The 67,514-nt window shown below is 36.5% G+C and overlaps 2 protein-coding genes across 2 annotated transcripts; both read left to right on the top strand.

Annotated features, from left to right (window-relative positions):
• Nucleotides 1-10,508: 10,508 nt before the first annotated feature.
• LOC139120510 (transient receptor potential cation channel subfamily M member 5-like) lies at nt 10,509-48,331 on the top strand. Its single transcript, XM_070684972.1, has 14 exons — nt 10,509-10,580; nt 10,841-10,895; nt 12,696-12,866; nt 16,563-16,754; nt 17,362-17,515; nt 18,019-18,049; nt 21,348-21,489; nt 23,375-23,482; nt 24,685-24,813; nt 27,092-27,191; nt 34,687-34,795; nt 36,515-36,658; nt 44,423-44,564; nt 45,246-48,331. The coding sequence occupies exons 1-14, from the start codon at nt 10,555-10,557 to the stop codon at nt 45,441-45,443; spliced, it is 1,701 nt and encodes a 566-aa protein (XP_070541073.1). The 5' UTR covers nt 10,509-10,554; the 3' UTR covers nt 45,444-48,331.
• Nucleotides 48,332-48,340: 9 nt separating this feature from the next.
• Nucleotides 48,341-63,256, top strand: LOC139119676 (transient receptor potential cation channel subfamily M member-like 2). Its single transcript, XM_070683497.1, has 10 exons — nt 48,341-48,465; nt 48,985-49,049; nt 49,500-49,631; nt 50,169-50,429; nt 51,623-51,806; nt 55,534-55,642; nt 57,459-57,628; nt 58,104-58,347; nt 58,436-58,523; nt 59,906-63,256. Exons 3-10 carry the CDS (start codon nt 49,539-49,541, stop codon nt 60,161-60,163), a joined length of 1,407 nt encoding a protein of 468 aa, XP_070539598.1. The 5' UTR covers nt 48,341-48,465; nt 48,985-49,049; nt 49,500-49,538; the 3' UTR covers nt 60,164-63,256.
• Nucleotides 63,257-67,514: the final 4,258 nt, after the last annotated feature.

The following is a 67,514-nucleotide window of genomic DNA, read 5'->3' as shown; positions in this document are numbered from 1 at the left end:
GGAGCGTTCAGTTTTTTACAGCCGGGGTTGGGCCGGCAAAATCCAGGGTCGGGTCACCTTATATTTGAAAATTGCAAAAGGGGAGAGGGCCATGTATTTTTCAAATAGCTCATAGTGATCACGTCATTTTCATAAGCATCCTCTCGTCAAAAAGTGTTCAGAAATGTTCTGGGAGATAAAATGATTTGCTGCATGATTTCAATTTCTGAAGTCATTTATCTGTACATCTGAACAAAAGAACAATTATCTGTCATATGAACATCTTGCCTTGGCAACTCTGAGGCTTGTCTTATTGTAAATCGAGCTCACTGAGAGCAATGAACAATTCCTATCACTTACATATTAGAGATATGGCAAGTTTTAAACAGTTACCTGTAGACTAAGAGTACCATGAAAAGTTAAATAATTCTTTAGGTGAAATTCTAAAATCCAATTTCCTGCACACATATCCATTTGTAACCACCCTAGTCTAATCAAGTACATTAATATTAATAATCAAGAGTACATAAATACACATATTACCTAATTTTGTATTTGAAAAAATTATTCATAGTTTCCTCATAGACTCCCATGTACAGTGAATCTACATTTTGGTGAAATTCCAAAATCAAATTTTTGGCAAACACATCAATTTGTTACCACCCTAGTCTAATCAAGTTCATTGATGTTAATAATCAGGAGTACATAAATACACAGATTTACCTATTTTTGTATTGGAAAAAAATTGTTTATAGTTTCCTCATAGACTCCCATGTACAGTGAATCTACATTTTGGTGAAATTCCAAAATCCAATTTTTGGCAAACACGTCAATTTGTTACCACCCTAGTCTAATCAAGTTCATTGATGTTAATAATCAGGAGTACATAATACACAGATTTACCTATTTTGTATAGGAAAAAAATTATTTATAGTCTCCTCATAGACTCCCATGTATAGTGGATGAACACTTTCAGTGAAATTTCAAAATCAGATTTCTTGTACACATAATATGCACCTTTAACCATATTCTAATCAAGTACAATTATGTTAATTATTCAACGTCTGTATATGTTCATGTATAGCAAGTTTTTCATTTGAAAAAAAATTGTTCACAATTTTATCATAGACTCCTATGTATAGTGGATGAACATTTTTGGTAAAATTCTGAAGTCAAATTTTTTGTTCACATACCAGTTGTAAGTACATTTAGGTCAAATATCAGACATCTATAAATGCAAAGATATAGTTTTGTATTAAAAAAGTATTGAATAGTTTTCTCATACACTATCATGTATAGTGAATCAACATTATCAACAGCTGATCATCAATGTAATCCAAATATCAAAATATTTTACACACACGCTTCCGCAAAAATATTGCGATCTACGTGTAATTTCTGTCCAATCCCATAAGGGGTAATTTCAAAATTATAGCAAGTCAGAAGGGGAAATTTGAACATTAACACTTTGTGAGTTTGTAAGGAGGGTCATTTGAAAATATCTGAGAATCTTTTTTTTTGAGTCTATCCCTCCGAGGTGTTGTGTGTGCAGCTTTACTCAAGCAATGAGGGGGGGGGGGGGGGTCATGAAATTTTTGTCATCTTAAAAGGGGGCGGGGTCATCAATTTTTGGTGCAATGGGTAGGGGGGGTTCACTTATTTTGCTTGATGCTCAGGAAGAATTTGCCGGCCCATCCCCGGCCATAATAACTGAACGCTCCCTTACGAGTAAGTTACTCATATCAAATTCCCCAATCATGTTACTCGTTCAAGCCGGCGCATATTCTGTAGCTTGTGCTTTACAGAAATGCTGTAGGGCAGGTCATGTGACCTCTTGTAGTACAATTTGAATTACGGTCGTTACAGGGTTGAAAGGTCTCGTTTGTACCAACACTGTTTTTGTCATGGAGTCGCTCTATGGCTTAAACTCAAAGTAAGTTGTATTCAAAAGACGTGAAGATCGGTGTCTGGCTAAAGTCATTGTTGCATCATCAGATTTATTGTATCACAATTATGAACGTTTAATTTTACTTAATAGTATTATACTACAGATTTCCAATTCTCAGACCTGGCCCATGAAAGCTGGTCAATGGTCTTTATGGCCGATCGATCGTGTCGATTTTTTTATAAAGTTAGAATATGCATGAACGTCTAACGTGAATGCATCTATAGACCCTTTCCAGACTTCGTATGCACCACGAACAATGCATGGTAAAGATAGGCAATGCATCACGAACAATACATTGCAAAGAGAGGCCATATCATGTCATGTGAGCTTTCGCATGTCGTATAGGTGTTACATCAATCCATACTCGATCCAGGCTCCAGACGAACTCATGCTGTATCCATTCATAACTACTAAACCCCAGAGTACATGATATCTCGTTTACATGTGGTGACAGCATGGTGACAGGGTTAAGTTACGTGATTTTATAGAATTCCATATAGCTCGATTGACACTCAGCTGACTACAGTAAACAAAATCTGGTTGGAATTATGAATTTCTTTAAAATGAGAATAACTGAGTAACTTGTGATGTAAAATGTTAAAATATAAAAATATGTTTATTGTTTCCGAGGAAACGTATTTAACAGATTTGCAACGCCATATCCAATTTAATATTGCTGCTTCAAGTTTAAGTTTGTCTTGTGTTGATTAATGTGTGCATTAAATTTGTGTTGTGTTGATAAATGTATGCAATACCAGCTCAAAACCAGGTCTACGAGAAAAGCAAGGTTCCAAAATTGTTCGAGGGTCTACGGCTAAATAACGTGCACAACTTTAGTCAAATCAAGAAATAAAACCTAGAAAAATGTGGGAACTTTCACCAATGTTTGCGACGTAAAATAGCTGTAATATTCTGGCACTATACGTTCCTATTACTTCAATCAATCAAAATTATTGCCCCACTTCCTCAAAACAAATTTTGAGCATATTATATACTATAGCTCAAATATGAGGGTGGTTAACCATTTGCCCAGAATATGTCTATTGTATTAAGGTGACTTTAAATAGAGCTATATGGAGCTGTATAAAATCACATTACATAACCCTATCACCATGCTGTCATCATAGTAAACGAGATAACATGTACTCTGGGCTTTATTATCTATTAATGGAGGTAGCATGAGTTCGTCTGGAGCATCGATACTACATGAGAAAACTCCCGTGTCATGGTCTCCCTTTCAAATGTATTGTTGGTGGTGCATTTGAAGCTTGAAAGGGTAGCCAGTTACTATCACTCTTGTTGCTCACTTTAAATGCATATTCAAACTTTACAAAGGAATCGACACGATTGACTGACCATGAAGACCACTGACCGGTTATCATGGGCCCGGTCTCAGAATGGGAAATCTTCGGTATAATACCATTAAGTAAAGTTAAACTTTCATAATTGTGACACAAAAGCAACTGATGATACAACAATGATTTTAGGTAGACACCAATTCTTCACGTTAAAAACTATCTACTGTTGATTGACCAATCAGAGTGCTCAATTCAGGGTGTTTTATTTACTCATAAAGCCTTGGTCACCAATTCCAGAAACGAATGACAGCGCCGTAGTAAAGTACTGTCCAATCAAAAGTGAACATGTCATATTCTGTAGACATCTGGTACGTTTTACTATTCAAATTTGGTAACACAGCGGAAACCAGCTGCAACACAAAATCTGCTGTGCCCTAGGGCATTTATATAATGTGCCCTAGGGCATTTATAGGATGTTCCATTACATTGGAAGGCTATTTCACAAATAAAACTTTTAATTCATATCCTAAACATGTTACATTGACAAGGGGACGGTTGACATAAACACATTGAAAACGAAAATATCAGTTAGGGCGATAGTTTTTAAGTCGGATAAAACCCTCGTACTCGAGCTCTTCTGGTAATAAAGTCCAACCCAACGATAAAATGTCTCGGCCTGCGGCCTCGACATTTTATCATTGGGTTGGACTTTATATACCAGAAGAGCCTCGTACTCGGGCTTTATCCTATACTTATACGAGTTACCAGTTTTACACTGTTTATTTAACACGTTGCTAGGCTGAGCTTACTTATTGTTCTGTCAGTTTACTTCGCAGACTTGATACATTCCATTTAAAGGTACGGTTCAAATGAAAGGCTTATGCCTCGTCTGCTTTTGTTTCGCCTCGTCCCACTTTATCTTGCTTAATCGCTCCTTTACTTCACTTTACTTCTACTTAAAGTTATTTCTTCATTTTTGGACCTCATTTTTCACTTTTAGTAAATGTGTACCATTCTACCTTTCCAATCGTGCAACAATTTTACTGAGAAGGAGTCGATAAATTCAAGTATAACACAATTGTTCGAAGCGTGAGCAAAAACAGTTTTCTTTGACTTTAAGCAAGAGAAGCCGACTACATGACAAAACCATGTTGGTAGAAACGAGAGCTTTAATCCTTGTAACGACCATAAGTTATGTCACACTACGAATTCACGCGACCTGACCTACAGCATTTCTGTAAAGCACAAGCTACCGAACATGCGCTGGCTTGAACGAGTAACACGATTGGGAAATTTGATATGAGTGACTTGCTCTAAATTTTAATTTTACTACTGCAAGATTTAGTTACTACAATATTTCGAAAGTAAGAAAATGAAACAAGACAAAAAGGCTGTGACTGCATTCCAATTGTCTGGTGTTATTGTCACATATCGAGTTCGTTTTTCCCTCCTGATGTTCGAGTTTTTGGATTTCGTTTACTCACACTCTAACGCGTGCGGAGGGACTCTGGTTTACTCATACCGTGCCGACTAAATGGAGCAAACAGAACGGTGATAGCGGAGGGCTCTCCATGGACAAATGACTCTCTGTTTTCTTTAATTTACTCGAGAATATAAAGTATTTTAAATCGCACAATAAACCGTATTTTTTACCGTTTAACAACGAACATCCACTTGAATTAGGAAATTATTCTTCAGAAATCAATGTCATCAGGGAAAGACAATGAAGGTAACAACACTGAGGGCGTTGTACAGCGGCTGTCGCAGTCACCTTGGTTACAGGCTATAACATTGCATTCACGTCAGAAAACGAAAGTGAATAGTAATCTGACTCAACGACAACCCACTGCACTGATCACCATTTCCCTTATGTCGGCAAATGGTTACCTATCCTTGGGCATATAGTCCCATGTTTGGGCTAAAATATATATAATATGCTCAAAATTTGTATTGAGGAAGTGTGACATAATTTTCATTGGTTGAACTAATAGGAACTGAAAGGAATGCCACAGCTATTTATGTCGCACAAATTGGCGAAATTTACAACATTTCTCTGGCATTTATTTCCTTATTTGCTCAAGGCTATGCACATACATTCTTTTACACATTTTTGTATATTTAGCCGTAGACCCTCAATAATATTTTTGGACCTTGTTTTTTCTCGAAAATATATGATTCAACTGATATTACCTACATTGATCAACACAAGACAAACTTAATGCATACACTTATCGACAAAATATGAAATTACAAATATGTGAAATACATTTTCTCAGATATGTTAAAGATATTTTATATTATAACACTTTACATCACAAATGACTGATTTTCTCATTTATGTAATCATATTCATGAATTCAAAGACTGGACAAATCTGCTCCACAAAAGTGACTGTATGGTCCTTCCGAAGTCCTATACTTAGCCTTTTGAAGCAACATATTGCTCCACCCCAAAATCCTAGCTCCGGTCAGGATTATGTTGATCTATAACACTGTACATTTTTTGGCCAAATATAATTAAGTTTTGCAAAACCTACCGCAAAAATCTACCTGGCATAATTAGAAGTCCTGCTTTTCACATTGCCCAGATTTTGTCAATTGTATTAAGGTGGCTGTCAATAGGAGCTATATGGAGTTCTGTAAAATTGCGTAACTTGACCCTGTCACCATGCTGTCACCAAAGTAAACGAGATATCATGTTCTCGGGGATTTATTATCTATTGATGGAGGTAGAATTAGTTCTTCTGGAGCCTGGAGGGACCATGCTCTACACAGATATGACACTGGAAAGCTCACGTGTCATGACCTCTTTTAACAATGCATAATTGTTCGTAGTGCATATGGAGCCTGAAAAGGTCTCCACTTCGTAAAACATTTGTTGTCTCGTTGTCTCCTTGGTTACAGGTTGTAACCTAGCTTTCACCTTAGAAACGAAAGTGAATAGTAACCTGACTCAACGCCAAAACGCCACTATTCTCAATGTCCTGCATCGCTCAGTGCACAACGCAAGATATATTTGGTCTAGGACCTCTACCGGATCAGACAGAAGACTGTCAATGCAGTTCCGCCTGCACCGGTTAAAACCTGAAGAATCGAGCGTGTGAGGGTGTTGAATCGTTCCCGAATGTAACGGTCTTACACATGTTGTAAGCAAAGTACACTTCGACTAATTTCGCTTGACTAACACCAGCTAACAAGGCTTTGCATGTATCCAGCTTATATGGACCTGTTTTGTGGACCTTGAGAAAATATTTAACTAAATGCCATTATTTGTGTGAAAATCGGAAAAAATTCAATTAAAAAGAAACTGACGCGAAGAATTCCGCAATTTTAAACTAAATCGCTTCTCTAAGCAAGATCTAACATGATACTTGCTAAGTTCATGAAGGGGAGCAGTATTAGGACTTTTGGGCAAGTTTCGTTACCCGGAAAAGTTCCTTGTAACGTAACTCAAGATATTGAGAGAGAGAGAGAGAGAGAGAGAGAGAGAGAGAGAGAGAGAGAGAGAGAGAGAGAGAGAGAGAGAGAGAGAGAGAGAGAGAGAGAGAGAGAGAGAGAGAGAGAGAGAGAGAGAGAGGGGGGGTTGGGAGAAATACTGTCTTTATTCACAGCCGTACTATATTGGTATGCAATAGCTACACTGAATTTTCAGTAAGTGCGTAAACTACTTCTTGTGATCACATGTTTAAATACGAATGTCGAAAAAGGAAGTATGAAGATGTGCGTTCGATAATGAATAAATTCGATAACTCGATAACCTAATCGCTTTCATTAGTAACATTAATTCCTTAGAGACTGTGTTTAATATCTTTTCTCTCCAATCGTCCATACAGCTAAAAAAATAAATAAGTTGGCCAACGAAAATGCAAGAGCACACGCTTTCAACATTGCAGATGATTCTTGCTGTATGAATCGATTCGATTTTTTATGAAAAGTGTCGAAACTCATTATGACGAATATTTATTGATATGTTGACTGAATCTCACAAGCCAGTTAAAGGTTGAGGGTGGTATTTTATTTCTCTCAGCTCATCGCTGAGATCGCTATACCTTTGATCGTGGTGTTAGGATTTAGGTCGCTGAGTGCTGGAGCGCCTGCACAAGATACGGTTGAATCTTTTGTCTCAAAGGTCCTAAACGAAAATGAAAAAATGGTGTACAGATAAGGCTGGTTTCGCAAGATAAAATCAATGGGAATCAAAATCATGACATAAGTGAGTGCTTTTTTTAAAAAAGGACTCAAAGAACAGCTCAAACTAGTCTTCATCGAAATCAAGTTTAACAGAAAATACAGGGACCTGTTGGAGGTCAGGGGCACTTTTGAGGCCTTAACACACCTTTGACAAAGAGTACCGATAAGTGAATCATTGCTAGCACTTATGTCGAAATTATACGAGGCGCCACATGTAAACAATTTAATTTCACAATCAGGCATTATTTCAGAGATGGAACAGATGAAAAATTTATATAGAGAGGAATTTTGAGTAACATACATACATACATACATACATACATACATACATACATACATACATACATCAGGGCTCGAACTTAACTTTTTCCCCTGGTAGTCCATTTGGGCTACCATTTTCTGAAGTTGGTAGTCCAGTGACAAGGTTTGGTAGCCCATGCATATTTAAGTTTAGGGATATTGTTTTTCATTAACCAGACAAGAAAAAGCATTTTTTCAAGACTCTCTGCCCATGAACTGAATTTTCTAGTTATTTGATGTGAATACTTACACACCAAGTACCAAAAGGAAACAGGTAAAGACCCCCCCAAACCAAAAAATTGTTTCTGGTCCTTGACATTGAGCAAAAGTGATGCGGCGACGCGGTTTTTCTTTTTTTTCCCCTTTTTTTCTTAACAATGCTGGTTTGGCACTATTCATGCAACAGTTATTGTCGTTTATCACTGGCTGCATAATACTTCCGTTTTCGAATTCTGTTTAACAATTTTGGACAGGCAAACAGGGATATCAAGGATAGCTGTACGGATCAGTATGTAACCCAAAAAAACTGCCATGACGCGCAGGGTCTGAAATGACGCACGCGGTGACCAGAAACGATCTTTTTTTGGCCTAATGGACAACAGTGATACTCAAAAGTTTGGTGATCTATTGACGACTTGTTTCATTCTCAGAGTTGTATGAAAATTTTGATAGTCATCATGACAACAACCACGACCTTCTCAGCACGTCGAGACAAGACATACTGTAGCAGTGCTAAAAATAGACCATGGGCTTTCTGTAGGGAGGAGGCATATTGCCCGTGATTGATACATTATGATCAAAATGCAATGAAAATGCGTTTACTTTGACCATCACTTCCAGTGCCTGTCATTCAAGTACGTCAGTTCAGTAGTGACTTAATTTTATGTCCCGGTCTTTGGTAGTCCGTGTGGACTACCATTTCATGGATTTTGGTAGCCCCAGGGAAAAGTTGGTAGTCTGTGGACGCGGGACTACCGCTAATTTCGAGCCCTGTACATACATACATACATACATACATACATACATACATACATACATACATACATACATAATACTACATACATGCATACATACACACACAACACACACACACATACACACACACACACACACACACACACACACACACACACACAACATATATATATATATATTCATGCTTCGCTTCGATATAGTTTGTGTGAGATGTATGATAGCGTGTGTGCTAGCGTGAGTGCTTCACGAACTCTACGGCGAGTGGAGAGGGCGCAGTCAAAAATTGTAACATCCTTAGCTCGGTTATTGAACCAATCTTTTTAGGATTGGGGATTTAGTCGAGCGGTTTGTCTGTTGTCCTCTGCGCTAGGTGATTGGGTGCCGTGCGTTGTGGGTTCGAGTCCCGGTTGATACCATCGTATATATATATATATATATATATATATATATATATATATATATATATATATATATATATATATATACACTTATTTATGCACACACATACACACATCATACATATGCACGTACATACATACTTCGCACAAACATGGATAAACACACACACATACATACATACATACATACATACATACATACATACATACATACATAAATACATACATACATACATACATACATGAAATTTGACTTGCGAGGTGTATAACTTCCAAAAAGTTTATTTCCTAGAATCGATTTTCATTCTAACATTACTCGAAATCAATGCTTTCGATGTTTCGGAATGGTGTTGAGTTTGCCGCTACGCTATTTTGAAATTTTGATCGCAGGTTGGTTCTTCAGTCAGGAAGTTTTTTCCTCCCTCCCATGTTCGAATCTAATCCAACTCGGCATATTTCAGTCATCGAGCATTAATTTTACGGTATTTTACGAATGGTGAGACACTTATTTTGATGTTTTTTCTTCAGAAACGATGACTTTGAATAGTGATTTTGTTTGTGTCTTTGTTTATCCGTTTGGGCCGACTTGCAGCGATTTCGAAGCTGTTATCCAATTGGTTGGCAGAATCGTACCGTTATAATGAAATAATACAAATAAACCCCCTAAGTTGCTGTGAATAATGACAATCGACCAATCAGATATAACCTTGCAAACACGCTGCGAGTCAGCCGTCCGTTTTAAGACTTAGGAGTACAGTCGCGTACAGTTGTCTAGCAGCGATTCCTTGCAAGCTCAATATGTTTTGGAGGCCAAAAGGGTTGGCAACAGCTTTGGAAAGAAATGATTTTTTATGTATAAAAATGTGAAAGAACTTTGAGGCTCCCACCTCAATATCGAAACGTTTGTGTTACAATATATTTCGGTCTCGACAAGTTTATTCAGATAAATCGCTGTAGTGAATATCGCAGTGCATTCTGGTCATTTTGGTTAAAATTAGCATTTTTATATTGTATGTATGTATTCAAAATTCCTCTCTGTATACAGTTTCCTTCTGTTATATCTGTGAAATTAGCGTGATTGTGTAAATCATTTTTTTTTACATTTGGCGCCTCATTTGAATGTATTTCTCGAAAGTGTTGTAGGTTTGGAATTCCTAAACATAGTATATGCAGGTGTTAGGCAGTCAGAAGAGGAAGCCGCAAAAGTTTCAATATTACAAATAATTAGTCTCAATAATGTGTTAGTCTGGGTGATACACGAAGTAAACATTCTGGTTTAGTTGTATACGTTAAGAATTTCAACACAAATATAATTGTGTACTGAGGATTGCAATGTTGTGTAGGCACTTCCTGTTTTATACTATGCTTTTGGCGTCATTATTTAATGTAAGTTGTCGTCTTTTTATTATTAAATGTATTCCAGGTAAATTCGTCCTCTGTCTTACGTCGAAGCCCTCATTGAGACAATGGATCAACCAAGCAACTCTAACAGGTAAGATACGTTTTGCTTTGCTAAATTAAAAAATAGGGATGGGGATTTAGTGTTAAGGGTTACAATAGGAAAACTCTACTAGCCCAGGGAGAAAGAAACACAGAACTGAACAGTAACACTGGAGTAGACATTGAGGCAAGTACAATGCATAACTCTTGACTGTCGTTCAAGGTCTTTTGAATTTTATCGTTTAAAAATTAAAAATGTATTGGCGTGGACTTTAATTTGATCATTGCAATATTATCCGTTACTTCTGACAGTTTTTCAATCTTCACATTTCCACCAACAAATGAAGACGAAGAGAGAGTTACGGAGGTAATCTAGGGTTATTCACAAAATACCGGGATTTATGTCCGAGTACATAGTGCACCGGGGGTATTGTCCGAAACTCTACGCGTCTCGGACAATACCGAAGCGTGCGATGCACGAAGACATAAATCCCGATATTTGGGAATAACCTTATTATTATACAAGTTTTAGTCTTATGTTACCGATAAAAAAGTCGACATTCAGGCGTGTTTAGGATGCCTGTCGCGCACTGCACTGAGCGATCGCGAGCAGACGGGACGCGCTCAGCGCGTCCGTTAAGTGCGCAGAACATATTTCAACCCACGTAGCGCAGTGCATGTGATAGAAATTGTAGGTCCCAAGCACAAATTTCACTCACATTCACAGGTTTCAGAATGACCATTATTCACAGTGTGGAGGACTTAATGTTTCACAGTGCGTTTTTGTAAAAAAAATGTAAGATCTTCCATTATTTTTCCCCCGCATGGTTATAATGGTTATAAATACAAGTAAAACAAAGACCATGCTTATGACCACACATCAGAGATTGTCACGTCTGTGTCACGTCTGTGAAATGTTCTTCATGGTAAACTTGGTCAGAATATTTAGAGTCTGTAAATGAAGAAAGACTTCTGGGAATAGTGGTAGATCAACACTTGAACTGGAAGTCAAATACTGATTCAATTTATTAAAAGGTCAATTCACGTATAGCTCTACTTAGACGTATAATACGGTATTTACCATTAAGTACTAGACGAACATATTATAATGCGTATATACTTCCCCATTTGGACTATTGTTGTAGTGCATGGGGAACTAGTGCAAATATAAACAAGTTATTCAAATTACAGAAACGCGCTGTTATGATGGGCACTAAGTATAATATCCGACCAATGGACTTTTTAGATCGATACATATTATGCCTTTACCTGATAGAATTTTATACAAAAATATGTGTTTAGTTTTTACATCCTCGAAAGGTATAGCCCATTGTATATGACGGAAATGTTTCAATATGTCAATCAGTGTCATAGCCGTGTGACCAGAGCTAGCTCCCAAAATAAGCTTGATATCCCTAGAGCCAAACTGAATGTTTTTAAAAACACATGGTCAGTACATGGAGCTATGGAATGGAATAAGTTGAAAACAGATTCTGAAGTCAAATCTTCTGAGACATTTGTCTCTTTTAAAAGCAATTATTTAAAACAATATTGGGCAGAATTTTAACTTTTTCTTGCTTTTCCTATTAAATATGGCAGTTGTTATATGCGGTTATTTGTACTTTCACTTTTGAAAATTGTTTTTGTGGTTTTGTATATATTTGTTGTAATGTCGAGGGCCCTGGGGAAGATAAACTCTCTAGAGTTTACCAGGCTACCGTCATTAAATAAAGCCAAATAGTAAAATTAAAAAAATAAAATATGGATGTAAAGATCTCATGAGGTCAAAGGTCAAACAGCGTTTGAACAACACGTAAACTTATAGTACTTCAAGTTATAATGGACTTTACCGTACTCTTCAGCAGCATAGACAACATATAACACTGTATGGGATGTCCGCACGATGAAAGGTGTCGGTCACAACACGTACAAAATTCCAATGCTTCCGTTTGTTTGTTTGGTAAAACTGTACTTATACCTTAGTACAATTTAGTACAATGCCCATGAACTGAAAGCAAACAACAAAATTTTGACCATAATTATAAATTACGTTTCGGAGTGGTATAAGATAAATCCTATTCGCTTAATACATACATCATACTACACAATAGGATAGACGATTTTAAACAGTTCAGTGCTTACTAGTTAATTTTTTTTTTCCTTTCAGTTTTATCATTACAGTGGGGAAGAGGTAGAGACCCTGAGACGAATTCGTACAGATCTCAAACTTGAAGGTCGAAAGCGATTATTTGTATTTTCAATCTCAGGGGGAACAGAAACTCAACAGCCAATTCTAAAGGCAAAACTGGAAAATCGTCTCAAAACGGAATTCAGAGAGGTCAGTTCATTTTACTTTATCATAAAATAAGTAACTATTTATATATCTATATAGGCCTAAGTCATCATTTCTCTGCATCGCCATTTCACTTCATGGCTCCTAGTCATCCCAAAAAAGTCAATCATGCAAGTTATCATTGCATTTCTTCCGACCTAAAGTTATTAACCATGGCATAATTCATCACTCACGTATGACGGATGGGGCCGCCACAACGCCATCGTGAAAATAGTACATTGGATCATAAATTAATCATGTAAGGTTTTATCACACGTACAAGTCTTACGTTTTATGATATTTAAAGCGCTGGCATCACATCTTTGATCAACAGCTTTCATTGATACGATGGTAGCAAACAACCAAGTATATTTATCACAAACGCACATATATGTAACTTGACTCTGTCGAGGTACTTGTCATTTTGTTGATTATTTTGTTTTTAGTAAATTCAATGAATTTAAACTTACTGTATTACTTGATTATCAGATATTTACTGGAGATTATTCTGTAGAGCATCCCCACACAGAGTTGGTATTGTCTCTCAGTAATGTACATATGAAAACAATAGTTCCTCTCCAAAATTCAATTTTTTAGTATTAGTTGCATATTATATTGATCACACAGTTGCTTCCTACACTTCATTAGTTTTTCATAACATTACGAAATATTTACATTCCCTGTCCAAAAGCTCAAATGGTACTTACAGAGAGAAGGGAGAATCATAAGCCATAAAATAACTATTCAAATTAGTCACGTGTGCTGTCAATAATTTTTCGGTATTTTTACACGAAATTATGCATGTAAGCATAAAATTCGGCGGACTACTTTAGACATTGGTAAAAACTGTCGTCTGCTATATATTGAAACCAGCTCTATGCAGGACAGGCATTACGACAGGGAAATTGCGTATATTTTGATAATTTTGAAAGTGATTTACTACGGAGACACAATGGAAGCACCTTGTGACACAGATGATCAATCCTTTTGCACGGATTCTGCGACGGAAGCATCGTTGATAGTTTCGTTTTGGACCGGCAACAAAGGAAGAATCTTCCTTTGTTGCCAGTCCAAAACGGCAATGCCTGTGTCAACGCAGCTGACGTCGACGTCCTAGTTGGAGCGTAGAAAAACCCATACACGGAAATGAAAATAAGATCCAAAGTGTCAGTTTCTAGGAATGGCTTCGCACCATGGGAGGAGAAACTCGCCAAGTACAAGAGTTGGAAAAATTGCTGACCGAATTTTTTATGAGCGTACGCCAGAAAAATGGACAGAAATACGAACCGCACTCAATCTCGAGCTATCAAAAATTGATTGACCATTTTGCACGACAACGACTACGGAATCAGTATAATCTGAGGTAAGCAGTCTGTTCAGAAATAGTAGAAAAGCCCTCGCTGCTAAAAGAAAACAACTGAAAGCTGCTGGAAAAGGCAACTTGGCCAAAAGGCCAAGGCTGTGACGGAAGCCCATAAAAGAGCCATGAGGGAAGCAGGTCATCTGGATACACTCACCCCGACCGCGATTCTCAACTCCGTGTGGGTGAATAATACCACGTTTTTCAGTCTCAGAGGAAGTAATGAACTTTGTCAGATGAAATAGGAGACATCCACTTATCCAGAGATGGGAGAGAGTATTTGCTGTACAACGAACGGTTGAAGATAACCAGAAAAGGCGAGCCTGGCAACACACGTCAATTTGCTCAGAATGCTTACGTTACTTCGCCAACACCCGATACCTGTCCGGTTGTTGTATATAAGGGAACCCTCAATTGTTATAATTGGGATTGGGCCGAGGAATTGGGGGAGGGTCATATTTTACAAACTTGATCTGCAAACTTTTATTTTGAGGCAGACTTCCAGTTTGCAAAAAAATCGAGCCAAATATTTGGCAAAAAATGTATTTTGGGGGTCAATTTTTGTAGTGTTTGTCGAGGAAGAGAAATCTTCCTTGAGTTATAGACTGTTTGCAAGCTTTCGTATACTGGCTCCTATGGATTAAATTAATCGAATTTCTGTACATTGTTACGAAATATGTAACATTCTACTTTGAGGCGATTTTTTGTTTTAATATTTGCAGCATGTTTCGAGTCTCCGTAATTACCACCTGGTTGATAGCATGCCATCGAGTTTGTTATGCCTGAGGCTAAGTGCGCCTCATATGATCACACGCCGACAGCTATGAACGGATGTGAGAGCAGAATAGAATTTTCAAAAGCAATTAAATGCTTTGGCAGACTGACCTGCTGATAGAAATTGACTCAAAAGCGATACATTCATTACCCTTACATTTGTAAAATTTGTTACAGTACTGAAAATCATTGGCACGTTATATCATTGACTCATTCATGGATTTAGTATAATCTTTAAAACCTGCCTTTTTAATTGTAAGTTACATGATAATGTTTGTACAAATTCAACGCAGTTTTTTTCTTTGACAAATGTTGTTTTACAGATATCAACATATTTACAGTGCGTCAGCTGAGATTCATCTTACTAGTATGTACATTTAGACTCCCATGCATCCACATGTAAGGTATTCCAACCTTTGCATTTCTTCGCCGATGTCGGTTTTTTTTTTTCATGAAGTAGATACAAACGCCAACGATACTTATAAAAGATGATAAAGTTAAATAGTATAAAACTAACACGATTGGAACTAATTTGGGAGAATTGGATGGTGAATTGATGCCTGTTTAATCTGCAAATGTAAGCTCATCTGCTTTTCCTTTTACATTACATACTTGTTTTATGAGTAATCTGTAATATTGCAACATTCATCTATAGGGCAGCAAGAACTTTTGAGAAATTTGAAAAGTTTGAAAATCCAATTATCCCAAATTAGTTCCAATCGTGTTAACTAAAGTCTCGAACTGTAGAGATCACTGAACAAAATCCCATACACCGACTTAGAGTGGCATATATTATGAAATGGAACCCAAAGAATACATTCCGATAATGCCATTTTTATACGCCATGAAGAAAATTTATACACTCACTCATTTTGTTCGAAAAACATGGAAAGTAATTAGATTAATTTGATTTCATGACAAATACAACTTCAGCATTTCAACGGCTTTCATGTTTATGATTGTCACAGTTAGCTCATCAACACACTGTTAGGGAATGCTCTTGCTATACGTTAATACATTATACCATAGCGACTGAAAGAACATTCTTAGGACTGAGGAAAGTTTTCATCCTATGAACTGCACTTACTGAAGCCAAGTCTGTGGTACAACTCTTAAACATATGCCAGTACACTTCTGAAGGTTGCAGTGAATTCCGGCACTTTTTCCAACATAGACAGCTCCATCGTCACTCTCTCAATTTTAATTACATCATTATTGAACCATTCTAATCTGTTTCGAAAGTTTTACTTTGTGCAGGGCAATTTTTTACAAAGGTTGCCTCAAGCCTATATTCTGTATCTTACCATGACTAAGGCCAAAAAAGAACGAGGGTAGATGTCATTTGTGTCCTTCAAAGTTTTTCTTTATTTTCTGTAAGGATAGTAGTAAAAGTTATAGTTTCAATCTATAACTAAAGGCTGTAATCAATATTTATTGAGCTATATTCGTCAATAATACAATATTCAAAAATATTATCGGTTGCTTTTCTGTTTTTACCGATTTCCTAACATAATTTCTTAAAGATATACTGACTTGATGGTTTCACAAATCTGATTGCTACATTTCAGATATTTGTAAATGACGGCCGTACTCTTGTCATTACGTCTGGTGTCGACCGTGGTGTTGTACATACTGTAGGGGAAACGCTGAAGAGTATGGATGCGTCAGATAAGAAAAGGTTGACATGTCTTGGAATTATGCCCGATGACACACCCTACTTTATAGATTGTGACCTAAAAACAAAAGAAATAGTCATTACGGTATGTGCTGTACTCACACAATATGGCAGTTTGCAGTATAAACAGTAATGTGCATGTAGAACGAAAAAAATAGTTTGTGACCCATCTTTTCAACCTAAATTTGTCCGGTGTTGTAAAGATAATCGAAATGAAACAAACAACATTTTACCATAATCAGACGATGTTTAGATATTCGGTTCCCAATTGACCCATTATCAAGTTCAAATCAGTAAGGAACTTTCACGTGAAATGTCTGTATTACGTGGTGGCTATTTCACAGGTAATCTTAAGAGTGTGGACTACATTGTATGACATACTATAAGATGTTCCGTCGAACGCACAACTTCAAAGCTGAATGGGACTGAAGCCGGTCAAAGCTTGATCCCAAAATAATAATACTGAGCTTTGAAGTTGTTGGCCCGTGACAAGAGTATTCCATGATTATTTTTGACATTTATTGTCATACACTTAGTGGACTGATATGAACATATTAATATCTTTCAGCAATGTTTCTTTTTTATTATGCACACAAATTGGTGATTCATAAACACCATTAAGTGATAACATGAGTTCGCCTACTAGTATATTGAGAAATATATTAACTTGCTATTTTCGAATATTTTTCCAGACAAAAGATGATGAGAGTGACGCCCTGTCTCCTAACCGACACCATACTCATTTTCTGCTATTAAGCCATAAAGAAGAAACTAATTGGCTAAAGAAAAGGACGATGTTTCGACAACAGCTGGAGCAATCTTTATCAAACCAGGCAAAAGAAGCGGGTAAGGGTGTTTGCTAGTGAACATCCAAAATTTACAAGTTAATGTTATGCTGTTTTGCAATTATGTTCTTATCGTTGTCTCTGTATTTCTAAAAGGTAAACAGTGTTTTATCATCATGTTGTCTATAACGCGGCGGGTTTGAGACGATAAGGGAGGTTGCCAATGCTGTCCGTGATCAAAATCCTATCCCCGTCATACTATTCAAGGGAACTGGTGGAGCAACCGTTTTATTGAGCGACTTTGCAGGTATGAACATAAAGGAAAGTAAGTATGGCCAGTAATGCAAGTAAATACCTATATCATATCATCTACGATCGTTTCGATAAGGCTTTTGCATGGGGGCTATTCAGGGCATTTAAAGAGAACTCCTTTTTAATTTTTTCAAAAGACTCGTTGAATAGTACAAAGAATCATCATTAGAACCATTGTGATTCAATTGTGATATAGCACATATGTAGCATCTCCCTTTACATTTCGATTGTTATACTCTTTTGCTGTCACAGACAAGCATCTTTCCTTCTACTTCTCTTTGCGGTAAGCAAAACTTTTGAACCATTCCTTTTCGGGAAGCGAGGTTGTCTTCTGTTAAACCTTGCTGGTGCGGTTGTTGTTAAATTTTCAAAGTTAATCCGGTGATAATCTTGTGACAGCGTCCACAGATTAGTATCTGCCCTCGCTTGCTCTAGCGAATTAGGCAGTCAAACGCATCAGATAATATACGCAACACAGTAACAAAACTTCACGTAAGATTGTCAAGGGACAAATTTAAATACGTGGCACGGCTAAGGAGAAAAATAAATCGTTACAAAACCAGTGCTAACATAAGACAAATACACCGAAGTTTTGTAGTATGAATCTTTATTAGCAATACATGTCATAATCAAACGTATTAAAATAAAATAAAACATAGCAAAGAGAACCTTATGCTGAGACCAAGACACCGTCACCCAAACCCCTGCCCCTGGGGACGGACATTTTGTGCAGCCCCCATGATAAAACCTTACGACTTGACTGAGCCGCGACACTGAGCCAGTATACGTTTGACGGCACCCCCATTCGATTATTTGGAACAGCTAAAGCTTTAGCGACTCGAAATTTCGTTGGACATGCCTTCTATGTTTCCATATCTGGATTTATCGCGTCTCCTTCACGTAAAAATGTTCTGAGAGCACGGCATCGATCATGACTGATCGGTCTGTGCACGCAAGCGTCGCGACGCGTATGCATAAACGGTATTTATAGTGCAGGAAAAAATTCCTGTTGATTACGTACAACAGGGGTAATATATGTATTTCTTATCCGTGCTGGTGTACGCCACACAGGTGGCGATCCGGGCCAGTTTCATGTGATAATTAGTGATATGCACACGCCGACCACGTATGTAGGATTTGACTTGTTCAAGGAAGTTACCAATTGTGGAATCTAGGAACATAATATTATGTAATAATAACAGAACTTGATGACCTCGCTTTAACGTTTTATGATACAAAAGATATTTTTATTCATTATGCGATGTATCCTCGATCGCTGTCATTTCACGAGCTTCACTTGCCAGTAAACACTTCATCACGACATAGAGAAACATGTTCGCCTCGCCTCAGGTTGCTCTCGCCTCTCTTTTCCGAAGAGTGCCGACCATGAATCCTTCGGTAATTTTCGGATTTTCGCCAATTGTTAAGCGAAAGTATGTTCGGCAAAGTTTGTGTTGTTGTTTTCGTGTGGTGCTGAGCAGAATTGACGTGCTGGCGAAAACGGGAGTGTTTTGAGCTTCAGGAAAATGAGTTTTACCGTTTAAAAAATCCTCTCATATTTTTATGAATATATAATGAGTGTGTTTGAACCAAATTTGAAAGTCTTTTATCGATACTGTCTGGTTTTACTCAATGGTTTACGGTCAGTCATACCGTCTTTTACACGTGCGTCAAGGAAGGACATGTTTATGAAACTGCTGGCGTGTTATGTTTTGATTGGCGTGAAGCAGTGTTCCTGGCCTGAGAGCTCAAAAAGTAACTATGGTTGCTACGCGACTGGCAGTACGATGCCATCTCGTCGTATTTTTCGCATAATCTCGTGTAATTATCAACCACAAACAAAGCCTCCAAAAAGTTTAACACCTTTGAAGCTCATTTTAATATGAAAAGCCAGTAGTCTACCGAGACGACCACGGAACAAAAGGCATGCAAGTGTTGCCACTCTGTCTCTCTGCCACTATTTTTCTCTGTGATCACGAGTAGAAACACATTTCGTACCGCACAAAAGTCAGAGTGAAGTCATTAATTTCTGTCACACTCTTTTATTCTTTGTAACAAATCGGACATTGCAACGCATGATCTAAATACGAGTTCGGGTGCTGCATAGTCAGCTTTGAAACCTAAACTTTTCGTTTGCTTTCCAAAAACGCCCAGGGGGATTCAGATGTACAGATCTTTAGACTTGAATACTATTCACCAAAATTTACCCACTTTTTAGACTCTTTGCCATTTTTCATTTTTGTCCTTGTCAGTGGTCTTCCGATCAGCTTTACACCAAAGTCTACATGGTGAAGCTGATGACGAAAATCTATATCATCTTTCATCTTGTAATTTCTATCATGCTATCATAGCACATCACATTAATGAATGTGGCCTGCCTTCCAGAAACTATTCAATGCAGAAATTTTGACAAATAGTGCAGAATACCGAAATGCCTCAGCGCTCGCTCTGAAGTGACACAAAATAAGGGGCAACATCATTGCTCGTCATAATCATATTTATAATTGTGGGTGAATCAAAAAAAGCTAGGTGTGATGGGGCTTCTGTTGGATGTTCATGCTTCTGTAACGCAGCTGGGGTTATGACATACTGCATGATATTATTATTGTGATTAGGTTCATGTCATCGTCTTGAACATCATTGAGTCCTGGGTTAAAACTTACCGCAAGTCGCTAATGCTTACCGCACAGTGCATGTAGACATTTGTTTTTCACATGTATACACGAAGGAGGTGAAATACTTTACAAGGGGAATGCGACCACATCTTACACGAATATTGAGTGTTTAGCTTAATTCACGACACGGGACTTGCTAAAGCAAGAAGGGGGTAAAGGTAGTGATCTGTGATAAGCTTAGTTAGAAATATTATTACATATGTACCACAGTTTACTCGCATCGAAGCGCGCGCGTACTACCGGTATTTGCACTGCAGTGCAATACCAAAAACATTATGCCATTCCTTTATGTTAATGAGTATTTACCAATTTTGACCCGGAACTATTTTTGTTTGTAAACACAAAAAATGTCGTCTACAAGATTTCATTTCACTTTGGTTCGATGCTAGTTATAGTAAAATGCATGACATTACCGATGAAACTCTACGACAAAGAAAATTGTCTGTACTTATTATAGTGTGAGGATGATTTTTACTATCCGGAAGAGCAGTTTGTTTGTCAGCGAAGCAAAAACATTGACAACTGGCGACGTCCGTTTCTAGTTCCATGGATACACGGTGGCCGCCATACCACGGCGGCCATCACATACATCGAAACACACGTAACTGCGGACGCAGCGGAGCCAATTAACAGTTAACATTTTCAGAGACGTTTTTGCCAGTAGTTTTCCAGTAGTTACTATCCATTCCCGTAGTAAAGGCTGTTAAGATAAAGTTCGCATTGTTTATTTTCGAATACCAATTGTTAATCACTGATGCAATTGTATAGGCAGATATGATACTATAATACTGTGTATTACCTATGCTACGATATATTCAATCTTTAAAATCTGACAGTCAGTACTACTTCTATGTTTGGTTACAATGCTTCATATCCTCTCCTTAATGAAAATTATTTTTATTACAGAGAAGACTCGAATGGATACGATGAGAAAGTGTGGGCTGATTTGTTGAAGCATGTTAAAAGCTATGGGCATGAGATGTTTGACAAAGAAGTTGAAAAAGACATCAAAAGGGACATTAAAGCCATTATAAAGAAGAAAAATCAGGTAGACAGTGCTGTGCAAAACAAAACTACTCAGCTGTATTGCTCTTTGTGCCAGAATGTCGTCGTGTTCAACTTTGTTGAAGATCCAGTGTAAAAATTTCGGATTATATATTATATATTATATATATATTATATATATATATATATATATATATATATATATATATATATATATATATATATATATATATATATATATATATATATATATTATATATATATACACACACACACACATATATATATATATATATATATATATATATATTATATATATATATATATATATCTCAAATACCTATTTATATACCTATTGCCCGGTCATGAGGGTTATAGCGCCCGTCTATTATCCTGAGGGGCCGTGTGTTACCAGAAACACATCGCTATTCCCCGAGGCCGTAGGCCGAGGGGTATAGCGATGTGTTTCTGGTAGCACACGGCCACGAGGGGTAATAGACGGGCGCTACAGCCGAATAAAGACCAGACTGGTGTTTTATAACACACCACATGCTCATGTTGTAGTGTTATATAGTTTTTAATGTGTTTTGATATTTTGTACTGCAACAATCCATTGTGACGAGTTTACTGGGCGATGTTTCCACAGCGGTTTAAGTTGTACGTGGTACCACTTTCTTTCAAAAAAATTCTAAGCATACCTAGCGACATCCTTAGTTGCACTTTAATCTTTTCCGTCGATGAGCTTTTCAAGTTCCTACGCTGTTGGAATGTTTGAAAATGTTTGAAAATCTGTTTTAGAGAATGTGTCGTAACCTATCCCGGACGCACATTGTATCACCCCTATTTGTAACAATCAACCCAATTTGTAACAAAAGCAGTTTCGGAAAAATGAGTTTTGACAAGGGAAAAAAAGAAAAATTGCCCCAAACATACAAATATGCATATTTTATTAATATTTCAACAAATACGGCAAAGTTTTTTTTTGAAATTAAGTTTTGTTACAAATAGGGTTGATTGTTACAAATAGGGGTGATACACACATCATGTTCCAGTCACCCGCCATTGTTGCAAAGCTGCAGAGGACACTACGGTCACGTGACCGGGCACTTTTCCAAATTTGGTCAGAACTATTTCCCTTGGGAAATAGCTTTTCAAAAAATACCCTCTGACGTCACTTTAGTCGATCCGGCGGGGACTAGACGTAGCTATTTTCTCGTCACGTGACGTATTCTGGCAATCGCGACACGGAATGAGCATGTGGCGTGTTATAAATATGTATATATTATATATATATATATATATATATATATATATATATATATATATTATATATATATATATATAATATGTATGTGTGTTTGTATATATATATATATATATATATATATATATATTATATATATATATATATATATATATATATATATATATATATATATCATCTAGTAGAAATGTTGATATTGTAATTGTCACTTTAAGTTCAGTTTTTTACACATTTTGGGGAGATGTCTGTCAATCATTATCTCGCGCTTTTTGGCAAGACACACTTGAGCAAATTGTCAGTCGAATCACAATTCGAATATTCGCAAGATAATTGGTTATTATACAAGTTAAATCCGGTACCCCGAAAAGTGGACGCTGATCGTTTGTTTTTGCTGGCAAGTACTTGTTCAGCCAAGTTTGAGGTTAATCGGGTTACTATGACCGCTGTAGCCCAGTCATAAAATAGTCACTACTCTGTTGGCTTTAATGCAGGTTTCTATGTTTATGATACATCTATTTGGAGTTGCATCTCCTAAAGCCCAACTGGTTTCCATTGCATGCACGTGGGTTTCGAAAGTGGAATGTCACAAGTAGACACGTTTTGTTAATGAAGAAATTCCAACGTCAAGGCTTATCTAATATTAGTTTATCAATATTTTCACAAGCTTCGTTTCTACGATTGGCAATTGAATACCAATGCTTCAAATGCAAGTAAAGACAAAAAGGGACATAGTCTGGAAGAAATCATAGATGAAGCTACTTGTAGAGATAAGGTAAGGCACATATTATGATACGAAACCATTTCAGACTTTTTTCCCGATTTTATAGATTATAGAGGAAAGTCTACCTAAATTCCAGTAAATGTGCATGAACATGGTTCAAGACGATTGATTAGTTCAATTGTATTTTCACACTCAAGAATACTTGTCTTGATGTCATGACAATCTCAAATCTATTTAAACGAAAAAAAAATATTTTCAAAAGCCGTCAGTTAAGTAACCTTCATTAGCACAAGTTGGTGATCGCTTTAATATTTCAACTAATCTATAGAGTGTGCTAATAGTTAACTTGGTTACAAATACCTAATTCTCATTAAGGGCCGTCGATAATCAAAGCTGACGCACAAGAAACGTAATTCTTTCGTTTTACTTGAAACCCCCTCCCTCCCCCCTCAAAACGAAAGTTCTTATGCGAAATCCATTTTGTATTATTATGCCGTTTCAGACAAACCCACATGCACTTCTTTGATCAGTACGCCCATGAAAAAATACCGGAAGTGCACATTAATAAATAAACCTCCACTTTACGCGTTTCACTTTGTAAGACACAGAACATTTTAAAGTATTTTGCATTTAGGAAAATGTTTCACGTACATGTTTCAGTTTGAAAAAGCATACAAGGTTTTATTCACATCTATGTCTTTCGTTGTCTTTTCTGTCTCCGTATTTTGTGGTCATTCTGTTCTCGGTAAACGCGAAGGTAGTATTGCGTTCTCGCTGCAAAGTCGCACTTCGAAAAGAATAGAAAATTCTTATGCGATTTTGACGCACACAAAACGAAATGAGCATTTACCCCCCCCCCCCCAAAACGAAAGAATTACGTTTGTCGTGCGTCAGCTTTCATTATCGACAGCCCCTTACTCTTAGTATGTTTAATGATATTATCTTCAGTTTCCGGCCGCTATTTTGCTTACTATCTTAACATAACGTTCAATATTGAGAACGCTTCTAGCAGCCTTAATACTTGTCATTTTTGTTCTTTTTAACACTATAACCTTACACGTCTAACAAAGTCTATTTTTGTTTAACGTACATTTTATTAATCAACACACCAATCATCACGTTGTTTTCTTTTGCAATTATGGTCGCCATTTGTGACCTGTTCTTTGCGATGAATTTTATTTTTTTTTTGCTGGTGAACTATTTCCTATAATAATATAAAAACATTATTATCTCCCTTCCTCAACGTGACAAAGGAAAACAAACTACTTCTTATCGAGGCATTGCGGACTCAGAAAACTAAACGTATCCTTAAGCTGTTAAATGGTGAGAAGATCTCAGCTTTACTGCATGAACAAACTGTACATTACGAGCTCTATGCAAAGGTAAGGAGAATCCACCAAAAGTATATTTAAAAAACGATTGCGAAGTTTTGTATTCAACATGAACAGCACAAAGCAGCAGCAACGTACATAGATAGATAGATAGATAGATAGATAGATAGATAGATAGATAGATAGATAGATAGATACATACATACATACATACATACATACATACATACATACATACATACATACATACATATGAAGACATACATACATATGAAGATTCTTTAACTAAATTAATGAATAAGTTCACTATGATGTGCTTTTGAATTTCAGTTATAATTTCAACCGGATATGAACTGTAAATGCTCACGTGTTTCATTATATATTGAAGTTATGTGTAAATTTGAACCTTTGCCACATATTTGCAACTTCATTGAAAGTATTATGATCAACATAATGAACAATATTCACCACAGATTAACTTTATAGGTCATTAAGTATTCAAATACGCAATTAGCCGAAATAGAAATAGTTAATTTCTTAGACTGCTGTCATTGTATCACCACTTTATATAGCAAGTGTAATTGCATGCCTTTGGTCAAGTCCTTTAAACTATAGATTCCAAACTTTGAAAGCTCATTAGATATGAAAACTATAAATTAGCTGACACGAAAACTTAAGTGCGAAATGACTATCAATATTGGTATAACCTGGTATAATCATCAATGTACATAGCATGTTATGCCAACTTTGATCAAATAAATCCAAGTATATATCCCTAATTAGGAAAGTTCATTAAATACACAAATTAGGAATTGGCTGAAGCAAAAATGCTTAATGCCTTTCAATAATGTTAGCCTACATAATAGTATCTTTAATGTACATAGCAAGTTTCATCAATGTTGGTCATGTAAATTCAAAAATATATCCCTAATTTCAAAAATTCATTAAATATGCAAATTAGGAGCTGGATGAAGTAAAAATGCTTAATGACTTTCAGTAACGTCGTATCATAGTATCTTTATGTACATAGCAAGTTTCGTCAACTTTGGTCTAGTCAATACAGATAAATATCCCTGATTATTAAAGTTCATTAAATATGCAAATAAGGAATTGGCTAATGTTGAAATGCTTAATGATTTACAATAATGTTCTATCATAGTATCTTTAATGTACATAGCAAGTTTCGTCAACTGTGGTCTCGTCAATTCAGATAAATACCCCTAATTAGGAAAGTTCATAAAATATGCAAATTAGGAATGGCTGAAGTAAAAATGCTTAATGACATTTAATACTGTTCTATCATAGTATCTTTAATGTACATAGCAAGTTTCATCAATTTTGGTCATGTAAATTCAAATATATATCCTTAATTTCAAAAGGTCATTAAATATGCAAATTAGGATTTGGATGAAGTAAAAATGCTTATTGACTTTCAGTAATGTTAAATCATAGTATCCTCAATATGCATACCAAGTTTCGTCAATTTTGATCGAGTAAATTCAGATATATATGCCTAATTAGTAGATTTCATTAAATATGAAATTAGTAATTATCTTTCACGTCACCCCTTAATAACTTGCACAGCTGATATATCTTGATGTGATCAACATTTGTAGCAAATCTCATCGAATTGTGTGCAGTCGTTCTCAATGTATAGCCGTTTTTTTCTAAAATCATTAATTATGCAAATGAGCAAAAAGTAAGCAAGCCACACCCACCAAAAACTAATCAGTTCTTGCCATTTGTAAACTGAATCTATGTACCAGATTTGATTCTGATCTGATGAGCCGTTTTTGAGATATTGAGCACAGAGACAGACACACACCGAGACAGACAGACAGACAGACGGACAGACAGACAGACAGACAGACAGACACACAGACAGACACACAGACAGACACACAGACAGACAGACATCGCTGCGACATATGCTCACGTGTGTAAACACGTGAGCAAAAAAGGAATGAATATACTTAACGTGACTCCAACTCTGTCAGCTAGAATTGGACCGCAATTGACAATACTTTGGCCTGGGATGGGATAAATTTGTTAGTAAAGTATGCTTCATACCTGATGCTTTTCTTCTACAAGGCATAATCAACCTCACAATCCCATGTGAAGGTGACACTATCTGATGAGCGCTACCCATTGCACGTTAGAGTGGGAATAGCAAAATGTGCAACATTTAAAAAAACAAACAATGACCAATACAGCCACCAAATTTCTTTTTTAATTAAAATGTTATTAGTGACGAAAAAATTTTGAGCAAGTCAAGTGGCACAAAGATTGAACTGAATGGTTCTACTTCGTGTTAAATTTTATTTTTCAGAATAAACAGGGTGATAGGGCAGAAGACGATTTAGATTTCCGGGCGGATAAGGCTGTAAAGAAATCGATTAAACAATACTACAACCTGAAGTACAAATCAGGTACGTTGTGTTTCTTTCAAATAAAATTTGTGGCCTTTCATCCATTATCTGTGTGTTCTCATGATGCATGAAAATAGATCATTACATATTTAAAAAATAATTGTAAGCAAAGAAACTCCATCGTTAAAAGCAGAATCAGCAATTAAACTTTAGAAAAATCAGCTTGTCTACAAGTACAACCTTTTTGAATATTAAAACCATATTGCTTATGCCTAATTCAGTGTCTTGGGAGAAAGGGAAAGCACATGTATCGCCAAACCTGTGTAGAAAGTAGAAGAGTTGTCTTATTATTCTTTCGGGACATAAATGCACCGAATGATTACTTTAAGTTTCAAGTAGGCGCACATTAACTATAAAGACACACAAGATTTGGCTTATTTTCCGGAAATTGATCTACTTGGTAAAACGTCGTTCAATATTCTGCATTTACTGACGAAGCGTACATACCAACAAAATCTAACATAGAAATAATCGCAATTGCCACTCAGATGGGTCGACAGCTATATTTTCAGGGCTCTCCTGTGGTTCATATCGAATGACACAATGGTTCATGATTACAGTACTCCTTGAACCTGTTCTTAATGTGATATATTTATTCCGATCTATTAATGATGCTGTACATGACTGGCTTGGTTTAAAATAGTTCGAGCGACAGTCATAGGCAAGCTAAACTTCACTGACAATTGTTTGAATTTAGAGTACATTTATTAGGTCTTTCCCATCTCAACGGTATATAGGTATTGGGCTGTTTTAATTTGATATATCGGTACGTTTGATGTTTGATGTAATTTTCTTTTCCAATCAAAGGTGTTTATGCTGAACACTAGACGACGTTTTGAAAATGTTGTATGAGCAAAATTTAAAGCACGGTTTGCGCAACCCCCTACCTTACTTTTAAAAAATCACCATCTCATATTCAATTAAAAGACCCCAAACAAGGGATCAGTACCTTTAAATTTGTGTGGAGTAAGCAACATTCAAGAAGTTGTATAGCTACAAATCGATGACATTAAAGGTTTGTGCCGTAACGGAAATGAGGTCAAAGGTTATAATCTAAAAGGTGTGATAAATTATTGTGACATACAAAATGTCAGATCGATAACTTTTTTACCTGAGTCAGAAGGAATTATTCCTGCTATGGCGTGATCTAACTTATCCTTGAAATGGGATATATTCTCTTCATGGATGTCATACTGATTTAAACCAATGTTGACTGGTTTGAACCGGCTGGTGGTGCTTACGTAACATCCATAGTCTCTGTCGGATATCTGCTAGATGGAGTTTAAGGGAACGAACTTTATTAATGGCAGGGGGAAATAACATGGGGTCACGAAAAACTCCAGGGTCTTTGTGGGGGCTTGAACATTCCAGATTACCATAAGGAGTCACCAACCTTTTTACTGAATTCATATCATTCCGATAAATCACTCTGAAGTGGGAAGAAAACAAATCTAACATAATCATGATTTCTGAGAACATCCAATGAACTGTATTCAAATGACTGATGATAATTAAAAGTTCGTTCTTTGAGCAATGTAATAATGACTATCAAAGTGTAGTAATGAGAAATGAGAGCAACAGTTGACTATCATTGGATACCGAGACGGTAGACAATAGGCTGGGAAAAGGGCCTTCAGGCAAATAAATCAATTTTAACAGATACAGCTACCTTAATATTGATTTCTCGCATAGTTTTACCAGTTGATTTACATGCACAACAAGTAGATATCTTTTTAATGAAATGTAAATGTTATCTTTGTTGCACACTTCTAATCACTTAATTCTAGAGAATTGACTTTAGGTCAATAATTAAACGTGCGAATGCACCAAACGGAAAGTAAACTGCTGAGAGAGTATGCCATAGACTATATTGTAGAGTGAAATGACACTTTAAGGTAACATTCAAAAATCGAATATCTGGAACACAAATTCCTTTGTAATCAGTATATTTTTCAGTTTTCAAAGTTATATAAAAGCATAGATTCAGCTGGTTAATATTGGTTATAATTTGCGACATAAACAACTGAATGTATAGTGAAATGACACTTTTCAGTGAAATTCGAAAATTAAATGTCTTTTACACAAATGCCCTAGCTCTTAATCACGATATGCAAGAGAAGTACATTCATATCAATTGTCAAATACATATAAATGCATAGATATGTCTTGTTTTGTTCAGGTAACATATTGTTCATAGCTTGCACCATTGACTACCACATACAGTAAATGACCCATTTAGGTGAAATTAATGATAACATCCCTTGTTCACAAATATAGAAATAAAGGGCGACGCCTTGACCATTAACGTTTATTTATGGGCAAGGGCGCGAGGTAAAGCGTGGCTTTGCTAAACCCGTTGATTTTGGCTTTCCCCTCGCCCTAGCCATAAATAAACGTGAATGATCAGGGTGGAGTCTGTTTTTTCTATTATGCTATCAAGAAACCCAGGAAATCCGTTTGAATTAACGAAAATTTCCTACTCGAAAGACAAAGTGCCCCAGAACCTGTGCAATATATGCCTTACTGTCAAACGTGCTGTCAAACTTAATATACGGAGATTTTTTTTGAAAAAGATGTCTAAACTTGGCCCACATGTGCTTCATTTTGCTATATGATCGATTGTGATCTTTGTATATCAAATTTACGTTTTAGCTCTAAAGTTACGATGTTAAAGAGGAACTGACATGAAAATTAAAAGGTTTTTAGACCCATTTGTGATGTAGAATAATCCATCTATTATCGACTTCTCGAATTTCTTTGCCATTTGTGCATTTCTTGTGCATTAAATTCGCATTTTAAGATGCGGTATCGGCTGGCAACTTTTACTTCTTCTGCAATAATGGCGCCGCCATGTTGTTACGTCATCAAAGGCACGCAGTTCGCCCGCAGGCTGGGGTACCGCCATACACAGCAATGGCGTTTGCTCCCGCTTGAAGCAGACTTTGATTGTGTCAGCGAGCAGAGCATTGGCATGAATGACATTTCCGAACCAATCGAGAAAAACAAAGAGACGACAGTAATAACTTCCAAGTAGATATTAGGAATTGACAGCAAATTACGCCCTATAAGCCTGCCGCACAAGAGAGAAAGTAGCTATGTACGCTGAGTAAAATTTCATTAGAAGCTGTTTGATCAGCCATTCTCTTAACGGGGGATTTTTCCTGACTTTTCCTCTTGTGCCGTTGTGCAAAATATTCAACAAGTTTGGTATTTTTGCCTCGCTAGGGAAATTCCTCACCATGTGCACCGGACCGGCGAACGTATTTTCCTGAAGCACGCGTGTGGAGATCATATAATTATGACAGTACACTACATTGCACTGCCCGTACGTTAGCCCAAAGCATTGAAGTGGCGTGATCGCGTGACACATGGTGAAGGATAGTAGACAAATAGATTTGTCTCCGCGTTGCCACTGGTTCGAAAATAAACATTTGTTGAATCTTGGGCTGTTATTTTGTTGGTTTCCATAACTAGCAGTGGTCTTTGGTATTGAGATATCGACTGCTTCAAGTAAATCATAATGAGGGGCTAGTTTCGTGAGTGACGGACAGACGTGGCTGAGCAGTGTACGCCCGGAGTGTACAATCACACGATCAACATTACTCCTTGTCACAGAGTAACATCATAGACAGAGTGGCAACAGCTATTGTTTAAGGCGTGAAGCGGTTACGTAAGCAATCCATGTTTGCCTCGCCTCACGAAGCTCTTGGCTCTCTTTTCCGAAGAGTGCCGACCATGCACCCTTCGGTAATTATCGGATTTTCACCAAGTGTTAATCGAAAGTATGTTCGACAAAGTTTGTGTTGTTGTTGTCGTGTGATGCTGATCGGAATTGATGTGCTGGCAAAAACGGGAGTGTTTTGAGCTTCAAGAATGTGGGTTTTACCGTTTTAAAAATTCCTCTCATATTTTTATGAATATATAATGAGTGTGTTTGAACCAAATTTGAAAGTCTTTTATCGATACTGTCTGGTTTTACTCAATGGTTTACGGTCAGTCATACCGTCTTTTACACGTGCGTCAAGGAAGGACATGTTTATGAAACTGCTGGCGTGTTATGTTTTGATTGGCGTAAAGCAGTGTTTCTGGCCTGAGAGCTCACAAAGTAACTATGGTTGCTACGCGACTGGCAGTACGATGCCATCTCGTCGTATTTTTCGCATAATCTCGTGTAATTATCAACCACAAACAAAACCTCCAAAAGTTTAACACCTTTGAAGCTCATTTAAATATGAAAAGCTAATAGTCTACCGAGACGACCATGGAACAAAAGGCATGCAAGTGTTGCCACTCTGTCTATCTTACTCTGTGTCCTTGTTGGAAATCAACATTTTAGAGACTGGGACTATTAATTTGTTGGTTTTTATAAAGAATAGTTGTCTGTGGTACTGAGTTACTGACTGATTACAGTGATTAGTAGGCTAATTTTCTGACGGGCATCGATAGGAGCCGACAGCGGCGGGCAGTGAAATTATATTGACCGGCGCTTCACCCTCTGTTTTGGCTTCAAGCGCTCCTTTTCTTATTTTATTCATATGCAAATATGGTTGTCACTACTTCCAGAGGCCGGGGAATAAACTTTGTTATATTTTTATATATCAAAATATCTTTAATCAAAAGAGTCGCTCTCATAAATAAAGCCAAATAAAATGTGTACGCTTACGCTGTTGTAAGTCATTCTCAAAGTGGACAGTTTGCGCTTCAGCCAGTGTGCTATAATAGCCCCATGCCCATGATGCACGTACACATACGATTGTCTGTTCATGGCTAGATGACCATGGGCGATGAAATGTTACTGATAGAACAGTGTTATCACGGATTTTGGTGCCTCTACAGTATTTGTTTTTGATTGGCCCTTTTCCTTTTGATGGATGTCAAGACATAATCACGTGTCATCAGTTTAAACAAAGATATGCCTGACATAAATGCACATGCACGGCCGTGCCCTTGCCTTGTTTTTTCTAATTTTTAATTGGCAATTGCTATATGAAGCCTGTCAAAACTTAAATACGTGCTATCAGAATAAACAAATTTGTAAATGTGTAATTAGATAAACAAGGCTGGCCATGCAGTACAGTCACAACATGCTTTGCTTGAGCGGTGATTTAGAACAGTCTGTCTAGACTGTTTTAGGAATAAGAAATGCATATGAAATTATGTGTAACTGTAGATTTACTTGGATTAACTTCTGGGCTTTTGAACATTTAATTTACCTTCTTGCTTTAATCATGATCTACAACCTAAGGCGAGACTAAATTAGTGCAAACTCAACGGTAATTTTTCAACGGTGATGAAGACTGAGCAAATGTTTTACTGTCCGTGCACTCACCTATTACGTTACTTTACCCACAGGGGGCTCTTTCTCCTTGTTTATTTGTGTCTGTGTTTGTTTGTTTGTGTGTATGTGTTTGTATTTGTTTATTTGTTATTTTTAATAAAATAAGGAAAAGCTGTTTTGTTTATATTTGTCAATAAAGAGCAGTTTATTTATTTATTTATTTGTTTGTTTGTTTATATGCATTTCCAACGGTTAGTGTTAGGGTTAGGCTTCAGTTAGGGTTAGGGTTAGGGTTAGACGTAAGTCATTCCCTCTATATACCAGACTGGTAATATAGAGGGAGTGACTTACGTCTAAGTCACTCCCTTTATATACCAGACTGGTAATATAGAGGGAGTGACTTACGTCTAACCCTAACCCTAACTTAAGCCTAACCCTAACTTAAGCCTAACCCTGACCTTAACCGTTGGAAATTACCTTACCCTTGTAAGTAGAAGATTTATGTTTAAAAAAATGACACACTTAGTTACTATTTTCATATGTGTGCTTATTTTTATAAGCTCCCCTTGTGTGTCTGTGTTGTACACATATACATACATACATACATACATACATACATACATACATAAATACATACATACATACATACATACATACATACATACATACTACGTGTGTGCGTGCGTGCATACATACACACACACACACACAACACACACATATATATTTGATCGAATCCACATGATATCTTTTTGGGAGGTATCTCCACTAAAATATTGCGCAAAAAGAGGGGCCTCTAAAAACTTTGGCGAACGCTGTGTGGGTGTGAAAAAAGCTTGAAGAAATATTTTCTGGTCCGCCCCTGACGTTAATAATGCTTGTCCTGGACAGGTAGGAATACTCTGCAATATACTGTGGGAAGAATTGCAAGAATTTTGGATGGATGTGACTTAATTTTTAGAGAACATGGGTCGTCCCAAAATGATACTACCTCCGGAGTGTACTTAAGTATAGTGTAAGATGGAAAACGGGCCCCCAAAACAACTTCTGCTGCTGGCAACGACATCAGCGTAGATGAAACGAGAAGTCGGGTCTGACCCGAGAGACCTAATGAGTTACCAGATCTTATGAGCAGCAGTTAAAATTGTTACTGTTAATTTAATCTTGATAGTCGAAAACAATGAGAGGGCGTGGGCCTCATTAAGTTCTCAATACATAAATCGAAGAGGTCGAAATCGTTTGTCATGCTTAAAAAGGCTAGACACATATCAAAGGTAACCGCTACAAATACTACATAATTTCTTAGCTCAACTATGTTAATTAAGTCAGGTACGAACGCTCGTGAAAGAAGACTACGTAGTTACGAAGACTACTTATGTATTAAACACCAATGTACAAATGCAGTGTTAGAGAGACTACAGACCGTAAAAAATTTAAACTTGTTGGTAAAAAATCGCTTGACATGCTGTTTATAACGGGTAGAAAAATCATGCATGTCAAAATGTAACCCCTCAGAAACTACGTACTGTAGCTCTGTAGCTCAACCAGGTTGACTTCATCAGGTACGGAAACTACCTAGGCGGGGAAAGTGTAGCAAATGAATATGTATTTGCGTAGAATATGTACGTACAGAGTACTAACAGTGTTACGAACACTATAGGCTGGTTCAATTAAGTTGGAGGAATGACTATTTTGCTCGCATAGGCTCGATCTATTCCGATAATTTTGTCAGTTTGTCCCAATTCCTAGCCCTACTATGCTTTACCAAACACAAAATCTTAGCGGTCGGAGATTTTGATGATAATTTTAAAAAAGGTGAAATGCTGTTAAACTTAATTGATTATTCAGTGCCGCAATGAATGGATGTCTGTTTTTCGCTCAGTGTTTGTGACGACATCAGTTTGTGGCTTTACAACTTCTTGAATTCTGCCGCCGTGTTACCTGTAGACTTCTTTGGCATGATAGATATTATACTCTAAAAGTACGACCAAACGACGGCTTACTGGGGCTCTCAACCATATAGCTTCATGAGGAATACTTACACACTTTTTAATGCTGACAATAGCAGATATTAACACCATAATGCAAGGTATTTGTCGTATATGAATTACCTTAGGAGGCATGTCAGCTGGTTGGGGAAGATCCTAACCAAGGCTTTAACAAGTCTTCATGTTAGCATGATAATGAAAATGTGACTTCCCAAATCTTATTTATTAGGGCAGAAACAATCCACCGGAGACGAACAGGTTACAGCAAACGAGAATTGGAACACAACAAGGGAGATATCTTTCCGTGACATATTTCTTTGGGCTATTATAACACAAAGGTAAGCGATTCTGCGCTAAAGTCGATTACTCAAGTTATTTATTTGTTTATAGGACATGAGTGAATTCATTTTATCAACGACTGTGCTGACGCTACGGTGTATGGATCACATGGTCTAGAAATATTTAAAATCAGTTAAGGGACAAAGTCGGCCATTTTTCACGAATTTTGTCCGATACGAGATACTACTTATATTGTTTGACATGTTGAAAGATACTGAATGATTGGGTGACCATGCATATATTCGTCCCCGGTTTTTGAGACATGATACATGAAACCATCGCGAAAATGAATTAACGGTCACGACCATTAATTCATTTTCGCCATGGTTTAATTTAATTTGTCCGAAACCGGGGTCGAATATGTGCACGTGTCACTCATTTATTCAGTATTTTTCAACATGTCAAACAATATAAGTAGTATCTTGCATCGAACAAATTCATGAACCAGATATGCTCACGTGTTTCATCATATATTGCGGTTATGTGTAAATTTGAACCTTTGCCACATGTTTGCAACTTTATCGAAATTGTTATGATCAACATAATGAACAATATTCACCACAGATTAATTCTTAATCCAAGTCTATATCCCCAATAAGAAAGTTCATTAAGTATGCAAATTAGGAATTGGCTAAAGTAAAATGATTAATGACTTTCAATAATGTTGTATCATAGTATCTTTAATGTACATAAGCAAGTTTCGTTTAATTTGGTCTAGTCAATACAGATAAATATCCCTAAATAGGAAAGTTCATTAAATATTCAAATTAGGAACTGGCTAAAGTAAACAAGTGTAATGACTTTCAATAATGTTGTTTATAGTATCTTCAATATATGTAGAAAGATTCATCAACTTTGTTCGAGGCAATTCAGATATATGTCCCTTATTAGGAAAGTTCATTAAATATGTAAATAAGGAATTAGCTGAAGTAAATTGCTTAATGATTTTCAATAATGTTGTATCATAGTATCTTTTATGTACATATAGCAAGTCACAAAGTTTCATCAATTTTTGTCATGTCAATTCAAATAAATATCCCTCATTTCAAAAGTTCATTAAATATGCAAATTACGGGCTGGATGAAGTAAAAATGCTTAATGACTTTCAAGAAAGTTAAATCATAGTGTCTTCAATATACATAACAAGTTTTGTCAATTTTGATTGAGTCAATTCAGATATATATATCCCTAATTAGGAAAGTTCATTAAATATGCAAATTATCCATTATCTTTCATGTCACCCCTTGATATCTTTCACAGCTGATGTATCTTGGTTCGGTCAACATTTGTAGCCAATCTCATCAAATTGTGTGCAGTTGTCCTCAATGTATATCCATTTTTTCTAAAATCATTAATTATGCAAATGAGCAAAAAGTAAGCAAACCACGATCATCCAAAACTTATAAGTTCTTGCCATTTGCACACTGGATCTATGCACTAGATTTGATTCTGATCTGATGGGCCGTTTTTGAGATATCGAGCACAAAGACAGACAGACAGACAGGCATACACACACAGACAGACAGACATCGCTGCGACACATGCTCACGTGCGTGAACACGTGAGCAAAAATGGCCGACTACCCCTTTAATGGAGGGTATGCTTAACCTTTTGCCATGTGACTGCATTGAGAATGGTGAACACGTTTGCAAATGCAAATATTAAAGTAAAAGATGTTCAATTTTTTTGACACAGTTATTTTATGTGCATTCTGATAGATTTGACCTTGCAGAGTATGCATGGGAAAGATTAGAAGAACCAATAATGGCGTCACTTGTCGTCAGCTTGGCTATGAAATCTGTTGCCGAGAAGGTGCCTCAAAGACAACAGAAGAAAAAAGATGACTACACAGAAATCTCGAGGTAATAGGAAACCATCACAGTGTGAAAATGAAAATAATACTGTATGCATTTGTCATTGTTGTACATGCAATGTGCCGTTCTGCCATTACGTAGAGAGAATTGATATGAACCATTAATTATGACGTCAGGGAGTGTATAAAGAGTCGGCAGCCGGCGAAATGGACCGCTTAGGGACTGGACGTAGCTTGGCAGGGGGGAGGGCCGGGGGGATTTGGGGAGGGTCACAAATTTTTGAGCCTCTGTTTGGGGGAGAGTCACAATTTTTTGAGCTCCTCTAAAGGGAGGGACACAAATTTTTGGGCTTGTTGTCGGTGCACTAAAGGTAGAAAGCAAAATGTTTGTATAGACAATTATGCTCACATGACATCACTCGCACACTGCCTCTAACTTTCTATTAAGTGCTCATTCCCAACTCTTTGTATATCTCTTCCCCACCATTATCTTAAATAGGATTGTCTGTCTTGTTGCTATTCTTATCGCCATTACGTTTATAGCAAATCCAATCTATTGTTTCTCAGCTAACCCGTGGCATTCTGGCTGCTCAGTGTACATGTATTGTGTTTCGTTAATAAACATTGGACAGTGTTTTTGCTAAGATTGGGGAACATTGGGAACCCTGGTGAAATTTCTGTTGTCCGCTAGTATGACTGCACTGATATACTAAGGCTAACCCTGGTAAAATGACCGGGGAACCCCGGTAACATTTACCTACGTACCGCCCTTAACAAAAACACTGCTGGATATTACCACAATATCTTACATTGTTCCACTGATGTAGTAAATCTTGAACCTATAACTATTTGACAATATTATTTCTCATTCCACTTTCTGTTGATCAACAAAAGTTCCCTCTCTTTCATAAGCCACTTCCCTTTAAAGTTTAAAGCCAAGCTCCACCCTGCATCAGTCACTTTATAGGTACATGAATTTTAGTTTTTAGATATACTATTGTTTGAAATTAAGAGCAAGCTTTGGTGTGATAATTAATAATTTTGATTCCAGAAAAGTGATTTTAGTATACTTAAATATTTAGGTACAGTCATCTGATTGGTATGGCTACTTGTGGCATTTTTCAAGTTTATATTGGCTTTACCACATGGGTACTATCTTTGGAATAGATAGTGTTCATTTGTGTTGTGAAGGCAGGATATATGACATTTGTTGAAATTTAATGTGGATAATTTATACAGTGAATCAGCCATGTTGATCACGTATTCAGATTGAACTTGATAAAATATGGTGATACCCCAATGTCATTTCAGAATATGGAGACTTGATTGTCATGAAATAGTGTTTGCCACTTCTGTGTCAAATCAGGATCAGTCTATCCTCTATTATCTAGGCTGCTTTCTGTGATATGATTAAAATGCAAAGAAACGAGGCACAAAAATTTACAAAGTATTGTCAATGTTAAAACACCATAATTTCACACTATAGCATTCAATCCATGACCATACTTTATACTTTAAATTGTTTGCTTAAATTATTGCTTGAATATGCATAGCCTTTCTGTTGACCTTTCCCCACAAACAGGGCAACATGACCAAACTTCTCATTGTCTCCTGGAACACAATAGTACATTTTGTAAAACTGGATTTGATATGAGTGCAATGAGCACATGTACACGTATTTTCAGTTCTCTGACTATACAGGTCTATCAGAAATATTATAAAATCCAGTGAATAATGGGGTCATGCTCACATGTAGTTTTATATCTGTACCAGGAACACATTATAACATACATTGTATTTTTCCATATTTCCTCCCCATGTAGAGATTGAACATTGTACATGACCATATATCATTGTTATGGAGATCAGAGTCACATTGTGTTTCCAGTATTCCCTCAATTGTCAATGTGATACATTCCAAAATTATGAATTTCACTGATATTTTGATAAATATCAAATTATAATTCCTTAGAAAAAATGGCAGGCACATGCATGTGCATTAATATAAAAGAAAACGTTTGAAGAGCATTACTTATCACCATCACTCTTAATGGAATATAAGTGTGCTCTATTCCATTATGAGCCAATTTGGGCATTCATTATTGGAATTATTGGACAGTCTGTTGAATCATAACATTCCACATCTGCAGTTCAAAGCCAAAGTGAAAGCGTACATATTTACTGCCTATTTGACATGATATATGCCATTGACTTGGTTTAGCAGTCTAAGCCTTACGAGAATGCTAAGAATATTCAGCTATTAGCTGCTTTGATTGCCTCCAACAACGGCATACTCATCACACAGGTGCAACAACAGTCGCAACGCGAAGGCCTATGCACCCGATAGAGAGAGAGCTCTTTGGGGTAAGTAGTCTTTGCGTAGCGACGGTGGTATACATATTCGCCTAGCGTAGGGCAATATTGCCGTTCTACCTCAATATTTGGACTGCTGTTTAGGTAGGACGTCAACTTCATCAAACCCTAAAATCTAAAAGCTTAAACTCGAAAAAAGGCAAACACTTCAGTTTCGGAAATGCAGCTACATAAAGCAATATATGATACCACGGTACTACCAAAAGAGTGTGGTAACTCGTAGCTTTGCATGGCAGGGCTGTGTGTTACCAGCGTTATACGGCCTGTGGTAGGAGGCCGTATAACGCGCGCTGGTAACACACAGCCCTGCCATGCAGAGCTAGGTAGTTCCATGGTGATACTGATACGCTCCTGCTTGGGAAAACAACACCGAGACTTGTGAATTGCAATATCAACATCCCTCTGATCCTTAATATATTTTTCATAAGCCAATAGGTCAATCATTTAAACATACAGACGTTTATTTCCTGAAAATGTTAGGCTAAAATGTACAGTGTACGTCCAGAGAACTTCTTGGTACAGCGCGAAACTTGTAAACAAACTTGTATGCGTTGAAGGTATTTGAATATCTTTAGAATGATGTTCACAGTCACACTTGGAAGTAGTGACAATTTAGTCAAGTTGTAAGTGAAACATTTTTGTGATAATCATCATTAAATTAAGTACTTTCAATACTTAGACCTCAATCAATTTTGACAGTCAGGAAAAACGGACAGAAATAATTGAGTGAAATTAATGACTTACATGACGAATCTCTGACTTAAAATGACGTTGAAATTACTGTCATTTTCCAGAGTACATGTACCAGTTCGTGTACACTTTAAATTAGGAGACGTTTAAAATATATCCCATAAACCCACATGTGACTAAAATAAACCAATCACCGTATCGATAACGTCATGCGGAACACCGCCGCCAACGTTGAGACGTACGTCTGTGGTCTGACACATGCGCATATCGCGGCTGCTCAACTCCGCCTATCGAGAAAAAAAAAGTTCTTGCCACGGACGGACGAAGACACTTTCACATGGTCTTCCAGACGTATTTAGCTGAGGACTCACAATTGATGTCACCATCGGATAGCCAGTCATTTCATGTCTTCGTCCACGGTCCGGACCGTGCTTCGTCGTTCCGGCCGTTGATGATCGACATCGTGTCGTGACCAAAAATGAAAAAGAACGCATCAGGGCCACGACTGGAATACACTACTGTACTAGTCAGGCGACCGGCGATCAACAATGCTTCCCGTTTTCAAAACCGCGCACCGTTGCGCACCTTTCCGTGACACCCACGTGTTAGGCAGCGTTAGAAAGCTGGTTTTCTGCCCTTCAAATGATATAAGAAATAACTAAGTAAACTATAAATACGATCGTAAAACGCCCGCAGAAATGAGTCAACTGTCAACGTTAAAATCGCGGGCAAGTGTAATGGCGATTTTCGTATTTCAATGACTAACTTCAAAATGACGTAACGAGAAAAATCTCGCACGTGCCGCCCTCCAAAGCTGCCATTTTAAGTGTAGATCATTTTGGAGATATTTTCATCCAAAAGACACCGAATATCTGTCAACTGGGGTTAAAAAAAAACCGCCGAAAGTTGCCGATGGGCAAGTTCCCGCAAAATCGTAGGTTCACTTCCGCATTCACAAATTTAAATATTCATGAAAAATGCCCTTCTGCGATTGGCCAATACAAAAGGTCATGACTTCAGCAAATGTCTCCTATTTTAGAGTGTACACGAACTGTGTACGTACCAAGCTTGCAGGTCAAATGCAGAGGGTCAAGTATGATGTTAAATAAGCCCAGAAGAAAGTTTTTAAATAGCTTTGTAACAAGCGAGCTGCCAATCTTGTTCAGTGGTCATCTAGTACCAAGACTTTGTACAACATACCTGTACACACAGTCCCTCTGGATAGAGGGACTGTGCTGTACATGATTCGGCACTCAGCAGAGGACTGCACTTTCATATTGGAAATATTTGTGAGTTCACATGGTGGTGTAATCTTACATCCCTGTTCAGAAATGGCTAATATTATGATACTTTAGACAAAGCTATTTTTGTCAACATTTTACAGTACTATCTTGTCAATGCATCAATTATAAAAATATTCATTGCCACCATTTTAATACTTCAACAGTGCAATGGTCATGCTGCTCGACACTTGAATTAAAAGAATCTCTACTAGATATGTACCAAGTTAAAGGGACAAATTTGCTCATTATTGACATTATTTTGCCATTTAAATTTCTTTTGATAGATTATTCTCACTGAAATATGCTCACTGTCTGGTTATTGCAATTCAATTCTCACTCTTTATAAGGCACATTAACATGTGAAATTTACTGTGACAACTTTTGGTACATACCTTAAATTAAATTATTAAGTGACCACATTTTATATCCATGCATGCATATGAGTTGAGCTGTGACAACCAGAGATTGCAATTAAGTCCATTTCAGTGAGCACCAGAAAAGCATATATATTCAACGTAAATTAAAATGACCAAAATTTTGTCAACAATGAGTGACTTTGTCCTTAATGGCAAATGAAAATGGCTAAATTCCATGTTTGCTGTTTTGTTAGTTTTGCCTGTCAGTCACTGAAATTTGAAACAATGGTGTATGGACAAGATGATGGTTTTGTTGTTTACTTTGCAGGTCAAAGTTATATAAATTCATAAGATTATAGAATTTTTCAGTATTAGCTGCTGTATTTTAGCATGATATACTCTGTATTGATTCAGTTTGTCAGCCTAGCTTGATGACACTTGAGCAGTGGTGTCATTTTTTGTGTCCAGTGAAGTCTTAAACTGTTTTTGTGGTTTGTTCCACATTTACAAGTGTGCTGACAAAGTGGAAAATAGAGCATTTCATCAAACTTGTGCAGAAAATCAAATGATGAATTAATTTAATCATAGAGTTTATCCTATGGTGTTCCCCAGAACAATCCACCCATACCACACTGGAAACAAGAATACCAGTACTCCTTTATCTGGTGATTGGTTTACTAAGTTTAACCTGTTCATCCCAATTCCCTGTAAACAGGTCCACACTCACCATTGATAACAATGGGATTGGGCCAAACCATGGTAGTGAAAGGGTTAAACAGTGTAAGAGTTAAACAGTACATTAAACCATTATCATAACAATCAAAATGCATATTGTGAAGGCAGAGAAATCAGGAGTTTCCCTTTTATTAAAAGTACTGAAAAATCTGTAGCATAGAATTATCGAGATTTTTTCAACAAGATTACTTTTACCCATGCTGGTCAAATGGGACTGACACCATGTCATTGAAAGTATTCTTAGGTAAGGCTGACATCCATATCTAGACTTGTTCTTGTCACAAGCAGAAGCAAATCCCTTGCTGGTATCCATCTATATTGCCCTGTGTTGTAAATCCCCACCTCAATTTTTGATCGTTGAAGATTCGATCAATTTGTAATATTCTATTTTTTTGAATCTTGGGGAGGGTCACAAATTTTTCAGACTTGCTTTGGGGGAGGGTCATAAATTTTTCAGCCTTGCTTTGGGGGAGGGTCATAAATTTTTGATCACTCTCTTACAAAATCCCCTCGGCCCTCCCCCCTGCTAATTTACGTCCAGTCCCTTATTCTCAAGATTTCGCCGGCTGCTTTTTTGGGAAATTGGGACTCCTTCATCGCTAAAATATGTTTTACGTTCTTTGCTTCAACGGGTTTTATGTGAAACAAAGTTTAGTAGAAGAGCACCGCGATCGCCCTGTAACACGTCTCAGCGTCTGGCGTGTATTGCCCGAGTAAACATCGGAATTACAATGAACAATTCTATTGACTACAGCAATTACTGACCCCTCTGTGGTGACCTTTATATCCGCCAATGAAAACGTGTGTACCACAAGTTGTCGGCCCTCATAAGCTCAATTCAATATTACCGAAACAGAGGGAGAAGCGATCGCGAGGTCAAGCATCTCGGTACGATCTTGGGTTTTTAAGGCGGACCAAGGAACAAGAGAACAGTAATTACGTGGGTTTAAACTGTTTTTGAAGGTAATGGCCTGATTTTTTCTCACGAAAAAAATTCTCGATTTATTACAGTTTGAATTTTAGTTGGCCGACGTGCGTTGCATACATTGCCACAGGCGTCAATGTGTACGTACAGCTGGAGGTGTCATATGTACAGTTTTTCGGTCTATCTATGCCAATGAGAACTTCCGGCCTAGCGTCTATGTGGTTTAATATACGAGCGACCTTCGGACTCACTTCAAAAACGATCGTCTGGTTAAACTTATTATGTGAGCTTCTGAATTTACAAATTTTCATATCCTATATTTTACCTTGTTTCTATTTGTGAAATATGGTCACCATTTTAATGATTATTGATAAATAAATTATCATTTTTACCTCTCAAATGGTATTAATGCTCTTCATTTACCAATTTTACACCAAAATCAGGGTTCTAAATTTAAAGCACAACCTAGTATAATAATGACAAGTTTATCGTTTGCTGTGTTCAAATATCCCAGTATTTCATCCAGGATGGCCTCAACAGGGGGATTTTTCCCCTTTACCAGAAAATTTAGGGAAATTTTTAATTAATAGTTCATGTGTTCTTCTTGAATCTCTAGGTGTGACTGGTACCGTTTCATTACATGTGGTACCCTCTTGACAAATTACTTGGGGGTGTCAACATGTGAAAAGCGGGGAGGGGGGGGGAAATCATCCATCCTCCTGTCTAGATGAAACGCTTTATGATATCGTCTACAATATCAAATTTATATCATGAATAATAATAGTTTAGCTCCTAAAAGCAAATACAGGTTCTTAACGTACCGATTTTTATACTGTACATCATGGTACATTACTGAGCAATATTATCAAATTATTCACATCCATCTATCATTTAAACAACTACATCTGTTGTCATTAAGCGCGCATATTTGTTGTTCATGGTGAATCTTTGGAAAACCAAAACATAAAAATGAAATTAAGACCCGACCCCCCCCCCCCCGAATAGTACATTTAAGACAATATATCCGGCCCTGGAGATCAGATCATAATCGTTCTTTATTACACTGTGCATGTATGTATGCGCAATATTATTCTTCACATATTTCTCATTATAGACATAATTGTAAAAATCATGTATGTATGTATGTATGTATGTATGTATGTATGTATGTATGTATGTATGTATGTATGTATGTATGTATGTATGTATGTATGTATGTGTTTGTATGTATGTATGTATGTATGTATGTATGTATGTATGTATGTATGTATGTATGCATGTATGTACTATGTGTTTGTATGTATATATGTATGTATGTATGTACGTATGTATGTATCTTTTTGCATGTCTTGTATGTATCTATTTATATATGTATCTATTGATTTACTTAAAGATAGATAAAAGCAATAACTAAGGCAATTCCATATATGATAAATACTGTCTTAAAACAGGAAGTATGAAAGAAAGGCCATTGAAATAATCGGAATTGCGCATTTAAGTGATGCACAAAAGGCAGACAAGTTGTTGGAAGACGAACATAAGTGTTGGAACAAGTTCACATGCCTTGAAGTAGCTATCGGAGGAAAAGCCAAGGTAAATGTCTTGTTCTATGAAACAAATAAAAGCCAGGGCATCGGAGTCGAGTTCATATTTTGTATCTGTTTCATTTTGAAGACACTTTAAAACTTACATAATAGACTAACTTCCTACTTGAGATCCTCTAAGATATTTTCACTAAATAAAGCAATTTCTAACATTGTTAAGATGTTTTGTTTCCCTGGCAGATAGAGAAATCGACATCTACCTTTCCCAATAGCTACAGATCCGCTAAGATACTTTAACTAATCGATTCCTAAAATTCGACTTGCCGGCAGACAAGGAGCTTGGTTTTGAGCTTCATAACTTTTTGAATAAGTAATCAATCTGTTATCACAAAGTAAATGCCGCTTAAGGCATTTTGTATCCAAAGCTGAAATAAAGCCATCGGAATAACAAGAAAACATTTAAAGGTATACTAATACTGTCACCTGTTCCAATTTTGCAACAGTTACCATGGAAAGAGAAAATCTACCCAATCACAGATTTAAGCGGGTGGTCGCTCTTTAAAAACAGCGCCCTCACATGGAACATTTTGAATACCAAGGAACGCCCCTTTGACCATATATGCGCATATTTAGATTACAGGTGACTGTATACCTTTAAGTGTTAGTGATTTAGTATCATATTTCATTAAAAATAGGAGTATTCGGCGCTGTTTAAATCCTTTAATTTCAGGCATTTCTGTCACAAGACTGTTGCCATTACAAATTGCGGAAGATGTGGTTCGGAGAAATTGATGTTGAGGAGAGTTCCCCGAAGGCAAGGAAATTAAGCTACATATTTTGGACTGATTTTCCGCAGATTACTGTTATTTTAAAATTAAATATCGATGATCAGGTGTACATTAAAATGAGATGCATTTTCACCATCTAGTTTATCACCTTTGCAAAAGTATATTTGCCGTTTTTAGTCTCCACGGACACCGTCCGGGGGGACTTATATGTTTGGTCATGTCCGTGCGTGCGTGCGTCCGTCCGTGCCTCCGTCCGTTCACGCAGATATCTCAGAGATGCCTGGAGCGATTTCATTCAAACTTGGTACAAGGATTACTTCATATGTCATACATATGGACATTGATTTGTTTTGTGATACGATCGAATATGGCCGCCATGCGGTCATTTTATTACGATTTTTTCATGTACAGAGCCATAACTCAGGCATATCTCAACCGATTTTATTCAAAGTTGGTACAAGGACATTGATCAATGTCATAGATATGCATCTTAATTTGTTTTGTGATACAATCCAATATGGCCACCAGGCGGCCATTTTGTTACGATTTTTTCATGTACAAAGCTATAACTCGGGCATATCTCAACTGATTTTATTCAAAGTTGGTACAAGGACATTGACCAATAACATAGATGTGCATCTTAATTTGTTTTGTGATACGATCCAATATGGCCACCAGGCGGCCATTTTATTACAATTTTTTTCATTTACAGTACCATAACTCAGACATGTTTCAACCGATTTTATGCAAAGTTGGTACAAAGACATTGACCAATGTCATAGATATGCGTCTTAATTTGTTTTGTGATACGATCCAATATGGTTGCCATGCGGCCATTTGGTTACGATTTTTTCATGTACAAAGCCGTAACTCTGGCATATCTCATTCGATTTTATACAAAGTTGGTACAAAGACATTGACTTATGTCATACATATGCACATCGATTTGTTTTGTGATACGATCCAATATGGCCGCCAGGCGGCCATTTTATTACGATTTTTGCATGTACAGAGACCTAACTCAGACATGTTTTGACCGATTTTATTCAAAGTTGGTACAAGGACATTGACCAATGTCATAGATATGTACGTCAATTTGTTTTGTAATACGATCCAATATGGCTGCTGTGTGGCCATTTTGTTACGATATTTTCATGTACAGAGCCATAACTTGGGCATATCTCAACCGATTTTATTCAAAGTTGGTACAAGGACATTGACCCATGTCATACATATGCACGTCGATTTGTTTTGTGATACGATCCAATGAATTAAATTAATTGCTAATTTGCATTTACATGATGAACTTTTGTTTTTAGGGTGAATGTTCAGAAGCACTGCATCAAACTCTATAAAATATGGTACCAGTGATAATCTATCAGTGTTATGATAGGATGCAAAAATGTTTTGCAACATCCTGTTGATTAATTACCTATTTGACTCATTTAATGACCTTTAGGATGGTGGCCTACATGTTTTTATGTTTTCATCACCATGGAACTCATTCTTGGCCATTGAGCGCCATCTGTATCAAAGTATTTTTATCACAGACCTAATTAATGAAGAGGACTCTATCCTCTCTGAGGACGTGTAATCAAAGTATTCATTAACAAGTGGGGGCTGTGTCATCAACGATGACTTGTTGTCAGATGTAAAGGGCCAACTCAACTCAAATTGTCGTATTAACTTAACAAGCAATATTCGTTTGTCAAGTTGACTTTATGGTCGATTAATGTAAGAAATAAATGAGCCGTGTGGCAGCGTTTGTCATGTACTTGCATATATTCATCAAACAAAGGTAACGAGATACATGAACATAGTCCTTTAGACGCAGATAACATTGCAGCATAGGTTTTATCAATACAAGAGGTAATATGACGTCAAAAAAACCCCAAGTAATCCAAATGATATAACGTAACAAAATTACCAGGTCGCATAAACACATATATTTACAATTTTAGAAAGGACCATCTAGAACCACGAATATTAGTAATAAGTGAAGTAAAATTGTATTTCAGACGCCTTTGGTTTTATCATGCAATGAATTACAGTACGTGTATCGCATAACCAGTTTCATTTTTCGCATCCACATCGCATCACATTCGTATATTCATCGCATCAGAATTGCCTCAATATTCTCCTACATCGCATAAGCATCGCATCCACATCGGATCAACGAGAAAAAAACGCGGATCGTATTATTGTCACAGCCCATGAATGCATCGCATCGTATCGCATCGCATCGCATCATTATTCTCTTGCATCACATAAGCTTACGCATCGAATATGTACATGTATCATATACGCATAGCATTATTATTTTCCTTAATCGCATTATTATGGCAGCAAAAGGATACATTGCGTCGCATCCATCGATCACCTCAGGTCGCATTACATCCCCTTGATCGCACTTCGACAAAGGTACACCTCATTAAAGTACAACTTATTCAATCGGTCACATTTTACATCGATTCAGAAGCAAGATTGAATTCGTACATTTTTTAATATCATGGTAAATATGTAGTAACGCTTCGTGCTCAAGTAGTGTGATGAATAAAGTAGTAATTCTGTAACGAGAGTAAGTATGACATTCAACTATCCTTTTTACGTACATGAAAAACGGGTGTAATGTCATTTCTATATTTTTTTACATTAAATTTGGACAAAACTAGCGTAGGGATGTCAGAATAATGACCACAGATTTTCAATTACCTAAAAGTCGTGGTAAATTGTTTGAATTCTTAGCTTTATGAATATTGAATGCTTGCGGCTAAATGATTACTTGCGTTGACTATACATAGGTACAAAATGATAAGTAAATGCATCCAGATGATCACTATGGACAAAATCGTACATACGGCCTAGATTTCGCCAGCATGAACAAATATAGCACTAACGAGAGAACTTGCCTGAAATGAAAAGAAAAAAACATTAATGCTATCTTACATACTATATTAACCTTAATATCATCTGGTCACTTTTGAATTAATACTACATTATTTTTTTAATTTATCGTAATTAGATAATTATCCTGTATTGTATAAATTCCATAAGTTAAATGGCAATTATTTTTCTCTCAAAAGCAGGTCATAGCACTTTCACCAATTTATTGGTTATTGGGTGGTTTTGTGTCCTTGAAATTCAGCGACGACCAAATTGACAGTAAGTATTGGGCTCTAATCAGATTCGCAATGGTAAGCAATTGAAATGAGTGAATACTATACTTGGCGTGATAAGGGCCGAGTGTCTGTCGCAGCATAAATGGAACTTATGCTAACGCGATACAAGGGACTGGAATACTTTTCGGGGAAAAAGCAAATGTTCGTGTTTTCAACATACATACCTCGATAAAGGTGGAAAGTTACCTTAAGTAATAAAGTAGAGGACCGATGAGTAAGCCATGACAAGTTTACAAAAATACATGGTCGAGCAATAGTAAGTGCAAATGGGAGTCAATGGTGCAAACCCCATGGTGTATCCCTTGCTGAAAAGGTTAATTGACATAATTCCATAATAGTATATTGGCATTATGGTGTGAACCTTACAAAGGGGTTTCCCTTACCGAGAGCTCGCGCGTGTTTCGACTGTACTATGGCATATTGTCTTCTTGACTTATCGGATGACTGTATCTATGTAATCAATATACTGCTTTAATATACTTATTGTATCCTATTTTTGAAGACTCACACATAAAGAAGTGCAAAAATTTCTACAATTCTCCAGTTGCGAAATACGGATCTCATGTGGTGAGTATTAATTTTATTATCAAATGCACTCTTAGACTAATGATCAGAAGTGCATATAATATATCATACTATTTTTCGTGCTTTACAACTGCCATTCCATTACTACTATCCACCTGTCTTTCTCGCCGATACTTTTTGATGTTATGTTTTCGGACTCTGAGGCTTTAACGCATACACTAAGAGTATCCGTTGGTAAAACTATTATACTGATTCCCGTTTAAGTGTTGAAACAACCACGAAGTTTCTTCCTACCTTGAAAGAGACATTGTCGATATGAGGAGATACTTCTGCTAAATTGAATTAATTCCTAAATGGTGTTTTAGATTGTGAGCATGAATGTCACAAAACAAAACGAAAATGGTAATTGATACGTTAACATTTAGGACGCTGCAACCATTGGATGTAACTTATGTGTGATACTTAGTACCCAGAAACTTATTTCAATTCTAGGCAACGTATGTCGCGTTTTTGGTATTGTATGCATGGTTAATGGTGTTCGGTCGACTTGATGACACATTTCATCCATTGGACATTTTTCTCCATGTCTGGATCCTATCGATGTTCATTGAAACAACAAGAGAGGTAGGTTATAGATTTGGAAGGAATACATTGTTATGATAAACATTTTGATTTAAGGTTAGCAAAGCCTCTATTTTTCGAAATTATTACAAAGGATTTTTTTCTTGATAAATGAACGATTCAAGGATTAAGAAGGTGTCACTCTTGATCTTACATCGATGTTCGAAGTTTCTCGCTCATATATGTGCGTTTTCATAACTAATAGTGCCAACACTGGTCATTGCAAGGTATTATGTTAAACAAATTATATATAACTAAATTGATTATGAGCCAAAATATTCAGTAACGAGTTACGTTGAGTGGCGACGGGGTACAAAAGAGGCGTAATATTCCACAATTATTGCTGAGATTATGTTTCATTGACACTTCAAAAGTTCAAACGTTCTAGTACCTATATTCTATGTCAACGGACCATGTTGCCCTCTATGGTATTGTTACATCGAAGACACACTTAGACACACTTATTCTGCTGCATAATGACACATTGAAATATCAATGTTTATATATTTAATATGACATGCAAATCTGTTCATTCTTCAGATGTTCCATCTCTACAAACACGGGCGTAAATTTAACCGCTGGAAACATTTCAAAGAATGGATAACGTCCATTGGCAACCTGATATCACTGGCAACTATACTATCACTGTGTATTGCCTTTATTTGCCGTTGGTTTCCCTGCACAAGACAAGTAGCACGAATCTTTTATGGTATCAACATCTCCTTTTTCATTCTGAGAATTCTGCGCTTATATACAGCAAGCAAAACATTAGGCCCTTTGGTTACAATGGTTAAACTCATGGTAAGTCGCAAAGATTTTTTTATTCAGTGACATATCATATCAACGTAAAATAAAACATGAAATAGACCTGCGATGGTTTCCGTGAAGGAATACTTTAAACCCTGACGGAATGTTTCCCTACCCTAGTATATATCAGTACAGAAATATGGTTGATCATTCTGTAACTCATATTCCCATTGAACTATTCCAATTCTGTAAATCATATTCCTATTGAAAATATTCCAGTTCTTTGACAGACAGCCGCACGCCGAGAACTACTGGTATTTATATATGACTCCCCGTTATTAGGTGTTTACTTTTCTTGTCGATTTTGTTCGTGCGATTACAGATTTCGACAAGTATATAACGTAGAATATGCTTGTCATGAATCTGAAATATTGATCCGACAGGCTTGACATCTTATGGAAAATACGGCAGTTGAAATGCTTTTAGTCTTATGTTTTTGAATTATTTACCGAAATTGTGGATTTTACGATGAACTCTCGCCTGGCAGTTTCCCAATGGCAAACAAAGGTGAATTGTAATAACGTCATAAACGCGCCTTCATCATTAATGGCACTAATTTGATAAGAAAATTGTCCTGAAAGTTCGGCGATATATGGGTTAGTCTTCGACAATCATTGAACTCGTCCACATTATGTCTTGAATGAATGGAAGTATATTTGCGTCCGCCTTATGATATAATTATCCGTCCTGCAATTATTTTCAATTTTCTTGTGCTCATATATCAAATGCCTCTCACTCTTTTGATTCTTTTGAAAGCTTCTTGATAATTCGACGGGCGGCAAAACCATCGCTTCAAAAGCGCTGCCAACATTGCTTTGGTCAGAACTACTTTTTCTCGTTTCCTCGGCACATCTAATTCGAGAAATGATTACCCACAACGCACGCTGAACATGTCTACTTTCAAAAAGATTTTTTGTTTTCAAAAAAAAATTGTGAAATCTACGAAGGAAGAAGTCACAGTATTCAGGCAATTTCGAATACATGGTATTAAGGCTAGGGACTGTATGCCCAAAGGTATGGGAGTAAATTTCTACCCCATGTCTCTTTAGTGATAACAATGTTAATAAAATGATGTTACAGTGCTGAAAAGATTAATGATTTACTTTACGCTACACCAATTGAATATGTACGCTTATGCAGTTACAATGAATATGTACTAACCACACCGTCTTTACTCTTTTTTTCAGTTGTTGAGAACATTGAAATTTTCAGCCATATTTGTTATATTTCTGAGTGCATATGCTGTTGCCGTGCAGGCTGTAGTTGGGCAATTCGCAGGACAGAGTGTTACGTTTTATGCTGTTCTGGATGTCTTCTATCAGGCATACTTTCAGACCTTTGGGGAGCTTTTCCTCGACGAACTTCCCGGAGGTGAGATCACCTTTAATTTGTCTTTATAAAATAAGTTAAAAACTTTACACATCATGGCCTTGCGAGGGGCCTTTAGCTTATACGGTGTCAGCGACGTAAGGCCAAAAAGAAAATTGTCTCTTGCCCATGCACATTCAGCAAAAGTGATGCAGCAACGCGGTTTCTTTCTTTCTTTCTTTCTTTTCTTTTCTTTTTTTTATTCTTAACAATTCTGTTTTGGCAACATTGATGCAACAGTTATTGTCTTTCATCTGGCTGCATAATACTTCCGTTTTATTTTTATTTTTGTTACAGCATAGAACATAGGCAAAGGCAACGAGTCGCCACTGTAAAAACGACTCAATTTTCCGAAAGTCATGTCCAAAATTGCTCTCTAATATTTTCTAAGAATGGAACAAGCAACGTACTCACACTTTATTGTACTGTAACGCCGTCTACTTCAGCTGCTTTAAAGTAATTTCTAAGAACGGAAACAGCAATGATTGTAGTTAGTCGTACGTACTGCATGACACTTTAAGTTAATTGTACTTCAATGTGTTCGAATTAATCTGGAGTTAGGTGTAGCGATGCTGTCCGCTCTAGGGTTGTAAACGTGCCTTTTTACAAAACACGTAAACAACATTTTTATGTGCATACAAGATGCCCACTGAATTCAGGTATGTTTGTACCATTCGAGATCATCTCATCGAGCGTACAAGTCACTTCAACCACCAGTGGAGGGACTGTAGGTGGCCAGACTGTGGGCGGAGAAATTGTGTTTAAAGTATGTGTTATCACGGCTTTTTTTAATATCTTACATAATTAAATCTTAGCCAATAACAATACAACACAATTACGAATAATACGTGCCATATAATAATGATTATAATGGCACAAATGCATAGATCTTAATCATTGACTCTTCAAGAGTGTCATTGAAATACAGGTATTTTCAGCATGGAACACGTTTCTTACTTTTTTGTCAATCAAAGCTCGTTACATGTTAATACCTTTGCCAATTGTCATGCAAGGTCTTGGAGAGACAACCGATAGGGCCCTTTGCTCTTTCAGTATTGGAACAGCATCTTTGGAAAGTATTTGGCATTTTCTTCTGTTACTATCGTAACAAAGATTTGATATTGTCAATCCACCTCTAAATGCCCCGTTCGTCTGTATAAATACTGTTACAGTAGTTTAAAAATTGGTAAACATGCATATCACCTGTTAAAGAAGATAAACGTCGAAACAGTATACCTTAAAATAATGTGGGATATTCGGGATAGCAGCAGTGCAACATCAGGAGAGATGCTGTAAGAAAGACAAAGCTGTGCCTCGCCAACGTTTGAATAAGGTACTTAGTTGGGAGAAGTTAAAATGTAATTCAAAATTTATTCATTACTGAGATAAGGGCCCTGAGATAGAAACTCACAGACATATTATTTTATCCGGAGTTCGCTATGCTACCGCTCAGGTACTTTAACGCTGAAACAATATTTTCTTGAGGTTTTCTCCAACGTTCTGCATCAGGATGTAAGATAGGAACTTGCCATTTTTAGAGGTGACTGATGCTTCATGGCATGGCTGGACGAGCTTTACTACTCTGGTGTTACTAGATATTGTTATTCGTAGCTTCGAATTGTAATAAACCAACTTGTAGTTTTTTTACATTGAACCGAATCACTCGCTTCTGTTTCGACGTCAGGTTTACTCGAATCTCATCCAAGGAGTATTCTCATCGTCATTTTACTCCCCAACACCTAGTACCTCACCCGATTTCTATACATACGCTATGGTACGTTGAGGGACAAAGAGCCTGGGTCTGCTTTGCAGTATTGAAACTGTTATGTAGTTGGGCTACCTGAATTCATCATAGCTGCATTTCCTTTATACCGCGGGTGGAATCACCCAAGATCTTTCTCGTAGATGAAGGGCATCAACTATTCCCATGCTTACCGACTATATCAACGTTGTTCATTCAATTTCACCACGTTCCTTGTTATCTCACAAGCTGGGGATCCCTGTCACATCTGCTGACGAACTAATTCAGTCATTCTATGGTCAATCTCTCATATATGCTTAGCTACGTACCATATGCTTTGATACGCTCTTATTTTCTTTTATGTTGTCACCTACTAGAGGTTTCATCATAAACACCTTGCTTCCAATCCTGTAAAATAAGGTGATCAGCGAATCAGGTGCCTCATCGTCGAACTTTCCTGAGACTTTCTTAAACACACTGGGTACACCATAACGCAGTCATATCTCCCCGACAACTTAGTACGGTGTCCCGCATGACAGGCCTCCCCGGTCTACAAGTTGGGTTGCTACAAAATTCATCATGAAAGTGCCATGCGGGCAAGGTACTTCATAAAGGAAATTCTTTGTATTTATATGACAGAGTAAGGTGGGTTTCCCTGTCTCCTCGGTGCCCAAGACAGACGGAAACATAGGCATGAAGTATTCTTAGTGATTCTTACACCTGAACAAGATTCTGAGTTTCAGGACTGTCACTCCTTTGTAAATTGGCTTCATATATTCGAGTCCCATCGTATTAAGTGGCACTCACACTTGGTTACATTTTTAAAGCACATTTTTTTTAATGCCAACGGTCGATATTTGACGAGACGACTGCGCGCGGATCGCGAGATATCGATAAAAACATGTCTTAAAAAAGTAAAAGTTTAAATTCCGGTGGCCCACCTAAATTCAACTTCCGAACATCGAACGTTCGGCACTGGGGCCATTGTCAACTAAGCTATGGAGTACGAGTCTACGCTGACGCTGCTGTACGCCACAGTACCACTGGCGTCGGTGATCGGTCATGGCCTGTGGGAGAAAGCTGAGTCTTACTGACTTGGCGTATAAACGAAAAACAATTTTTGCTGATTCCACCAGAATTGGCAAAGGTGACTAGCACAGTTACGTGCGGTTGATACATAGCGGCCGCCGCGTGATATGCATAGACGCATGCCATGCGCGCATATCACGCGCGCGGCGTACTGTGTGGCAGACGACAAAATGTAGTCATCGGAGGCGGCTAATATTTGACATGTAAAAACTGATGTTTATGTGGTATTGGTTAAAAATATAATACAACCGATTTAGAATAATGAAAACGACAAAAACTAAGGAGAAGTTTTTAAAAACTTAACTGAGGTAAAGGCATAATGCTGTATATTTAATTGCGTCGTTCGAACTTATTGTAGACTCCCCAGAATATCGTCAATCAGCACAATAACAAACTTTCGGGGGATTTCGAGTCAAAATTAGAACGATCACAAAACTTCGGAATGTGCAAAATACGCTCGGGAAATGACATGTTTTTATCGATATCTCGCGATCCGCGCGCAGTCGCCAAGTCAAATATCGACCGTTGGCATTAAAAAAATGTGTTTTAAAAATGTTACAAAGTGGGAGTGCCTCTTTAAGATTGAGCAACATTGGATAACTTTGCAGTATTTGCTTTGGATATCTGCTGTTTAGAGTTTATTTCCATACTAGAAAGGGAAAAATCTCTTGCTGAAGCTAAGGACTTTGCACTTTGTCTTATATTATGAGACAATCACAGATAATGTGTAAGAGTGACATGGGGAAGTGCGTGAATATGCAAACGTTTTAATCATATTGAATCATCTGCTGGTCTAAAATATGACTGATATTTAATAACATTTTTCACCAAATGCATAGGGAACTCGTATGATAGAAAGCGTCGAGGAAGTAAAATGTGTTTTTCTGTTATCTTCCGCAGGTGAAAGCCAACCACAAACACTAATAGCAACGATTTATATATGCTTTCTTGCTGCATACTTGTTCATGGGGCACCTACTGATGCTGAACCTTTTGATTGCCTTATTTAAGTAAGTAAATAGTAAATATAGTAATTACCTTTCTGCTTTTCAGGATCAATCGTCTTTCATTTGTCCAAAATGAACTTTCATTCAGATGTAGGAAGCAATCCATGCGCGACATATTGATTTCTTAGTGTATCATTGTAGCCCAGACGACCTGCACTGCACAGAAATATAAAGTACTCTTATAGCACTGTGCATCACCATATCTCTAGGAACAACAGCGCCACTGAAACGGGTCACACTTGTTGCCGAAATAATTTTACAATGAACAAAAAATAAGGCAATTGGGCATAAGAGTTATCATATAGATATAAATAGGTAATTTCTCTTCTCGTATCTCGTACAGCACACAGGCACACACGAAACTATTGATAGACAAAACCCGGTGTTGTTATTGACTAATATTTCTCAAAACGATGATTTTCAATAGAGGAAGTTCACATTAACATTCATGACAAGCTGGGAGGAATACGAGGTATCTTCATGAATATGAAGGCCAAATGTACTGGTCAATATTGAAGAAAATCAAACCGCTGGCTCTTGTAGCGTCGGAGATATGTGAAAATAAGTCACAGGTCATTCATTCATGCAATGTAATCTAAAAAAGACAAAAATAATGTGGCCCGCTTTTCAGTATGCGAACACAGAACACACCAGATTCAGAAATTGCGGATATGTCAGTTTAACACTTAAATTACATCGTTAATTTTGACAATAATCTATAGTTCAACTCATAGTCTAGAGAGCTAACATACATGACTAAAAGACAATTACAATGTTTTCAAGTGTCTAAAAAAATTCACTAACTGCTCATAATTCTCCAAAAAGCACTTCAAGAGACAGTAAAATGCTTACTTCACAAGGACACCATATTTATGTTATTGGATGCATAAAATAGACATTAAAGTGTAGATTGCACACGGCAGAAAATCACTTGTGAACAACACACAAGAAAGATGACAGGTGTTAAAGGTCTTAACCATATCATTTAAGGTGATGATGAAAAAGATTTTTAAATATCACGGTTATCATTGGATTTTTCTCAGATGGCAATATGACTAATTGGCACAAATGTGCAAAATCGAGCAAACATTTCTTTTAATTCTGGGGAATTTAGACATTTCGATCGGCTTCGAATTCAGTCGCCTAACGAAGATGCCACAGTCAAAACCGCCCTGAATATCATATCATGATTATTGTAGGTTTTTTGCATAATCGATATGGCCGCCTAACCACGCGAAATGCATTTAGCGAATTAGAAAGTATGCATAATAATGGTGACATGAGCAGAATTTCATTTTAAATGGTCCATTTGCTTCGGGCGAAGAAGCTTTTTGAACATAATTCCATGGTAATCATAGGTTTTTCTCAGATAGCATATGGCCGCCAAAGTGCAATACACACATGTTCACTATATTGAAAGTACTCACACTAGTAATGAGATTGTAAAATTTCAATTCAAATGATCATTTCCCTCTTGAGAAGATTGTTTTTATATATAATATTGGATTTTTTGAAAATCCAATATGGCAGTCAAGATCACCTAACCGTTGGTTATTTTATTTCCCAATTTTAATAGTTAAAGCGCCAACATTCTGTACGACTTCAATGTTTTCTTTAGTAGATAAGTAACTATTTGCTTTCACCACAAACTCGCACAGGAAAAGTATGAGCGTACCATCTTTCTCCTTTTTCCACTCCTCAAAATTGTATTCACATTATTATTAAAATGTTGTATTCAAAAACTCTTATTGATGATACCGGAGTTTAAAACATTGTGACAAAATGTAATGTATCCCCCCTCTTATGTTCCCATTTGTAGCCGTGACATCGACAAAGTAGATGAACAATCAAAGGAAATTTGGATATTTGAACATTATGTTTTACATAACCAATTTTCTAAACGACCAGCCCTGCCAGAGCCTCTATCCTTGTTGTTATACGTTTATTACCTTGCCAAGTACTTGTATAGTAAGTGCTGTGGAAAGAGTGGTAAGTATCATAGATTGTTCTGTGGTACAAATGTAATTTGATATGTGATACCATGAAGCAGTTATGCAGACAGTTACAGATAGGTCGTAATTACATGTTCACAGGGTCTTACCTTTTTGTAGAAATCGAATAGAATGGACATGTGAAGGTTTCTTCGTGACTTGTTTTTGTTGTATTCCAAGACTGTCAAATTGTATACATATACCCACATATGGTGACAGTGAAAAGACTTTTTATAAATGCTAACGTTTACATCGTAATTTTTTTTTTAAATATGCAAACATAAAACTTGCTTTAATAACTTCGAAATTGAATGCCATCAACAATACATCATCGCGTTCTTGTATTGACCTTCCTCTGGCTTACGTCATCAACTGAAATTGTTTTAAACATTTATAGTCCAGGGCTACAGAATATTACAAATGCGCTATACCGTGTATGTTAGTAACTGTGAACTGTATATACGTCAACATAGACATGGAAAACCCCAATAACGACCAAGACAAAAAGTTCATGCGGGAATGTCTGAATGACTACATTATGCAAGAACAGAAACGCCAGGAATTTTCTTACAAAGACAAATTTGACAGGCTTGAAGATTTAGGGGAAGAAATCAAAGAGGATGTCGACCACTGGTCCAAAAAAATAAAGCACGGAACCAAATATATCAACAAAGCTAAGAAAACAACGATTGGCACTGAAAGCAAGCTATACAATAGGTGAATATAATTCATTTTTCCATATTTATTGTATTATTTTAATATAATCAATCTATTTATTTATCTAAGCAAAATCATTACGTTTTAGACTAACAGATCTGGAAAGACAAGTTTCAAAATTGGAATCACTGGTTGAAAGAATTGACGAATGGGATCCCAACAGGAAAGTTTCTAGAGTGAGTAACGCCTTTTCTTTCAAACAATTAAATATATAGCCATTTCTTATGTTCAGTGATTGGAGTGCAATTGTTTTGATGAGATATATTCTCCGAAGTAATTAAAGATTCTTTATGATTAGCGAAATATTATGATATCGTACAGTCGTTGGCGAATGTTAGAGTTTGGCTGGTCTCAACAAAACACAACTTATGGCTCTTACAGTGACAAGCTTTCACCTTGTCACAAGGCATCGTCAGGTCCAACTGATGAACAGAATCCGCGGGCAAAGTACAACCAACGGGAATAGTAAAATGAGACTGAACAGGGAATGACGGAACTCGATCGTGTCAATTACACGGCTAAAGGCGTTTTTGTGTTTAGTCCATCCGCGAACGAAGTGCGCAGTTTCTTCATCCAAAATGTTAAGTTGACCGGGTCTTTGTTGGTTATTTGTTCTATCGCAACAGCTGTGAAGTTATCTTCTTAGTGTCCAGCTCGTGTAAGATGACGTCAAACAGAGAAAAATTCCAAAATCCGATATCGACACACATATTGTTAAGTATGCATTCAATATCAACATGCACTACAACATTAAATAGATAACCAAATGTGTATTTAATAAGGTGAAATGACTTTATGTTGCCTCTTTAGGTAAATAGATGGTTACTTCCATATGTTCACCCAAGCATGAGAGAAGTGAATGAAGGATATCTATCATCGTTGAAAAGGGGGAATAATAAAGTAAAGCTCAAAAACTGACAAAACAGTTGCAGGGGAGAGAAAGCAAATAATTACAGAAATCTGAATGGATATAATAAGGACAGAAAAGCTGAAATATGTTCATCACCTATTCGTACAGTGTTACTCAACAAGGAGATATTTTTCGCCCGGAGACAGAGCTTCCAGGTTTTAGCTAAGGACAATGTGTTTTCAAGCTATATTCAGCGCCTTATGGCGAAGCCATCGTGATTTCGAAATTCCAAAGGAATTAAGGAGTTTCGAAATAATGCTTGGGTCGGGCTATTCATTAGCCTTGAAAAACGACTTGACAGCGGCACAACATACAATGTCCGTTGATCAAAAACTTGTATCTTAAGTATCTTAACTTTGTCCACGAGAAACTACTTCGTGGTAAAACAAACTGTGTCGTAGAATTTCTTGTCGATTCTTAGTTGGATTATTCCTTCTATAATCCGTTCACGAGTAAAGTACTTTCCTTCTCTTTCTCTATGGGCTTTACAAGGACAACAAATCAAACCTCCATACATTCCTCATAATATAACGATATCGACACACATATTGTTTTGCAGGCATTCAATATCAACATGCATTACAACATTAAATAGATAACCAAAATGTGTATTTAATATGGTGAAATGACTTTATGTTGCTTTTTTAGGTGAAGAGATGGTTACTTCCATATATTCACCCAAGCATGAGAGAAGGGAATGAAGGATACCTGCCATTGTTGAAAAAGGGAAGAGGCAGCGTTACTATTACACGTTGGAATATGAAGAATAGGAAATCCTACTGCATATACTTGTTTGTAAATCATGCTGATGTATTTAGTAACTGTTTTAGGTATTCTCCAAGTTCTATTTTTGACATATTTGATATGTTATCTCTGTGTTCCTTTTTATTGCTTAGAGAGATTTAAAACTCAAATTGCAAGCTTTCGATGACAAAAACAAGGAGGGACATATTTTTCCCAAAAATTGAAATTTTAAAATGATGACAGTTTTACACAAACATCAGGAGTTTTTCTTAATCAATATTGAACAGTACATATAATCTAGTCTTGGTAATGTTATTTAATGTTCTGCATTTTCCTGTGCTCACCTTGTTTAATACGATACAAAAGATCAACGAAATATGTTGATCGTAGCCTAACATTACCAAACGAAAAAAATATCGATTAGGAATAATCAATCATGTCAATTTTTTGCACATTAACGAATGTCTTTAAGCTTGAAGATTTCCATTAATACCCTTTGAAATTTATGCCTAAATAGGAAATTTGATGTTATCATATGTTATGTCATGTTATGGGAAAAGTATTTAATGTTAGAGAGAATTCTGTCTTTCAAATTTCCTCAAAAATCAGAGTTTTGTAGATTCAAGTAAACAAGAAATCTGTCAATTTTAACCCAGTTGCATCTAAAGTGTGTAGCGACCAGTGCAACTGGCTTGTGTAAAGCTTAGAATTACATTTGCATTTGGTTTCTTGTGATTATTATATCCGAAAGGAATGATTAATAGTATGTAAGATTTACAGCCTTTTAACGTGACAACTATGTCAACTCCTTTGAAATTAATGTCAATATCCAGTTATGACATTAGTTGCACAAATGATTAGGGGACTCCGAAGAAAACAAACGTAATTTTAGTGTTCATAAACCTCATTTTATTCCTCGTTTATGGTACAATATAAAGAGGCTATTTGTAGATCGACGTCTCAATATCGACAGTATCTTCCAATTTTCACCATATAGTTTAACGTTTCAGTAATAATTTCAAAATATCACTTAAGGAACAAAATAAGAGTAGCGGGCAGCATTAAGGGTTTATGTACATGAATCCTTAGGAATTGCCAACAAGATAATATCGCAGTTTAGGTAAAAATAGATATTGTGACTACATAATAAAAATCTCAGCTTACTTAAAAATCGCAAACTAAATATCATGGTTAAAATGATTGTTCAACTTATCTAACATTTCTTGGCCCTTAGGGCTTTTACGATTAACACGATTGGAACTAATTTGGGATAATTGGTTGGTGAAGTAATGCCGATTTAATGTAATCTCATCTGCTTTACTTTTTACATTACACACCTGTTTTTATGAGTTATTTGTATTATTGCAACAGTCAACTATCTGGCACCTAACACTTTTGAGAAATTTAAAAATATGAAAATCCAATCATCCCAAATTAGTTCAAATCGTGTTGATTAACAGAGGTAATTTTAGTGGTAGGCACTCAGTTGTATTATCAATGTCATTATCAGTGTGTTAATGTTTATATGTTTTTCTTGGGTGATTACACTGCTATTAGAGAAATAATGGGCGACGCTCTATCCATTAACGTTTATTTATGGGCAAGGATGAGAGAAAAACCAAAACTTAATGGGCGAGGCTCGTCGAGCCCTTTAATTTTGGCTGTCATCTCGCCCGCGCCCATAAATAAACGTTAATAGTTAGGGTGGAGTCTTTTATGTACATTATATCATTAACGAACCCAAGAAAGCCGTCAAAATTTTCGAAAATTCACAACGCGAAAGTCAACAGGGGCCCCCAAACTTGTATTACACAAATGTTCTATCGTGTTATACGCTGTATGCGAGTTCAGTGTGTACTGCAATATGCAACGCACTGTCGCGCGTGCTGTAAACATTTTGTAAAGCCGAATTTTTTTTTGAAAAAGTGTCTAACCTTTGCCCACAAGTGGTCCATTTTATTTTGCGATTGATCGCGATCCTTGTACAAGTCACAATTTCCGTTTTAGATATAAAGTTACGATGTTTATCTGTACGTTTTTAATATCATTATGCATATTCACGGAAATGTAAACAAACCATTACCTTGTATCTGTTGTCAGTCACGTGGTTCAGCTCGACCAATTTAAATGCGATGGACACGGCATGGCAATGTAATAAGGTATATTATATGGGTAGGTGGCAAGGGTTGTTGCATTATATAGTGACAGGTGAGTATAAACCCGTCAAACCCATCAGAAACTTGCCTCACACAGTTGTGAAAATGCCACAGACTTTGAAGTGACGCGCTGAGATGTCCTTTATAAGATTGTGGTTACTTTTATATTCAATTCGAATATTTGCAATGTTGAATAATACCACTATCTGTCCCCTTGGAGAATTTTATCTTGCAGAGGTGAGAGATTTCTCTCGCTTGTAAACTTGTTTTTTTCCATAAGACGTTACACGTATTAAAATTTGTTCATTGTGATTCATATTCAAAGACCAGGTAATTAAGTGGTCTGTTTAATGTTTTCCGCTCAGTAGGACCTAGCTGTTAACACTTGAATGAGAGGCTGGTAAAATATCTAAATAGACCTTCGCAAGATTTCCTTTTTGGAAGATTATCAGGATAAACAATAGTATATTCAGAAATTATGTCTCTGCTGTGTGTATTTTTTTATTTTTGTCACCTCTCATGCATATCGTTAGTGACTGTTCAAATGTGTAAGCTATCGATTTACCACTGTCACAAATACCCAAAACTAGCGTATTATTTAAGCGAAAACCAAAAAGCATACAACCATATACTTTCCTTGGCAGCAGAATTGTTTTCTCATTTGATAGCTGATATGGCATTCTCTTGCTCAGCAAGTAGTCATAAATGGTGGCCAAAACCGGTGAATGGCATCGGTATTTGTAATGTTGGATGGGGATAGGTAACAGAGTATTTTGTGCCGGGAAATTCGTAGGAGAGACAAGTTAGGGACTTAACAGAAATAACAGGGGGTGGGCTGGTGTTTTTTGGGGTGGGTCGCTATTTTTGCACAAGCATTTTTAAGGGTCATGAAATATCATACATGCCTTTGGGGAGGGTCATCTTTTTTGCGCAATTATAAGAAGGTAAGATGTACCCGATACAGTGCTTCTCCTAAATATATCAAATGTAATACATCGGAATCTATTGGGCAAACTATTAACAATTTTCCGTTCAAAACAAGCGATATCTGTCCATTTACATATGTGTGATAATTTATCAAAATGTACTTTGCTTGAAGGGGAGGTCGAAAGTACATATGTGTACATGAAATTTGATTTTTGGTTTCCATGGTAGAATACGAGAAAACTATAAATTTTTCCTACATAAAATTAGAAATGCCTGTGCATTTATAGACGTTTGATAATTGATATAAATGTACTTGATAAGAATGGGGTCTTTACAAGTACATTTAGGTACAACAAATTTGAATTTTGAATTCCATAAAAAATGTTGATACACGAACATGTACGCCTATGAGAAAACTATGAATAGTTTGTTTTTTCAATACAAAACTAGCTACATTTGTGCATTAACAGACGTTTGATAATTCATTTCAATGTACTTGATTAGAAGTGCATGTGTGTGCAGGAAATCAGATTTTTGAATTTCTCCTAAATGTTGATTCACTATCAATTGTAGTCTATGGGGAGACTATTAATAATTATTTTCCATGTAAAACTAGCTTAATCTGTGTATTTATAGACATTTTTATAATTCATTTTCCTATACTCCATTAGACTAGGGTGGTTACAAGTGCACGTGTATGCAACGAATTTGATTCTGGATATAAATCAAAATGTTGATTCACTCGACATTGCAGTCTATGAGAGAGCTATGAATAATACTTTTCCAATACCAAATCAGCTAAACTTGTGTATGTATAGAAGTTCGGTAATTCATTTTTAGCTCACGTGTGTGAACACGTGGGCTAATGTCATAGCGATGTCTGTCTGTCTGTCCGTGTGTGTGAGTGTGTTAGTATATGTGTGTCTGTATCTGTCTGTCTGTCTGTTCACACGATAACTCAAAAACGCCTGAACTGATTAGACTTTGGTTAGTGTGGCTTGCATATTTATGAAGTTATGCAATATCATTTTTTCCGTACAATGGTTTCCCTATGGAGACGGTAATGACAGTGTAGACATATATCAAGAAATACTGCAAGAAATTTCATGAAACTTTTCACAGATGACAATCTTACAACATTATGATGATACTGTGAGTGTAATGTCAATTGTCTGCTCATTTGCATATTTAATGAACTTCTGTTATAAGTGACATAACTCTGAAATTCCAGTACCAAACTTGATGATACTTGCAACAAATATTGATCTGATATATATCTAATTATACTTAGAAACATTGGGCGGTGTCAAGTTAACAAATAGCTCATTTGCATATTTTATGAAGTTTTGTAATTACTAACATAACTCCATAATAAATACACCAAATGTGATGAAATCTGCAGCAAATACTGATCCGACAGATATCTAATTGTAGTGTAAAGTATTTAGCTGTGTAGAGTTATTTAAAGCTTCATTTGCATATTTACTGAACTTTGTAATTAGTTATATTACTCCAAAATTATCGCATTAAATGAAACTTGCTACATATGTAAATCTGATAGATATCTAATTGTACTGAGAAGCATTGAGCAGTGTCAAGTAAATAATTAGCTCATTTGCATAATTTATGAAGTTTAATAATTAGTCATACAACTCCGAAATAACTGCATCAAATGTGATGAAAACTGCTGCTTATATACTGATCCGACAAATATCTAACTGTGTTGTAAAGCATCTAGTAGTGTAAAGTTAATTAGGGGTTCATTTGCATATTTAAAAAATTTGTAATTAGGTATATAACTCTGAAATAACGGCACCAAATTTTGTGAAACATGCTACAGATATTGAGTTGATAAATATTTAATTGTGCTATGAATCATTGAACAGTGTCAAGTTAATTTAGGGTTTATTTGCATATTTAACGAACTTTGTAATTAGTGACATTACTCTAAAATTACAGCATTAAATTAAATAAAGCCTGCTACAAATGTTAATCTGATGGATATCTAATTTTCCCATGAAGTATTTAGCAGTGTCAAGTTAATTAACAGCCCATTTGCATATTAAATAAAGTTTTGTAATTAGTGATTAAACTCTAAGAGTACTGTGCGAAGTTGAAAAAACCTGCTACATATAGTGATAACATATATCTTATTGTTCTGTAAAGCGTTCTATTATTAATTAACCTGTTGTCAAACACGTGAGCATATACGGTTCATATCTGGTTTAATATGTTTGTCATCTCATGTATGTTTACAACTTTTTCTATTTTTTAAAATCACAAGGCAAATCATGTTTTGAGGCATAGAATTAAGAACGCCGCAACTTACCGTTGAAGGTTCAATCCCGCATTCCAAACTTGAAACGACCATGTCCTAAAATTATTAGTGCGTTTTTTAGTGACCTCTCCACATTACATTTTTGTGCGACATCCCCGTGCTACAACACCAAGCATTCACGAACACACAAGCACTCTAATTTGGTGTCCCCCTAATTCATTACTCATTTTGGAGAACAAAGTCCCAAGTGTGAAATGTCCATTAAAGCATTTCAGAAACTTATTTACAGTTACTTGCATTTAAACAAAGCTAGTGGCCAATGGTGTCACCCACAATACCATACACGTACCTACTCTATGAGGGCACCAGGTTCATTTTGCCTTTGCACTAATCTTTCGTCGGGAGAATATTTTGGGGTACAAATTACATAAATTTAGATCAATTACTGTATAATCATATTAAAGTCACAAAGAGAATTGCAGGTGCATTTCATACTTTACAATGTCCATGCCGATAACACTTGCATATGTATTTGTCAAGAATCCCGTTTTTTGTTTTAACCAAAAAAGTATCAAAATCGCCGTGGAGGAGGCATCCAAATATTCTTGTGAAACTAACTGCAATTGTAAGCCCGCCCGGACTAAAATGAGTGACACTTCTGAGACCTGACAGGATTTTCCATTGGTAGTTAAAACACTTGCTTTAAGGTCATGAGTGACAAAATATTAGAAAATCGTTTGTTTTCCTTGTCAACAAAAAACACAAAACGGAAAAATTATTGTTGTCATTTAAGAACTTCTTATATGTTATTTTCAGCGAAACAAAGTATTTGAATTTGTCATTGGCGACAGGGAATTGAAATGTATCAGATTTTATCAACAACAGAAAAATACATAAATTATCATACCGTAAGTGACATGAGAAGTAGAAACATCTACATCCGATTGTGATAGCGAAAAAGGTATTGTGACCATGATATACTCACAACTGTGATTGGTCCGCTCCAGGATCCGCGTTCTGCATCAAGCTAGCTCGACATGAATTTTCAATGCACATATAGCATAGCGAATATAAAGAGTCACTCAGTCACGATATCCCCCCCCCCCGAAAAGGTAAAAGGAGTCAGAAGTAAACAGTGAATAACAACACTAAGGACGCACCATTAGATCTTGGGAAGGGGGTGGTCAAAAACAGAAAAAAAAATTTCAGAGCAGAAAGTTAGGAAAAAAAAATCTTCAAACTAGTTTGCAAAATAAAAAAAACATAAATAAGACTACAAATGCGTTAAAAAATATCTGCAAAGGTCTTAAAAAATCTTGAATTTTTTTTTAGATTTTACCGACAGAAAGCAACTTTCTGTATTTTTAGTACATCCTCCAGGCACATTTTTAATTTTAATTTATACATTTAGAGTGACTTTATCCCTTATTCTAGAAGTTGTGATTATCTTATCTTTTCAGGACTTTTGTATTCTGATCGCTTTAAAATTATAAAATTATAGAGCCTGTTTTCTACTTGTTTCCTGCGTACAAACCAGGCAGGTACGCTAGGTATAACATTGAAACTACGGTATGGTTGTCAAGACAGAAAGTTATATTTGCCTTTTAAGATCAAGGTGAACAGATGCAGGCAACATCAGGTTCATTTTTTCGGGGGGGGGGGGGGGGTGAACAAGTAGAAACACGTCAATAATGATAAAACAACATATCAAGTCATTATGTATTATTTTGCTTTTGCTTTTAACCTAAAAAACAGCCTTAAAAACAACAGCAACACATCTTTTAACATTCAACAATACACTACGTAGAATGCCATCTATACAACAAATCCCAACACATAAACACACAAAAGGGTTGAACTTTGAAGGTTTCTCTATAGCAAATATTGAATGAATCTGCACGAATAATCGTTTGTGTGTAGCATATGCTGAATGACAATTATCTGAAAAATTTTTCCATCACAAAAAGAGCATGATTTAAAAAAATCTTAAGGGGCTTATGTAGTAAATTTCAAAGAAATTGGACAAGTCCTTTCAGTGAAGACATATTTTTTTACCATAAATGGCATAAATGCCCTAAAAAAGACAAATATTGAAATTTCACCACATCTATGCACATCCAATCTATTTGGACATGCTGCTACAGAGAAATAG

The sequence above is a fragment of the Ptychodera flava genome, chromosome 20, assembly GCF_041260155.1.
Source record: "Ptychodera flava strain L36383 chromosome 20, AS_Pfla_20210202, whole genome shotgun sequence".
In the NCBI taxonomy this organism is placed as follows: Eukaryota; Metazoa; Hemichordata; class Enteropneusta; family Ptychoderidae; genus Ptychodera; species Ptychodera flava.
Note: the sequence above shows the minus strand (reverse complement) of the source record. Positions and strands in the feature narration are given on the sequence as shown.

Bases quoted from the DNA above. Each gene is read 5' to 3' on its own strand.
- LOC139120510 (XM_070684972.1), top strand. From the start codon at position 10,555: ATGGATCAACCAAGCAACTCTAACAG. The intron at 10,896-12,695 runs GTAATCTAGGGT...TTTTCCTTTCAG, and splicing joins ACGAAGAGAGAGTTACGGAG to TTTTATCATTACAGTGGGGA. The intron at 18,050-21,347 runs GTAAGCAAAACT...TTTTTATTACAG, and splicing joins TCCTTCTACTTCTCTTTGCG to AGAAGACTCGAATGGATACG.
- LOC139119676 (XM_070683497.1), top strand. From the start codon at position 49,539: ATGGTGTTCGGTCGACTTGATGACACATTTCATCCATTGGACATTTTT. The intron at 55,643-57,458 runs GTAAGTAAATAG...TCCCATTTGTAG, and splicing joins CTTTTGATTGCCTTATTTAA to CCGTGACATCGACAAAGTAG. The intron at 57,629-58,103 runs GTAAGTATCATA...ACGTCAACATAG, and splicing joins TAAGTGCTGTGGAAAGAGTG to ACATGGAAAACCCCAATAAC.